Source organism: Triticum aestivum, chromosome 3D (assembly GCF_018294505.1).
Source record: "Triticum aestivum cultivar Chinese Spring chromosome 3D, IWGSC CS RefSeq v2.1, whole genome shotgun sequence".
In the NCBI taxonomy this organism is placed as follows: Eukaryota; Viridiplantae; Streptophyta; class Magnoliopsida; order Poales; family Poaceae; genus Triticum; species Triticum aestivum.
Genome location: NC_057802.1, coordinates 277022873 through 277094553, shown reverse-complemented (window position 1 = coordinate 277094553; position 71681 = coordinate 277022873). Strand labels below are relative to the sequence as shown.

Sequence of the window (71681 nt, the reverse complement as noted above, 5' to 3'; positions counted from 1 at the left end):
GTGAAGCATGAGAGATCAACAATTTCTATAAAATAAAACCACCACCGTGCTCTAAAAGATATAAGTGAAGCACTAGAGCAAAATTTATCTAGCTCAAAAGATATAAGTGAAGCACATAGAGTATTCTAATAAATTCCGATTCATGCGTGTCTCTCCCAAAAGGTGCGTACAGCAAGGATGATTGTGGTAAACTAAAAAACAAAGACTCAAATCATACAAGACGCTCCAAGCAAAACACATATCATGTGGTGAATAAAAATATAGCATCGAGTAAAGTTACCGATGGACGAAGACGAAAGAGGGGATGCCTTCCGGAGCATCCCCAAGCTTAGGATTTTGGTTGTACTGAATTTTACCTTGGGGTGCCTTGGGCATCCCCAAGCTTAGGCTCTTGCCACTCCTTATTCCATAATCCATCAAATCTTTACCCAAAACTTGAAAACTTCACAGCACAAAACTCAACAGAAAATCTCATGAGCTCCGTTAGCGGAATAAAACAAACCACCACTTCAAGGTACTGTAATGAACTCATTATTTATTTATATTGGTTTTAAACCTACTGTATTCCAACTTCTCTATGGTTCATACCCTCCGATACTAGTCATAGATTCATCAAAATAAGCAAACAACACACGAAAAACAGAATCTGTCAAAAACAGAACAGTCTGTAGTAATCTATATCAAACGTAAACTTCTGGAACTCCAAAAATTCTGAAATAAATTTCTGGACGTTAGGAATTTGTCTATTAATCATCTTCAAAAAGAATCAACCTAAAATCACTCTCCAGTAAAAAATGGTAGCTAATCTCGTGAGCGCTAAAGTTTCTGTTTTTTACAGCAAGATCAAAAAGACTTCACCCAAGTCTTCCCAAAGGTTCTACTTGGCACAAACACTAATTAAAACATAAAACCACATATAACCAGAGGCTAGAAGAATTATTTATTACTAAAAATAACCAAAAAGCAAGAAACAAAAATAAAATTGGGTTGCCTCCCAACAAGCGCTATCGTTTAACGCCCCTAGCTAGGCATAATGGCAAGAATAGATCTAGGTATTATCATCTTTGGTATGCAATTCATAAGTGGCTCTCAAAATAGATTCATAAGCTAATTTAATTTTATTTCTAGGAAAGTGCTCCAAGCCTTTCCTTAACGGAAATTGGAATCTAATATTCCCTTCTTTCATATCAATAATTGCACCAATTGTTCTAAGGAAAGGTCTACCGAGAATAATAGGACATGTATGATTGCAATCTATGTCAAGAACAATGAAATCTACGGGCACATAATTCCTATTGGCAACAATAAGAACATCATTAATTCTTCCCATAGGTTTCTTAATGGTGGAATCCGCAAGATGCAAGTTTAAAGAACAATCATCAAATTCATGGAAACCTAACACATCACACAAAGTTTTTGGAATCGTGGAAACACTAGCACCCAAATCACACAAAGCATAGCATTCATGATCTTTAATATTAATTTTAATAGTAGGTTCCCACTCATCATAAAGTTTTCTAGGGATAGAAACTTCTAATTCAAGTTTTTCTTCATAAGATTGCATTAAAGCATCAACGATATGTTTAGTGAAAGCTTTATTTTGACTATAAGCATGAGGAGAATTTAGCACGGATTGCAACAAGGAAATACAATATATTAGAGAACATTTATCATAATTAAATTCCTTGAAATCCAAAATAGTGGGTTTATTGCTATGTAAAGCTTTGACCTCTTCAATCCCACTTTTACTAATTTTTGCATCAAGATTTAAAAGCTCTGAATCATTGGGACGCCTTTTAACTAAAGTTGACTCATCTCCAGTCCCATCATTATCAAGATTCATATTGCAAAACAAAGATTTAATAGGGGACACATCAATAACTTTTAAATCTTCATCCCTATTATCATGAAAACTAGATGAACACGTTTTTACAAAGCAATCTTTCTTAGCACGCATCCTAGCGGTTCTTTCTTTGCACTCATCAATGGAAATTCTCATGGCTTTGAGAGACTCATTGATATCATGCTTAGTAGGAATAGATCTAAGTTTCAAATAATCAACATCAAGGGAAATTCTATCCACGTTCCTAGCCAACTCATCAATCTTAGGCAATTTTTCTTCAAGCAAAGCATTGAAATTATTTTGAGAAATCATAAATTCTTTAACACTAGTCTCAAAATCAGAGGGCATCTTATTAGAATTTCCATAAGAGTTGTTGTAGGAATTACCATAATTGTTAGAGATATTACTAGGATACGGCCTAGGATTAAAGTTTCCTCTATAAGCGTTGTTACCAAAATTGTTCCTACCAACAAAATTCACATCCATGGATTCATTAATATTCTCAATCAAAGTAGACAAAGGCATATCATTAGGATCAGAAGAAACACTCTTATTAGCAAACAATTTCATAAGTTCATCCATCTTTCCACTCAAAACATTAATCTCTTCAATCGCATGAACCTTTTTACTAGTAGATCTTTCGGTGTGCCATTGAGAATAATTAACCATAATATTATCTAGGAGTTTAGTCTCCTAAAGTGATTTGCATAAAAGTGCCTCCGGCGGCCGAATCTAAAAGATTTCTAGAAGCAAAGTTCAATCCGGCATTAATTTTGTATAATCATCCATAAATTCAATCCATGTGTAGGGCAATTACGTATCATTAATTTCATCCTCTCCCAAGATTGTGCAACATGCTCATGATCAAGTTGATTAAAATTCATAATATCGTTTCTAAGAGAGATGATCTTAGCGGGAGGAAAATACTTAGAGATAAAAGCATCTTTGCACTTATTCCATGAATCAATACTGTTTTTAGGTAAAGACAAAACCAAGTTTTATCATGTTCTCTAAGCAAAAACGGAAATAGCTTCAATTTAACAATATCATTATCCACATCTTTCTTCTTTTTCATATCACACAAATCAACAAAGTTGTTTAGATGTGTAGCGGCATCTTCACTTGGAAGGCCAGAGAATTGATCTTTCATGACAAGATTCAGCAAAGCATCATTAATTTCACAAGATTCAGCATCGGTAATAGGAGCAATCGGAGTGCTAAGAAAATCATTGTTGTTGGTATTGGAAAAATCACACAATTTAGTATTGTCTTGAGCCATCGTGACAAACAATCCAACACACAAGCACATAAGAAGCAAGCGAAAAGAGACGAACGGAAAAAGGGCGAATAAAACGGCAAGGGTGAAGTGGGGGGAAGGAAAACGAGAGGCAAATGGAAAATAACGTAATGCGAGGGATAAGAGTTTGTGATGGGTACTTGGTATGCCTTGACTTGTGCGTAGATCTCCCCGGCAACGGCGCCACAAATCGCTCGTTGACGGGAGATCAAATCTTGACTTGACTTGGTGTAACCTCCCCGGCAATGGCGCCAGAAATCCTTCTTGCTACCTCTTGAGCATGCGTTGGTTTTCCCTTCAAGAGGAAAGGGTGATGCAGCAAAGTAGCGTAAGTATTTCCCTCAGTTTTTGAGAACCAAGGTATCAATCCAGTAGGAGGACTACACGCAAGTCCCTCATACCTGCACAAACAAATAAGAACGTTGCAACCAACGCGATAAAGGGGTTGTCAATCCCTCACGGCCACTTGCAAAAGTGAGATCTGATAGAGATAATAAGATAAATATTTTTGGTATTTTTATGATATAGATTGAAAGTAAAGATTGCAAAGTAAAATAAATCGGAAACTTATATGATGGAGAATAGACCCGGGGGCCATAGGTTTCACTAGTGGCTTCTCTCAAGATAGCATAAGTATCACGGTGGGTGAACAAGTTACTGTCGAGCAATTGGTAGATAAGTGCATAATTATTAGAATATCTAGGCATGATCATGTATATATGCATCACGTCCGCGGCAAGTAAACCGAAATGATTCTGCATCTACCACTATTGCTCCACACATCGACCGCTATCCAGCATGCATTTAGAGTATTAAGTTCATAAGAATAGAGTAACGCATTAGGCAAGATGACATGATGTAGAGGGATAAACTCAAGCAATATGATATAAACCCCATCTTTTTATCCTCGATGGCAACAATACAATACGTGTCGTTTCCCTTTCTGTCACTGGGATCGAGCAACGCAAGATTGAACCCAAAGCTAAGCACTTCTCCCATTGCAAGAAAGATCAATCTAGTAGGCCAAACCAAACTGATAATTCGAAGTGACTTGCAAAGATAACCAATCATACATAAAAGAATTCAGAGGAGATTCAAATATTGTTCATAGATAATCTTGATCATAAGCCCACAATTCATCGGATCTTGACAAACACACCGCAAAAAGAGTTACATCGAATAGATCTCCAAGAGAATCGAGGAGAACTTTGTATTGAGATCCAAAGAGAGAGAAGAAGCCATCTAGCTAATAACTATGGACCCGAAGGTCTGTGGTAAACTACTCACACATCATCGGAGAGGCTATGGTGTTGATGTAGAAGCTCTCCGTGATCGATTCCCCCTCCGGCGGAGCGCCGGAAAAGGCCCCATGATGGGATCTCACGGGTATAGAAGTTTGCGGTGGTGGAAATAGGGTTTCGGGGTGCTCCTGGATGTTTTCGGGGTATATGGATATATATATATATAGGAGGAAGAAGTAGGTCGGTGGAGCTGCGAGGGGCCCATGAGGGTGGGGGCGCGCCTCCCTGCCTCGTGGCCTCCTCGCTTCTTTCTTGACATCCACTCCAAGTCCCCTGGATCACGTTTGTTCCAAAAATAACTCTCCCGAAGGTTTCATTCCGTTTGGATTCCGTTTGATATTCCTTTTCTGCGAAACACTAAAATAGGCAAAAAAAATCAATTTGCACTGGGCCTTCGGTTAGTAGGTTAGTCCCAAAAATAATATAAAAGTGTATAATAAAGCCCATTAAACATCCAAAACGGATAATAAAATAGCATGGAACAATCAAAAATTATATATACGTTGGAGACGTATCACCCACCAGCACCCACAAACTTATTTTCAGCTAGCACACCAAATGGGTTGTAATTCTTAATAAGAAAAGCTGCATGGTAGTGACAGATTTGGATTTGTCATTTGGGACCCACGAGGAAAAAGCCTATTCGGGGCGGTGCCGACTCGATAGTAAACATTAAGAAACCTAGTTTTAAAATCACTATAAATCCAAAACTCTCCTCAAAATCATGAAACTTGGCATGGTGTTATGACATAGCAACAACATGCTGTGGTAAAAAATTAGTCCAATTTGAGTCAAGTTTTGGTACAAACTTCTTACAAACCGGAGCTTCTCTCAAAAAGCTCATGGTTCCGAGAGGGAACTTGTCACCTATGTGTGCGAAACGACATACGTTGTCTCTTCCTGCCTTGATTTATTTTACAGAGGAAACATGCAACTATAGGAGTGTCGTCCTAAAAATATGAAATTATTCAGGGTTCGTTTTGCCTTTTATACATTATTTGAGTTTTGTGGGCATTTTGGAACATACTTTGGTGTGTGCAAAGGTCATGTGTGTACCAGCCACCTATGTAATCTGTTTATGGAATCTGTATATTCTAGATATTAGAGCTTAATCCTCTGATCTTTCTAAGGCAGAATTTGCTAGAATGAAATCCATTCAGGTTGAGCTTCAAAAAATCTGGTTCCGGGAAAAAACAAAGGCTAGGCAAAGATCTAGAGATAGAGATATCACAGAAGAAGACATGAACACTGCCTACTTCCATGCAGTAGCTAACCAGAGGAGGAAAACCCTCATACACTCCTTAGATGGACCTGATGGGCCTGTCTCAGACACTAAGGACATGCTTAATGTTGCTCGTGATTTCTATAAAGATTTTTTTTAAAAGAAAATAGTAGTGGCTTTAAAATTAATCCTGACTTCTTCTCAGCAGAAGAGAAAGTTACCTCTGCTGAGAATGAGGCTCTTGAAGCCCCTTTTACTGAAGAAGAAGTCAAGAAAGCAGTCTTTGACTCATACCCTGATGGTGCCCCTGGACCAGATGGGATTCCTTTCTTCTTCTATCAACAATTTTGGGGGTTGATCAAAACTGATTTGATATATATGTTTAATTCCATAAAGGGAGTCTAGATATACATAGACTTAATTTTGGTATGCTTACTTTAATTCCTAAAGAGCCTAATGCTACTTCTATGAAGAAATTCAGACCTATCAGTTTAAACAACTGTAGTTTTAAGATCTTCACTAAGGTTCTCACTAATAGGCTTGCCAAGATCCTCCAGAGACTAATAGCTAGCAATTAGTCTACCTTCCTCAAATAGATATATCCTAGAAAGTGTGGTCACAGCACATGAGGTGGTGCACTCAGTTTATTCTGGGAAAAACAAGGTTTAGTCTTAAAACTTGATTATGAGAAAGCCTTTCATAAGGTAGATCTTAGCTCCCTTTTTAGATCTACTATAGAAAAGAGGTTTTGGTGGTAAGTGGATTGGCTGGATTCACCAAATCACTCATAATGGCTCAGTGGGAGTCAAAATTAATAATGTGGAGAGTGACTTCTTCCTCTCTGGGAAAGGACTTAGACAAGGGACCCCATTTCCCCACTTCTCTTTAATCAAGTAGTACTTACTAAATGTTGTCTAAAGTAGCAGCTAGAGATCTCATTACTGGATTATGCACTGAAGTGTGCCCAGGAGGAATTATCTGCTTACAATATGCTGATGACACCCTCCTATTTTTAGATAATGACCTCTCTCATGCCACCAACCTTAAAACAATCCTAACTTGTTTTGAGCAAGTACCTGGGATGAGGATTAAATACTCTAAGAGTGAGCTCATCCCCATTAATATGATGGAAACTGAGTTCAATCCCTTTCTTTCAGTCCTGGAATGTAAAGGAGGTGGTTTTCCCATTAAATATCTTGGGATCCGTCTACACCATGACAAGCTTAGAAAAGAAGACATCCAACCCCTAATAGATAAGATGATGAAAAGGATTGCTGGATGGAGAGGAAAACTCCTCTCCTATAAAGGCATGCTTATCTTAATCCAAGCTTGTCTTGCCAGCATTCCAATTTATCTATTGTCCTTCTTCAAATTCCCTAAATGGGATATTGAGATGATTAACTCCCAAATGGCCAATTGTTTGTGGAATGATTTTGAGGGACACGGGAAGCTTCATCTAGCTAACTGGAGGGTGGTGTGTATGAAGAAGGAATTTGGGGGCCTAGGGATCCCCAATCTTAATGACATTAACCTCTGCTTGTTAGGGTCTTGGGTGAAAAGATATTATGAGGGAGAGGGAAAGCCTTGGAAGATGATCATAGATCACAAATACATGGCTGGTAAGATAAATATCTTTGCCCCTAACCTATCACCCAGTGCCTCTAGGTTTTGGAAGGATTAAAATCATTATTCAAGCCCTGAAGTTTGGTTGTAGATGGAAGATTGGATCAGGAGACCGAGTCAGATTCTGGGAAGACACCTGGTTTGGTACCTCCCCCTGGCTGTGCAATTCTGGCCTATTTACTCCATTTGTAATGAGCAAACCAAGAGTGTTAATGAAATTTGGGATGGCGCCAACTAAAACTTACTTTGAGAAGGAACTTTGATGACAAACTCATGGAGCAATGGTATCAGTTGGTTGAGGTAGCCAGTGGCCTGGTCCTCACCGATGACATTGATGCTCTGGTTTGGCAGCTAGAAAACAAAGGGGTCTATTCCACTCTATATCCCCTCTGATCAATTTTAGAGGGGTGCAACCAGTCTATATACCCTCTGTTTGGAAACTTAGACCCCCCCCTAAAATTCATGTTTTTCTCTAGCTTTTTGCTAACAATAAGCTGATGACCAGAGATAACCTCAGGAAAAGACAGATTATCAAACCTCTGGATTGTGTTTTCTGCTCTGAGGTTGTATCAAGTGCCCACTTATTCTTTGAATGTGTGGTGGGTAGGTAGATTTGGCCAATGATTAAAAGTCATTTTGAGGTGGACATAGGGACTGACTTTGAATCAGTTGCTAAATTTTGGATCTCTAATAAAAAACACTCAACACTTAACTCTGTCCGCTGTTATACTTTGGTGTATTTGGAAATATAGGAACTCTATCATTTTTAATAACACCTTATGGATCTCGATTAAGCAGGTGCTGAGGTTAATCTTAAGGACTATCAAGAACTGGACAGTGCTATCCCCGGAGAAGATTGCAGAAAGGCTGGAGGCCTTCTCAACATATCTTGCAAACTTCATGAGACGCCCCTTGATGATCAGTGGTTGATGATGGGGCTGCCCAATGAAGCCCCCCCCCTGGTGGATCCATGGAACAAGCTGAAGATCACAGACGACAGCCCGGACTTTGCCTCTCCTTCCAAGAAGCGGGAGACCGGAGCAACTTCTTTCCCAAGCCCGGTCTCGACCCTCACAACATCCTGGTCGCCTCAAGCTGCGGCAGCACCCCCGTTGAAGACTCGCAAGGCCTCCCAAGAGCTGCTCTGCATCTAGGGCGCGACATTGGTAGCCTTGCGGACATGCTATAGATGTAGCTTTTATCAGAACTTTGTTGTAGTTTCCTTTTGCTCATTCTGAACTGCTCCTCACAGTGGGCTGATGTATGCAAAACGACTTCTGTGTGGTTTCATTCGAGTAATGGAACCGGGGAGGAGCCTCCCTGTTCTTCCAAAAATTAGTTATAAGTACATATGTTGTCGTTCTGTGTGCAATGACATCGCACACGGACCATACTAGGGAACCCGTCGGTGATGATTTCATCAATCGCTGACAATTGTATACCACCAAGCGTTTTCCCACAACACACATGGCTTATTAGCAGCAATTGTCTGTATTATTATCGGTTTTCGTACACATTTCTGATTACAGACATGTTTGCCGCGTATCACACACATCTTGTTAAATTGATCCATTTCTGTTCTCTTGGCTCAAAGCAAACATGTTCATCCGAGTGAACTGTACGCCGTATATCGCACACATCTTGATATGGCTGACCATTTCTTTTGTGTTGCCTAATCACAAACAGTTTATCCGAGTGAACTGCATGCCGTATATCGCACACGCCTTCATCCGGCTGCCTATTTCTGTTGTTCTGCCTTATCGCAAACAGTTCATTGAACTCAACCGTATGCCTAGCATCGCACACGCAACTAAAATCTGAACCGTGTTTGATGTATCCACCGTCGCAAACGTTTTGCAACTTTTTTGACGGTTTTTTACATCACCGTTTGCGATTAATGCATCGCACACAGTTTCGTCGAAAGGTCTCTGATCATAGTGTCGCGTTAGCAGCATCCTGCAGTAGTGTGAGAAAGACGAATAATATTAGTTGTAGCATGCTACAGACAACTCAACAGAAGAAATCCGAAACTAGACTATGGTGGATCGTTCGCTGGAGTCGTTAGGCAACCCATGGGGAGCTCACCGCCGAAGAAAGAGCCCCATGAGCCAGGGTTAGTCATTGCTAATTCGGGAAGATGCGGGAATTGATGCGCACAACGCAATCGACGAGCACCATCTCATTGCCTATCTTGATCCTCTCCCGATCGTGCAAATGATGGCCCTTCTCGATCTTCCATGTGGAAGGATAGTCGAAGAACAGAGATCCTGGCGCCAGTCCAATCTGCCATCTAGGAAGGCGGTGGAGAAAGTCGCAGACCAGCGCAGAGGTAGTGTGTATCCGGCGACCTCACCACTTGCACGTCAAATGAAGGTCGGCCAATACACCCCCCTTCTCATTAAAGACCGGATCTGCGATTTAATACGTACGACGTGTAATTAATTTTTTTTCAACATAAACAGTGTGCTCTAACAATTTATGTAGGGACTAGGATAGTAATCGTGGAGATTCTGGTCCTTATCAGGATTTGGGTTGATAAAAAAAGAGAGAAGTGCATATTTCGACCCCCCAAATTTTGCTCTTGTCTAATTTGCAACCCCTAACTCTAATATCGTCTACATTACAACCCTAAACTCTACAACCGGCTAGGATTAAACTCTCCCTTCCCCATTGACCTGTTTTGAGCCGTTCACCATCCAGTCAGCATGTCCAATCCCACGTCAGCAAAAAAAAAATCAAATTTTCTGAAAAAAATTAATAACATTTCCTGAAAAATAAATAAATAAAATGTAAAATCCACAAAAATATAAAAATTCCAGTTTTTCCAGAATTTTGAATTTTTTCTTGGAATTTTTAGAAACAAGCCCATTTTTTATTTCCTAGAATTTGAACCTTTATTATATTTTACATTCTTTTGCTTTTACATAAATTTTTATTTATTTATTATTTTTCCTGGAACCTTTTACAGATTTTTCTGAAAACTTTGAATTTTTTGCTTACGTGGCTTGCCGACTGGATGGTCAACAAGTCAAAACCGTCAACAGGAAAGGGAGGGTTGAATCCTGACTGGTTTTAAGAGTTCGGATTTGTCATGTAGACTGTATTGAAGTTGGGGGTTGTAAGTTAAACAAGGGCAGGAGTTGAGGGTTGAAATATGTTGTTCTCTCTTACAAAAATTATAGTGCATATAATATAGTTTTCAAAGTTAAATTTTTTAAACTTTCTTCTAGTTTAAAAAAATACAGTATTAACATTTATGATCTGAGTATATACCAGAGGAAATTTGTGACAAATCAAATCTAATGGTATTGTGAAACATTGATGACTTTTTTTTATAAATCTGGTCAAATGTTAGAGAAATTAGCGAGGAGTGAGTACTAAAAAATAGCTAAATTAATCTAAAAGAAACCAAGTGCACTGAAGGAAATGATATAGTTTTGGAGGTGGAAATAAGCCGAGATATGCACACATTCAGTTTTTCTGAACTTATCTACATTATTGGGGAGCATTGGTACTTGGGTCGATAGTGTCACGATGGGGGACCGCTTGCCGTGGATGGTATGAGATTATGAGGCGTGTTTGCATGCTGCAACTTGACGCTGGTCCATCCGTGTATGATCGATCCGTTTTGAAGGGGACGTGGATCGATCGCGAGAAGTATCAATCAGCGAAATTAACGGCTCCATAGGCTTTGTGTCGAGCTACCAACGAGCCACGCAAACTGATTATATATAGGAGTATCATTCTACTTTTAACAGCAACTGTACCTAGTCCACAAACCTGACTATTTTTTACTACTCCCTCCATTTCAAAATATAGTGCGCCCGCGCTTCCCGAGGTCAAACTTTGACCATAAATTTATCGAACGAGACCGACTGCGGCGGGTGAAAAAATTACATAATTAAAAACTTCTTTCGAATACAAATTTACTGATATAATTTTTGCTCCCGCCGCAATCGGTCTTGATAGTTAAATTTACGGTCAAAATTGAAGCACGGAGATAGAGGAAGCACTATATTATAGAATGGAGGGAGATAGAGGAAGCACGGAGATAGAGGAAGCACGGTCGATGTATACTAGTACTAGTAGTGTTGTTTTGTCTGGCATCCCAAGCACAAGTCTCCAGGTACGGGCTTTACACGCCCCAAAACTTGTCACCTACCGCATTGTGCAGTATGAACACGTACACACATACAAAATGATGCTGCAGAGGTTGTTTCTGTAGTCCATATGCGGCTACAAAATCTCACTCTTGCATGTTTCTGCTTGGTTTACTGGTGCCACCGCGAGGAAAATGACAGCAGCTAGAGGATGGAGATTGTCACGTCCTATATGGAATTCTCTCTGGATGGATGATTAGGTGTCGTGTTGCTTACTTGACACTGTTCAAGACATTCCAAAGCAGCAGCAACCTCTTCCTGGGTTGTTGCTTTCCTGTTATCTCACTCGATCAATCACTGGAAAGCAATGATGTGCATCCAAGGTTGTCCTCTCCTCCTTGTCTAATACCACTCCATCACCCGTTTCTCTACTTAATAATTCTATTATAGCCGTGTACGCATATGGTAGTCAAGAAGAGGGCGAATCTTCACCGGCAAATCTACATTTAGTTACAGCTCTGGATGCATTCCCTGAATTTGTGCAGGTTCCAATATGTGTACTACATGGGGTCGTGTTCTAGCTAGAATACCATTTAGGCAACGATTTGATCCAAATTTGCGATAATAAAACTATCAAATGAGGTTCGTGATGTCTTGCTGTTCCTTTCAGACAATCCTCATGTATTTCCTCTGCCCATTATGGTTTTGGCATGACCTGGGGTTTAAACTTCAGTAGAGTGAGAGATGGGAAGCACATGCATCTTTTCTGGAGAATACATACATTTAATCGAGAAAACCCTGGACGAAGTCAATCGCTAGCGAAAAGAATCATGCTCATTAGTTAAGTTGACTTTTTTTGAAAAGGAGGTTAAAACCCCCAGCTTCTACATGGCTATCTTTATTTATTATTCAACAAAGATCTAACAAGAACATACATCAAGCCGCCCAAAGCCACCACTCGCACCTACAAAACTCAATAATCTAGAGTGCTCTCACTCCCCATATCTAAAACCGGTATCATCGCCGATCCATCCACATAACGTATTGGAACCAATAGCCGGTGCAGCAGACCTAAAGCGTACACCGCATGCACACCTTTTAGAAGCCGCCATCATCATCGGACCGCTGACCCATCTTCAGGAGAGAGATCCGCATCATCCTTGCCAGTCCGTCCATCCGTCGACGCCACCACGGCGCGCCACCGCCCTGCGCTCGTCTATCCAGATGCGAAGATTCTGGAGGATCTGTCGTGCGTAGCACCTGCCGGTCAGGCATGACTTGACATGTCCACCGAAGCTCCATGCAAGATGAAGCCGCTCCACCTCCTTCCTCTGTCTTCCAGCTGCTCAACAACCGATGCTTCCAAGAGAGAAGCGACACCGTAGTACCGCCATTGTTCGATCTGAAAGACCAGATCCTAGGGTTTCCCCCGGAGCAGCACGAGTGGGTCGACAGAAGTTACACGACGATGCCTTCATTAAGGTAACGGCACAGAACGCTGCCATCGCCTGCCATTGGTTCTGTTTTCACCGGCAACTCTGTATTCCCGACTCGCAGCCGGGACTAGATGACAGATCTCGAGATCTGACCATCCGGCCTCAGGCCGACCACCTCCGACGGAGGAGATGGCCACCACCGCCGGCTTCACCAACCAGATCAGATCTGTCCAGAGGCGCCGCCGAACAGCCCACCAGGCCCTCCACGCCGCCGATCCGACGCCCGATGGCTCGCTGCCGCGGACTGCAGCCACCGCCCTTCCCGGTACAGTGACGCGCAACGCCTGCCGTTGCCGCCGCCCGAGGCAGGGCCGGACACCAGGCCGCCGCCTGCAGTAGCCGTCACCCCCGTGCCACATAGATTGGATCGGTTGTGCCACCACGCGTTTAGGGGCCTCACACCACCACTAAGACGCGGGAGAGAGGGAGTCTTCCGCCACCGTCGTCGGCCTCCGGGCTTAGCTCGGCGCGTCCTCCGGCAGCGACGGAGGTTTGGGAAGAGGGAGATTGCGCCCTCGGTGGATAGGGTTTGGACGCCGCCTGCCATCAATCTACACACAAAATCAAGCCATGCGGTCCACTGATCCCAATCAACACTCATATGAACGGGATATTCAACGTAGTCCCAAATATTACCGGGGAAAAGTGGCTATCAAATTTAATGGTGAAATATGCCCCTACTTTAGAACACATCAAGGCTTAAGGCAGGGGGATCCTTTATCTCCTCTACTTTTTGATCTTGTTGTGGATGTGTTAGCCATTCTAATTGGGGGAGCAGTAGAACAAGGTCTAGTAATTGGTCTAGCCAAAGATCAAAGGGAAGGGGATGTGTCCATCTTGCAATATGTTGTTGATACCATCCAGCTCTTCCAAGATGATGTGGAGCAAGCTAGAAATGCTATAAGAATTCTGATTATGCTTGAAGTTATGTTAGGTCTAAAAATTAATTTTCATAAGAGTGAGGTGGTGCGTGTGGGAATGGAGCATGATAGAATAAAGTTGTTTGAGGAAATTTTTACCCTTGGGAGATGTTCTTTCCCGATAAAGTATTTGGAGACCCCAATTGATGAGAAAATACTAAAGAACAGTGATTGGAATCCTCTTGCGGGGAAGATGGAAAAGAGAATGGGAGGATGGCTGGGTAGATTTCTCAATATTGTTGGGAGAACTATTCTGATCAACTCCTCCCTGTCTAGTCTGACATTATTCATGTTGCCCTTCTATGGTCTTCAAAAGGGATCAAGAAGTATGATAGACCCAGAGCTAGTTTTTTTTGTGGAGTGGGGAAAAGGAGAAACAAAAATATCATTTGGTTGCTTGGAGTGTTGTTTGTGGGCCAAAAGATTTGGGTGCTTTGGGGATTTTATATTTGGAATTAATGAATATTGATCTTCTTGTTAAAATGGATGTGGAAGCTTTTTAATATAGATGGTTTGTGGCAAAGAGTATTGTGGAACAAATATGTTGGTAGCTCAACTTTAGGGCAGATTCAGTTAAGATAGGGGATTCTCATTTTTGGCAAGGATTACTGAAAATTAAGGATCTCTTTCTGTCATGTTGTAAGTTTTGTGTTGGCAATGGTAATAAAACAAGGTTTCTAGAAGATAGATGGGTGGGGAAAGATAGTTTATCTGTGACTTTCCCCAGACTAAAATTTCCATCAATCACCATATTACAGTCCATGATGCCTTGTCTGTAAACTTTTAAGTTTTAGGAGAGCTATGGTTGGTGAAAAGGCAGATCATTGGGTGAGTTGGTAGATCTCTGTAAAAATGTATCTTTGAATGAAAAGGAGGATAAACTTTCTTGGTTGTTAGCCAGTTCTCGGGAATATAATGTCAAGCCCTTTTACTCTGCTATGCAAATAAGAAAAAAGTCCTGACATGTTTCTTTGGAAGGTCCAAATTCCTCCTAGAATTAAAACCTTCCTCTGGCTTGTCTTCAAACAAAGTATCTTGACTAGGGATGTGTTGTTACACCAGGGAGGAAAATGTGAGGCTGGACGCCTCTTCTGTGGGAAGAAAGAGTCTATTGGTCACCTCTTTTTCCAGTTCCTCTAGCTAGGTACATTTGGAATATTGTGAGTTGCATTTTAGTAGTTCGATGTGATTTTTATGATGCAAAAACTTGTTTTCATGTGTGGCTGAAAAGAATGGGCTAGGTGAAAAAGAATATTTTCACTATGGGTGTTGCTGCAATTATTTGCGGTATTTGGAAAGCTCGTAACCTTGCTTGCTTTCAAGGAAAGTAGCCTTATGAGTCGAGTGTTGTTTTATTTATAGTTTCATTTTGGATTAACGATTGGAGTGTCTTGTAGGGGAAGGAGGACGCAAAGCTGGGGCTACACCAGGGTGCAAAACTTCTGGAGCGAGTCGCCATTGAAATCTTCCATGCAAAATGGATATGAGTGTCGTGTGTGCCAAGACTGGAGGATGGCTGATCATGGATGGAGGCGTAGTGATCATTTATGAAGGATGTAGTTGCTTCCGGTTAAGACAATGCTTTTGTTGGTGTTTAATCTCATCGCAGATTTGGCTAGCGATGTATGATGTTGGGTGCCAGCCATCAATTTGCTTCCACTTGCCTCTTCCTAGGTTAGGGGGGGGGTATTTTCAAAATCTATTGGTGTTGCGTTTTGGATGTACCAAACAATTTTGCTTCGTTAATGATATCAGGGGAGTAATCCCTTTCATTAAAGATAATAATTATACTTACAAAACCCTCTTTTCATTGCACAATATTGTAGAGGGGCGGGTACTATAAGGACAATGGTGTGTCCCCAGCTAAGTATCTTCCAAAATTCTTGTAGTACGACAATAACCAATGATAAAGAGGCCTATCTTAAAGAACACGCCATTTGATCTCATCAAGCCCTTCAAAAAGGGTGAGTCAGCTGATACTTCAGGCATAGTTTTGGAATGAAGGTATTTTTTGTGTAATAACTGTAGCCACACACTCATCAGAAAATAGCTTGTATAGCCATTTGGTAAGCACATATTTTCTCTTAATGACTAGCACCCCTCCCCCCTCAACTTGGTCGTTAGGTCTACATAAGATATCCCACTTTGCTAAGTGATACTTTTTTTACGTTCGTCGCTCTGCCAGAAGAATCTGAACCACAAGTAATCAAGTCTTCTTCGTACCCCCTTTGGCAATTCAAAGAATGAGAGCATGAACATAGGTAATCTTGTGAGCACAAAATTTACAAAGACCCGGTGTCTTCCTTACGACATTAGTTGAGTTTTTCTCAAACTTGTCTTCGACGCATTTCCCTTCTTTATTTGTAAGCTTTCGAAAGTGAATAGATAACCCGGAATAGCTCAAGATAAGCTTATGGACCTTACATCCTAAAATTTGTTTATAAAGATGTTCTTCCTACTTTGCACACCCAAAGTAGAAGGTTTACTTTTTGGAAATTAATTTTAAGCCCAAATAGCTGAAAGAGGCAAATGATCAGTTTCATATTAATAACCTTGTTCAAATCATGTTCCATAAAAAAATAGAATCACTCACTAGAGATCACACCACCCACCATGACGTCCTCATTAGCCTTTGCTATTGGTACAACCAACAGATACGCAACAATGTTAAGGAAATTGACAACAAGAGTCCCACTGCACAACCCACTCCTAGGTTTGAAAGTAATAACTGATGTCATCATCACTGACTTTAACACCCACACTAGCACCTTGAACACATGCCTCCAACTGTTTCCTCCAGGTCGGGTCAAAACGCTTCATTCGCATAGCTTGTTGTAATAAAAGCCACTTGACTTTATCATAGCACTTCTCAAAATTGACTTTCAAGACCACTCGGGGAAGTTTATTAGAGTGTAACTCATGAATAGTTTCATGTAGTACAACCATCCCCTCCGGGATGTGTCTCCTAGGCATGAAAGTTGTCCGAATAGGTCGAACTATAGTGCATGTTACCACGGTTATCCTATTGGTAACCACTTTGATAAAACTAATGTTAAGCAAGATTGGACAAAATTGCTCAACCTGCACGACGTCCTCTTTCTTAGGAAGCAACGTAATCATGACTAGGTTGAGATTAAACAACTAAATCTATCCCTTGAATAAGTTCTCAAGCAATGCCACTAGGTTGCCTTTCATAGCCCCGACATCTCCTATAAAATCATGCCGGGAACCCATCTAGTCCCAGTAATATCTTCACATATTGGAGGATATCAGGAAGAATGCGAAGAACAAATAATAAAGGGGGAAATCACGAGGAAACACAAGGGAAGCCATCACAAATCAACACACAAGTGGCAACAAGAGATACACATGGATAGATCCTTGATCCCAATCATCCACAAAAGGAGCGAAGGGAGAAATATAGGGCTTTCCCAAAGTCCTAAGAAAAAGAAAGCTTGAGTTCCACATGAATAATCTTCTCCATGGAAGGAGGTCTTGTGCTCATGGAGCCTTTAGTACAAGGGTTGCCTTGTACTCCCCGAAGTCTTCGCCCGTTGGTTTCACACTCCAATGGAATCCTCTCACTCGAGAGGCCTTGACACCCACTAGGGGAGTTCCCAAAAGAGGAGACACATCAGAAAAAGCTCTATATTAGAGTTATAATATGTTATAACCTTGGAGAAGAGGTACGTGCAGGTATATAGAGGTCGACCCACGAAAGAGTAAGTGGAACGGCAAGATGCATGGGCCAAACCCAAAGTCACTGCATACGGGCAGGGGGGCAGAGACTCTATGGTGGGATGGAGTTTCCAGGGAGTATCTGGGAGGGCCTTGGAGGCTTCCAAAGGATGCCAATTGAGGCGGGAGGGGGGTAGACCTAAAGCCTATGGGGTGGCCCAGAGTCTATCTGTCCCGGAAACTCTAGGGCATCTCCAGGCAGCCTCCGGGGATTCCAGAGAGTTGCATGTGCTGGCAGAGTGGTGGAATGGAGGCTCTGGGGTACCTCTACAGTGAACCTCTGTCGCCGTCTTGGCCTTGCCACTGGGATGCAATCTCCACGCTCTGTGCCTTCGTCTTCCTTGTCTCTTTTTCACTTCGTTGCTTCCCTCTTAGACAACGTCATTGTTCTCTTGTGCTTAACCTCCTCCATTGCACGCGTTGCCGCCGATGTCGTTCCTCTCAGCCTCCTTGCTCGTGGCCTACTACACTGACGCCGCCATCGCGCGCACACTGCACTTCTCCTCCCCGTCCTTTGCCTCGGCGCCCTCCTTCTCGCTTCTTCTCACGGACTTCTCCAGCGGCGGCGGCGCAAGCAACTAGTTCGTTGCGCCGCCGACGGGACCACTCGTCTGACACTCTGTTCTCATCGCGTCGGACATGGCACTGCGGCCACCGTCCACTCCAGTCGCCGAGCCACTCTACTGGAATTGTGTGTCATGTGTATCTGTTAACTCTTAAGCATGTCTGGTGTATTCAACCAAACACCATGTAGTACATTATGCCAGCCAACGCATGCCACCAAACGCCATGAAAAAATCACTTCCCCAATGCAACCAGACTATATGCAACCTACCAAACTACATGCAAAAAATGGTTTTGAGCCTGCATTTGTTTAGCATGTCCCATTTGAGTCGCACATACAAATGGCCAAAAACAGAGTAGGCCACGAAACGCAAAAATATGAAGGAGAACCTAGGTACTGGCGCACCCTATATGCAAAAAATATTTAGTAATTCAAAAAAATTAAAAAATTCCGAATCTTTTTTGGTATCAAACATGATCAAATATTGTAGTCATATAAAAAGATTTATCAGAGAATGTCTTTCATTGTATCCTGGGTCAAAGATTCGGCAAAAAATGCTATATTCAAGTACTATACCCGTTATATTGTCATCATAAACTTGTCTTTTTTGCCCTAAAGTCAATAGGAATCATTTCTTGTCCAAATTTTTTATACGAGTACAATATCTGATCATGTTTGATTTAAAAAAGATTTGGAATTTTTTGAACTTCTTTTGAATTACTAAAACTTTTGGCGCATATACGGTGCGCGGTACCTGAGAGCACCAAGTTCCCGTCCACGAAACACACCCTTAGGGTGTGTTCAGTTGAAGGGATGGCCTGGAATGGCACGGGTCCGACCCGCCCCTAGCCCCGGTTCTCGCGTTCAGTTGAAATTGGGATCGGCACGCACTGGTTTCTTCCGAGCGAATATTCCGCCCAGATGCGGAACGAAGTCATACCCCGAAAATGGCCGGACCACGCGGAACGGCTGCCTCCCTCGCACTCGTCCTTAGCCCCACAGGTGCGCCGCCTCCCTCCCCTCCCTCCCCTCCTCCCTTCCCCATGGATCTGGGCAGCGCCGCTGGTCCACTCTCCCCGTCGGCCGGCGGTTGCCTCCCCCTCCCCCTCCTCTCCCCTCCCCTCCTCTCCCCTCCTCCCCCACTCCATCGCATCCATGCCGGCCGTTTCCTCCCTTCCAGATGCCTGATAATCTCTCTTTCTCTATCGTTTTGCAGCAGCTCGACGGAAGGACTCCAAGCAGCGGGTGCTCGACGGCCGGACTCGAACTGTGAAGGTAGAATAACCCCCCCACCCCCCCACCCCCTGTATATGCAGCTACTGTTCATGTTTATTTGTTGTCCAGTGTATGTTTGCAATATATATGTTGATGTAAGCATTATTGGTAACTTGTAGATGGTCATGAAGATGAACACAAGAAAAAAGATGGTTAGGGGAGCTGCTGTTTTTGTTGCACTAGCTGCAATGGCTGCTGTTTTTGATGCTTTTGAGAATTTCTTATGTGAACTATATGGTTGTATGTGCAACTTGTAGAAAATTATGTTCTGTGCTGTCATTCATGTGTTATAAACTTGTCAATATCTATTGTTATGTTGTTTTTAATCAAATTACAAACGAAATGCTGCCGAAATTTTAAATTTTAGGTCGTTTCATTTTTCATTACGTGCTTCCAACCAAACACCAGAACGGAACCGACCCGTTCTACTCTTTTGCTCCTACCAAACAAAGGAATGGAACGGACCCGTTCCTCTGGAATGGAACCATTCCTTCCATGACAGTTGGTCCCCCAACTGAACACACCCTTAGTGACTCAAATTGAATGACTAGCTCCGCTACCAAAGTCCATGGACGCATCTTGATGTGTTTGTGGAAATTTGGTGATGTCCGATTTGATGATCCGTGGGGTTGCCCTAAGATAGCTACCCTGCTACGAAGGATAGCTCCAGTTTTAACAGTGTACTGTAGCACTATCACATGCTCCTCCTCCCAGAGCTGCATCGTGCATATGCCTAGCATAGCTGGCTAGCTACATGTATGTACTCCTTACTACTCTACCAATACACTCCACATACACTAGCTGCTGCTAGCATACATGTATGCATGAAAGTGCCCAAAGTTAAAGCTGCCAGTAAAAGTGAAAATCTTTTTGCTCTCCTGACAGTTAGGCCAACTCCACCGCGCGACCCCAAACGGACGTCCGGTTTGGCTGGATTTTGTCCCTTTGGGGCGCCGATGGGTTTGCCCATGTCCGCGTTTGTCCGATGGGTCGTGCGTGCGCCCAACGCGCGGCCGCACTCCAAAACCTGTCCGGGGTGGACGTGAATAAAAAAATATAAAAACTTAAATGAAATGACTAAAAAAGTAAATAAACGCAGTTAAAAAACATAAAACATATATAGGGATTACGGCCACAAAACGGCCCAGTTTCTCAGTCCACTTAAACGGCCCAGTTTCATAATTAACATAAAATCAAAATAAAAAACGCCTCCCGCGCGCTCCTGCCGCGCCCGTCGATGCCGTGGCCGTGGCCGTCGCCGTCTTCACTGGCTGCCGGTGTCGTTGTCGTCGCTGACGAGGTCGACGTAGTCTGGCGGCGTCCACAGGTGGGCCGGCGGTCCGTGGTGCACGGGGGCGGCGGGCTGGAAGGTGGCCGGTGCCTGCACCACCTCCTCCCGAGGCGAGGCCTCCCGCTCGGGCGACCGCGGCGGCGTGGGGCACCAGTTCACGGCCCCCAGGGCGGCCGCCATCTGCTCAGCGGAGCACGACCAGCTCCACCCCTGGCCCACCAGGTCAGGGTGGAACGCGGCCACCGGCGGCTCCTCCACCACCTCCTCCTTCGGCGCCATCTCCAGCTCGGGGATGGCGACGTCGCCGGCCGCGGAGAGGGCCATCGTCTCCTCGAGGTCCGCCCATTAGCGCTAGTCGTGCGTGTGCTTGGAGTCCTCCAGCACACGCGCCATGAGTCGGGCCTCCTCCTCCGCCGTCATGCGAGGAGGTGGGGGTGGCGATGGAGATGGCGACGGCGACGGCGTGGGCGTCAGGCCGCGCACCCGCGTACGCCCGCGTACCTGGGGAGCCGCTCGGGGCTCACGTGGCCGCCGCGGCCCCGTTGACGTGCCGGCAAAGAATGACGCCCGCCGCACGTCGTGCTCATTGCAGAGCCAAGTGTCCCACAATGGCGAGTCGGGGGTGTACCTCTCGTCGTAGTAGAGGTCGTCCGGGAGGAGGCGGCGGCGGCGCTGGATCTCCTGGTGGCGCGCACGGCCGCTCTGCGGGACGGGCGGGATCGGCACGCGGTCGGCCGACAGGTGCCAGTTATTGGGGAGGTGGACGTCGCTCCAGGGCAGCGGCGTCCTCGTTTCCCAATACCGGCGGCAGACGGCCGCCTCGATGTAGTGCCGGTCGCGCTCGCCGGCGGCCGTGGGCGCGATGGAGAACGCGGGCGGGGCGGGGGCCCGACGTGGTGGCAATGGCGACGCGGGCTCCTCCTTCTTCACCGAGCCGCGGCGGCGTCCCGACGAGGAACCAGCCTCGCGGTCGTGCTTGCCTTTGCGGCCGTAGTTCCAGAGGCCCATGGCTGCGGGCGGCCGGCCGGCGAGTTCTTGGCTAGGGTTTGGGTTCGGCGCTGTCGGGTTTCGAGGAGGCCGCGGGGTGGCGTGGGGCAGTGTGGACGACGACCCGTCCACGCTTCCCACTTAAAGAAGGACGGCGACCTTTCGATGTGCGGATGACAGGTGGGGCCGCCTGCTCGTGCGCATTGATGTGGGTGGGTGGGAGGTAGGTGGCCGCTTGCCACGCAGCCTCGACGCGGACGAGGCGCGTGTCCGTTTGGTGTCCGTCGCGACCCAAACCCGGCGCAAGTTTGCGCTCGAAATGGGTCGGCCCGAACACAAAACGGACAAGATGGGTCCGGACCGTCGCACGCTGGACCACCTCGTTTGTCCGTTTTACCCCAAACGGACGGGGGGCGAACAGGATAAGGTCGCGCGGTGGAATTGGCCTTACTAGTACAAGGTCACTTCTAGGCTGGCTAGTCTAGGAGCAAGTAATTCATGCACTCCACACATATGCACACATGCCTGCGTGTAGTTTATGCGCAGACGACAAGCGGCAGTGGTGCTCATGAGCTCAAAGCCAGCCCTGTCACTGATCTCCTATATCTCTTTCTCACACTTGATCATAATCAAATCATAACACCCAGATGCAGCTAGCAAGTAATTAGTGAAAGACTTGTTTTAGTTTCTCCCTCCTCAGATGTCAATTGAAGTACTATATATAATCCAAAGAAATCTCTTACCCTAGATGATAGGATTGGAATGCTTCACACAAGTACTATACTCCCTTCATTTTAAAATAAGTGTCTCGATTTTAATACAAATTTATACTAAAGTTAGTACTTGATACAAAGTTGAAACACTTATTTTTGAGACGAAGGGAGTACTGATTAAGAGTCGGCCGACTGGAATAAATAAATTAAATTTGTCGATTAGTTCTAGACGGTCCGATGAAAAAAAACGGTGGTCAAGAGTGGTATTCTTCAACCTCCCGATATCCTTGTTCATCTTCTTCCCCAAGACCTTCTAGGACCACCGGCCTAACCGCCTGCCTCTGTAGCCTGCGGCCGGCGGCGCTTTCGTGCCAGCCTCGCCGCCCTGCCCTCCCCTCACCACCGCTCGCCGCCGCGCTAGCCCCAGCCCCGGCCATGCTTCTAAACCGGTGAACCACCAAAATTTCTTACGAGACACCCCCTCGCTCCCCATACCGTCAACCTTTGGACTCGCCTCCGCCTGCACGTCGCCGGGTACGACTCCTTCCTGGCCAATGCCTTGCCGGCGCCCTGGTCCTCGCTACGCTCAGACTAGCCACAATGGGTAGTAACATAGAGTAGTAACATGCCCATGTTACTACTCTATGTTACTACCTCTATAGTGGGGAGTAACATATGTGTGGTAACATGCAACGCTTCATTTATTAGGCTATAAACTCATCTTGTATTGATATGTGTGATGTTACTCATACTAGTAGTAACTAGCTATGTTACCATATGCCTCTCTTTCTTCATTTATTGCTTGTCACATTATCTATTTTATCTAAATATGTGTGATGTTACTATCTATGTTACTCCCAGTGTGGGTAGTCTCACCGCATGCTTCCTTGTGACTGACCCGAATTCTAAAACCCGGCAACTTACCCCTAGATAAATTTTGAAATTACTGATGTACCGGTAGTACTTGTATAATTGAGCCCTACCCCCTACCTACACAGCCCAAGGCATATGAGAAGAGAGCAGTACCCTGCTATCCGGTAAGTACTAAAAGCCCTAGGCATGTTAGCAAGCTTATATTTCAGAACCCACACAATCAAGAGCATTAATATGGTAGGCATACCATAGTGAGTGATAATAGGCAGTAGCTAGCTGTGCTGTGGGTATAGCTAGATGTGTGCATCGCTGCACTGCACACACAGTGTGTCAAGCGTGAGGACCATCGATGAGGTAGTGTGCTGTGTAGTAACAAGTACTACTACTATACAAGTGTATGTACTAGACAGTACAGTACACCACCATAGGCATAGGTGCAACCATGCATCTATTCTTTGGCCTGCCTCTTTATAAGAGCCTGCTTGCTTTCCCCTCCGGCCTGCAGCCTTTTGCTAGAGAGAGCACACCACACACACACACACACGCTGCGCGCAGGCAGGGCCCTAAAAGTAGCTTCAACACTGCAGGCATCTTGTCTTATTGCGCCATTAGCATCTTCCTCCTCCAGCGAGCTAGCGTTTAATGCGCAAATGCTCCCTCTGTTGCTCCAATATATCCACACACGAGCTAGCCTACCATCACCACCAGCAGCATCAGCAACAGCGGCAGAGTGCTCCCCTCTTCCTCAGCTTACCTGCGTCCCATTAATTAAAGGTACGCGCCATTTGGTCGATGCGCTCATCTGTGCATATGCATGTTGCTGGGTCGGTAGTTGCATGTGCTTCATCATCGGATCGGCCTCACACAGATCAGAGCCTCGCTAGCTACTTGGATGTATAGCTCATATCCGATTTCTTATTAGTAGGTGCTGGCAAGATGGATCCTGGCTTCTGCAACGACATGATCCTAAGCGAGAGCGCGTGGAACAGCGGCGGTGGAGACGGTGGCGCGGCCGGTGATGTCGTTCATGTCGTGGACGGGAGCGGCATGACGGTGCTGGAGAGGCTGGTGCTGGACGAGGCGCTCGCCGCCGCGATCATGGAACTGCAGGGCATCCAGGTGCCGTGCGGAGGTGGCAAGCCCATGGCCGGCGGCCTCGAGGCGGCCAGCCTCGCATTCGGCGCTACGGGGACAGGACCCGTCACGCCTGCCTACGCTGAGGTTGACGGGGTTGTCCTGCAGCGACAGCAGCATCAACATCGCCATCAGGGCGTGATGGGGATGCCTGCCGACTACGACCTCGTACCAGCAGCACGAGCTGTCACGTTGGCTACTGTACCTGCGGCACCTTCCTTCCCAAAAGGCGCGGCTGCCGCCGTTGACCGCGCCGGCGTCGTCGATGCGGCGGTCTTTGACTCCGGCAATAACGGGCCCACATCGGCGGCAAAAACAGGGACGACGAGGCAGTGGGACGAAGCCAACGGTGGTGCCAAAAGGCAACGCCGGTCAAGTAGAAAGAGGAGGGCCGCCGATGCACCATGCCCAGCCGCCGACGGGCACTCGCAGGAGAACCCTCTCTGCAGCATCCTCGCGTCCACCAACACCGGGGATGGCGGCATCCAGATTGCGTTCAGCAGCGGCGGCGGTGCTGCGTCGTCCTCCAAGCGCACCAAGCCGTCGCTGAGCAGCACCTCGTCCAGCATCAGCTTTGACGGCAGAAGCTCCGTCAACAACGGCTGCGACGACGTCCCCCGGTACGAACCGGACACGGAGGCCCTGGCGCAGGTGAAGGAGATGATCTATCGCGCGGCGGCGATGCGGCCGGTGAGCCTCGGCGTCGAGGAGGAAGACACCGGCGAGCGGCCAAGCAGGCGCAACGTGCGCATATCGTCCGACCCGCAGACGGTGGCGGCGCGCCAGCGGCGGGAGCGCATCAGCGAGCGGCTGCGCGTGCTGCAGAAGCTCGTCCCGGGAGGCGCCAAGATGGACACGGCCTCCATGCTGGACGAGGCCGCCAACTACCTCCGCTTCCTCAAGTCCCAGATCAGGGAGCTGCAAACCCTAGACCGCCGGAATTACGGCGCTAATGCCATATCGAACACAGGCATGGCGCCACTGATGAGCTACAACAACATGCCGGCCTTCGCCTTCCCGGCGACAGGAGCCAGCGAAACCCTAGGAGGAGGAGGAGAGGAGGCTTTCATGAGCAGCCGGTTTAGATAGATTATTGATGAGGGACATGCACGTACGCAAGTGTTTTCATGTGTTGTGCCCAATGTAAGACCATGCATCGATCAGAAGATAGATCGATCCATCATCATTAGCTACTGATTAGGGATGATCATGTCGATCGATGAAATTAATCATGATGTCGTCGTCTTCACCTTTCTTCTTCTTCTTCTTCTCCTTCTCCTTCTGTTAGATTGATGAATAATTCTGCATGCATGCATCCGGCCTGTACGTGCTTTTACAAATTTTATTAGAGACTCTTTGGGCGAGCAGCAGAAAAGGAGCGAGGGCTTGGAAAGTTTTTTGCTCCTCCTTTGATCAGTTTAATTAGTCGTCGTCGTCTCCATCTTTTCATGTGGCAAGCATGTAGACGCGTGAAAGCAAAAGCTTTTCCAGCGGGCGTGTGTGCTTTCTAAGTTCCGATCCATATGGTAATGGAGTAGCAGCAGCTCCAAACATCATCATGACAACTTTCTAAGGCGTAATTATGGCCTCTTTGAAAGAGAAATGCCTTTCTTTGTGCATGCAAAACCCTACCGAAAAGGGCCGGGATCGATCGAGGAGGAAGGAAGAAGAGAGGGCAAAAATCATGGCTTCATCATTGCACACTTTCTGGTCGTCGTCGTCGTCGTTGCTAGGGAAGCAAAGCAGAGGGAAAGAAAGCATGCAATGCATGGTTAATTCTAAAACTGTTTGAGTTGTATATGATCGAGGAGACGTGTGGTGTCGTGCCGATGCCGATGCCGATGGTTCGTGCAGTGTTTGAGCCCACTCGGCCGGGTCAGGTTTCAGGCTTGGGCTGGGTGAGCTTTTTAGACGGCCGGGGTCAGGCACTCGCTGCATCAAAAGGCATGCGTCTAAAAGGAATCATTCCCTTTCCCTTTTGATTCAAAAATGCACGCCTTTTGGTCCTCGGGCTGCGTGTCAAAATTCTTGATGAGATGCTGTCGTAACCTTTGAATCTTGATGAGATTTTTTTTCTCTCGAATACTACGAGAATGCGTACTATATATATTGAAGAAGAGGATGGGGTAAAGACGCCCTTCACATTGAAGATTACAACTTACATAACCCCAACTCCACCCACACAAGGATTACACTCCTATGGCTAACTTCTCTCACTCACCCACCTTTCTACCGCCGAGAAGATCGGCTCAACATCTCCCTAAAAAGGTTTGCTCTCTTACATGTTCTACCCTCAAGGACTATCCTACGTAGCATATGTGAGCTCGAAGGTGTGGCTCCGTCAAAGACTATTGCATTCCGGTGCTTCCATATCTTCCACATACCAAGGATCAACAAGGCTCTAGTGTCCTTAGCACCCATCCTCGTGTCTGTTTTTGTGTTGCACCACTCCTCAAGTGTTGTGCCCGCTCTCGGTATCCACTCCGGTCGATTGGAAGCTAGGCAGACTCCCGTCCAGACTTGTCTCGCAAAGACGCACCCAATGAGCAGGTGATTTATGGTCTCCTCTTCTTGGTCACAAAACGGGCAAGCTTCTTGGTGTTCCAGTCCACGGCGAGCTAGCCTATCGGACGTCCAGCATCTGTTCTGCAGGACCAACCAGGCAAAGAAGCGGCAATGTAACGGCGCTCTAGACTTCCATGTGAATGCCGCCATGGGAAGGACCTCCCTGGCACCGAACTTTGCTGCATACGCCGATCTCGTGGAGAAGCATCCACTCGTTTCCCAAGCCCAGAAAGTGGTATCCTCCTGCTCCGGTTGAAGTTGTATCTCAGCGAGGAGTTCCCAGAGGGTCATATACTCCTGGAGCATGATCACACTGAGCTCAGGCCCCACATCAACTGCCCATGTGCCATTGTGCAAGCCTTGGCTAACCGTGCGCGTGCAACGAGTGCTCTGCGGCACTTTCATGTACAGGTTTGGGGCGATGTCCTCCACGCGCGCCCCATGAATCCACCTGTCCTCCCAGAACCATGCATTGTTTCCATTGCCTACCATGGTCTTCGTTGCGGCCTTAAAAAGCCAGGTTGATTCCTGGTTGCAGATTTGTTCCTCTTGATGAGATTTGTTCCTCATGACCGACCTCTGCTCTAAACCTAGAGTACGTACGTGTGTGTTCCACCTTAGGATCCTAGGACATGTATGTGGCGAGCCAGGATTTAAACATGGGCCGAAGAGACAAACATCAAATCTCACATAACGCACAGAAACGATCTGAATTGTATTGCAGAGAAGCTAATTCAGTCGCTGATAGTTTAGCTAGATGTTAGACTATATAAATACGTTAGACTATATCACCCGCAAAAAAAAGGATGTTAGACTATATAAATATGTAGCCTCTGTATATGTTTGTAATCTGTATCGTACACTTACATGTACCCCTTTATATGAGTTGTTTTATGGCACCCTCAAACTAATATAAGCCCTCCATTTGTTATGATCTGATGGATAGGATTGTTTGGCACTCCAGTATAGGTGCCTTGGAGTACTACCCTTAAAAGTTGGGGAGTACCACCACTTCAAGGGTAATTTGGTAGTCTAGGACTAGATCTTAATTCTCCACTAATTAAGGGATATAATTCTCCACTAATTAAGGGATAAAATCAACATGCAGGGGGCGATTTAGCTGGCGATCGAGCCATGATTCACGGGATGCATAGAGAAGGACTTCTTCACATCCCAAAAACAAAATCAATACATCAGATCTCAAAAGATATAAAACGCAATGCAGTCAAATGCAACTATTAGTAATTATGTGATCGTTGGAATTGGAAACATGAACTGATTGCTTGACAACGCTAGGAACAGAGGTGCATGCAGTGCGCAGATCCAACGAAGGGCCGGGTCGCCGGCGCCCGGCGGCTAAGTTGCCAAATTTTCATGCATGTGCGTGATAGGGCCTGGGGATGGCTCCTCCGGGAGGATGCGGCAAGCCGGCAATCATCATTGCACACCATAGAGGCGACGTGGACGTTAAGGGGTCTTTCCACATGTTTTGTGTGGTGTCTAAGAGGATTAGCTCACATGCGTACGTGTGGGCAAAACAAGTAATGCCCACATGCCTTTTTTTTCTCGCGGTCCCTCTCACACGCTTACGTGTGGGCAAAATAGATAACGCCACACGCCCGTACGTTAGTCCTCCTACCTCATGGTCCCGCATGTCCTGCGTGACAGTCACCATGCGCCCCGCAGTTGCCATGGTCCGGACCCTCTTCCATGTTCGTTTAACTGCAGTTGCCATGTCGCAGAACTACAGTTGCCATGTCGGACAACTACAGTTGTCATGGTTGCTCAACTGCAGTTGCCATTTCAGGTTAAGTGCCAGATGTCCTTTGTGGACAACTGGAGTTGTTGCCATGTATGGTCTGGTTTACTATAGTTGCCATGATTTGAAAATTTTAAGGGTTGCCACCTACTAACACTAGGCAGTTGCCATGTATGGTCTGGTTTACTACAGTTGCCATGATTTGAGAACTTTAGGAGTTGCCACCTACTAACACTAGGTAGTTGCCGTGTAGCGCTACAAAGAGACATGACAAAATAACATGTTCGGATAAAGAGAGAGTTGCCATCTACTTACAAGCACACTAGGCAGTTGCCATGTAGCCTGCAAAACACATGGCAACTGACATGTTCGGCTAAAAGAGAGAATTGCCATATGCTTACAAGCACACTAAGGCAGTTGCCATGTACCCTGCAAACACATGGCAACTGGCAGCTTTGGGTGTGGGAGAGGAAACGGGCATGTGGGCGAACTGATAAATGCCCACACACCAGCCCCTGTGCATGAGTGAAAACTGACGTGTGGGCGAACTGCTAAACGCCCACACACTGGTCCCTCCGTGTGGTGAAAACAGACGTGTGGGCGACCGGATGAATGCCCACACACCAGTCCAGTCCTACGTGGCACCACAAACATGCCAAGATTCGTCCAACCACAAACGGACGTGGATCCACGCGTGTGGGCGAGATGCAAACGCCCACACATGTGGGCGTTAGTATTTCCTTTTTTAGCTGATGGGATTAGAAAATTAGATCACGGAAATATCTCAACATTATACCTAAGGGTCTGACTATATAACATCTAGATGTGAGATATTATCTCACATCTAAGTTGTGACATCAGCAGAAGTGAACACTAGTCCAGCCCACCACGTCGCTTTCTTATTATTTACTAGCAAAAGGGCCCATGCGTTGCAACGGGTTAAAAAATCACATGCATTAAACACAACAAATATGGCTCGAGAAGCTCCACCTGTGTCGCCCGTCTATTCTTCTTCCTGCATTGTTGATAGTGGCAATAGTGTCCACCTGATTACAATACGCCCAAGGCCATTGCCAACTTATACTGTTCTTAGGGATAAGATGAAACTATGTTTCTTAGGACAGAGAGTAGGGCATGAACAATAATGGCGAAAGCAAATGCACATAGTAGATAACCTTATAGAATGTATAGAAAGAGAGGCTAAAACAGAATGGTTCACAAAATGTACAATCTTAACTCTACTACAGACTATAGAAAAACCAAAGATAATCGGATGCATGTTCTTCCAAAATAACTTCAATTGGTTGCACTGCACTTAGATGAAATACAAACTAATAGCCGCATTTGTTCAGGACAAAATGTCAAGCATTCATAGTTGCCTTACGATTGTTATGGTCAAATACAAATCATGGTGAAGAACTATTATAACTTCTCTATAGCAATAGCAAGACACTATATAGATCTAACCCAATCAATCACATACATAGGAAAAAGCAATAAGGCAGAAAATAGGCATCTCAAATCACAAGAAACACATCATTGCCACGGATATTGCTTTTGCAACCTTGGCACTTCGAATATATTGCTAATGGAGAGCCATGCTGAAGTTGAAATAGGGGGCCGTCCCCAACTCCTGGACTATAGCCTTCACGACATCCAGCATGGTGGAGCCGGACCGGAGCAAGTCCATGTCAGAGACACGCAGTGGCAACAGCCACAACCGACCATGCGCGGGTCGTGAGGTGTGGATGGAGACACATGAACCGAAGTGTTATATATAGATAGGCATGGGCATTCGGTTCTAACTCAACCGATCAATTCGGTCCCGGGTTTTGACAACTTTGGTTACTCCTCCCCACACAAAAAAAACTTTGGTTACTCCTCCTCACAAGGGTAGCTATAGCTTGTTGGTATTGACATGCATATAGATATATCAACAACAACAGTTTTTATGAAACATGCAAATAAATTATATGCATCATACCTCTGTAAGTGACGACAATGGACAACAGCATAAAGTTTTGAACTAAAGCATATAGTAATCACATTATCTATGGCTGCTGCACGCCAATGTTTTAATAAGAACAACAACAAAAAAGCATTCTTATCACAAGAGTGCTAAATACAATACAACCTTACTTTCTTTTTATAGATTAAGATTACAAATGAATAGTCTAATTAGTTAAGATCCACAATCCTTGGTAGCACAATCTTGGACAATAGCGCCCCAAACCCCTATTTACCTCTTACAGAATCGTTGCCCTACTGCAGCGCGCCGTGATGTGACTATTCTGGAGTGCAGCAAGGCCGAACATGCAGACACCGCAAGCGCCCTCCTTCGGCGAGGCCTCAGCCCACGCACGCCGTGGTCGTCCAGTCCAGCAGGGTGCTTTTGCCGAGTCGGCTGTTGTGTCGGGCGCGTGTGTGATAGCTTGCTACATGCTACTGCTGCGTACGTGTGCTTGCTTGGTGGGTGTTTGCTGTGTTAGCTGTCATGCGCACTTGCGTTGTGCTGGATAGGAAAGGAGATGACTGCAAGTCATAGGCGCTTACTTGTCTTGTAAAACTACAGAAGTTTTCCATTTTTCATCACATCTTTCCAAGCATTCTTATCAGAAGCAAGCGAAGCGTCAACATCCTGCAGCCAAAGTAGAATCTGTACTCAAGGCAAGGTAAATAAACAACAGTAGGTTGTCTGCACTTAATGCAAACTGAAGAACATGGGTTGATATTTCACCAATATATGAAGCCAACTGAAGAACATGGGTTGAGATTTCACCAATATACGAAGCCAACTTGTCTTCTAACACTAATAGAAAGAAACGAAAAAATTATGACTCCACGAACATATCATTAGGTTGACCTTGCCTTGACACTTTCAATACATAGTTAGAGCATAAAAACCTGAGCTTCAGGACTGTCCTCTGTAGCATGGTGAAGGCTTCAATAACACGTCCCAGGCCCAGGCAGGCGAGCGACAATAGTGTGGACGTGGCCCAGCCTCGCCCCGAAAGCAGCACAGATTGAGAAAAGCCTCCTTCCAAAGCAGCATCATACTCCTTCAATGATTCGATGTGAAGCAAACATCAGTTACAATGAACCAGGGTTGCTCGGCTCCATTCCAATTCTATGTACTTGACATTGTCGAGGTTATCAAAATAAACATCATAACTTTGGAATTTTTGCTAAAGAAAGCCATTTTATATTTATAAGTACCTCTGAAATTATGCAATGGCCTCAGCTATCTGTCCAAGAGAATTGACCATGATGCAACAATGCTCATGCAACGGTATGCATAAACTCTAGACTCCAACCTATGAGTGGAAGGTAAATCTAAATAAAGCTGAATACAACATAGTATTAAATTTTATGCAGATTAATCCACTTGCATTTGAAAGAAAGAAATTAAGACCAAGGAAAAAAATTCAAACTTTAGCATTCAAATTTACATCACAAATACTAAAGTTTTCATTGCTGATTGACACTTTATCCCTTCCTCTTTCTTATCCACGGTCCATCTTCTACCTGCTACATCTCTCCCACCTCCTCCCCCAGGAGATACACTGTCATTTTTTTAGGCGCTAACTCCAATATAACACGACTTCGAGTAAAACCTTCAGCCCTGTGCATGAATCAAATACCATATTAGCTTCAAATTGGAATAGTAAATAACTATGAATTTCCCATGTTTATGCAAATCGAACATAAAATCTGCTCGTTCACAAAACATCTGTTTCATAGAGAGTTGCCTTATAAACCTCTGCTCTGGAATTACATAGAGAGTTACCTTGAACCTGAATTGCGGCTTACAGTTACAATATGCGCGGCAAAAGTTATTAAGAAAATTGCGTTATTTACTTGCTCGCACCAACTTAAACTGCCAGTTGCTGTAGCTATTTTCAAAAAGGAAAGAAGATGGCAAAATAATACAAAGTTCCATCCTATAACCATAAGTAAACTCGGTCGTAAATCAAAGATAACTACTACAGGAGCTGATCCACGCTTTCATCCTCATATGTGACAGTCTCTTATAATTAACCAGTTCCCCATAGTATAACAACCATTGCATTATAATATTATAACACTAATGAACAAAAGAAATCATTTTATCGGAAACAGGGAGCAATTATAACAATACTGCAAATAGTGGACTATCCATGTATTCATCTTGACATAAAACATCTAATAATCTTGAAAAGCTAAATATAGGATGCATAAGCTACTCGATGGGGGCATAGCTACTCCATGACCTGATCCAGCCTTCCAACATCAGAGTGTTATGTACCACAATCACTGTTGGAAATATGCCCTAGAGGCAATAATAAATAGGTTATTATTATATTTCCTTGTTCATGATAATCTTTTATTATCCATGCTAGAATTGTATTGATAGGAAACTCAGATACATGTGTGGATACATAGACAACACCATGTCCCTAGTAAGCCTTTAGTTGACTAGCTCGTTGATCAATAGATGGTTACGATTTCCTGACCATGGACATTGGATGTCGTTGATAACGGGATCACATCATTAGGAGAATGATGTGATGGACAAGACCCAACATAAGCATAGCATAAAAGATCGTGTAGTTTCGTTTGCTAGAGCTTTTCCAATGTCAAGTATCTTTTCCTTAGACCATGAGATCGTGCAACTCCCGGATACCGTAGGAGTGCTTTGGGTGTGCCAAACGTCACAACGTAACTGGGTGACTATAAAGGTGCATTACGGGTATCTCCGAAAGTGTCTGTTGGGTTGGCACGGATCGACACTGGGATTTGTCACTCCGTGTAAACGGAGAGGTATCTCTGAGCCCACTCGGTAGGACATCATCATAATGTGCACAATGTGACCAAGGAGTTGATCACGGGATGATGTGAGTTACGGAACGAGTAAAGAGACTTGCCGGTAACGAGATTGAACAAGGTATCGGGATACCGACGATCGAATCTCGGGCAAGTAGCATACCGATAAACAAAGGGAATTGTATACGGGATTGATTGAATCCCCGACATCGTGGTTCATTCGATGAGATCATCGTGGAACATGTGGGAGCCAACATGGGTATCCAGATCCCGCTGTTGGTTATTGACCGGAGAACGTCTCGGTCATGTCTGCATGGTTCCCGAACCCGTAGGGTCTACACACTTAAGGTTCGATGACGCTAGGGTTATAGGGAATAGATATACGTGGTTACCGAATGTTGTTCGGAGTCCCGGATGAGATCCCGGACGTCACGAGGAGTTCCGGAATGGTCCGGAGGTAAAGATTTATACATGGAAAGTCCTGTTTTGGTCACCGGAAAAGTTTCGGGTGATATCGGTAATGTACCGGGACCACCGGGAGGGTCCCGGGGGCCCACCAAGTGGGGCCACCAGCCCCAGAAGGCTGCGTGGGCTAAGTGTGGGAGGGGACCAGCCCCAGGTGGGCTGATGCGCCCCCCCCCCCCCCACCAAAGCCCAAGGCGCAGGGAGAGTGGGAGGGGGCAAACCCTAGGTCCAGATGGGCCTTAAGGCCCACCCTAGTGGCACCCCCCTCTCTTCCCCCCTTGGCCGCCCCCCTAGATGGGATCTAGGGCTGGCCGCCACCCCTTGGGGTGGGAACCCTAGAGGGGGCGCAGCCCCCTCCCCCCCCTATATATAGTTGAGGTCTAGGGCTGCCCAACACATGAGTTTTCCTGTCTCTCTTGGCGCAGCCCTACCTCTCCTCCTCCTCCTCTCCCGCGGTGCTTGGCGAAGCCCTGTAGGATTGCCACGCTCCTCCACCACCACCACGCCGTCGTGCTGCTGCTGGACGGAGTCTTCCCCAACCTCTCCCTCTCTCCTTGCTGGATCAAGGCGTGGGAGACGTCACCGGGCTGCACGTGTGTTGAACGCGGAGGCACCGTTCTTCGGTGCTTAGATCGGAATCAACCGCGATCTGAATCGCTACGAGTACGACTCCTTCATCCGCGTTCTTGCAACGCTTCCGCATCGCGATCTACAATGGTATGTAGATACACTCCCTTTCCCCTCGTTGCTAGAATACTCCATAGATTGATCTTGGTGACGCGTAGAAAATTTTGAATTTCTGCTACGTTCCCCAACAATCACAACCAGCAGTAGGAAAATAAGACCAAAGACATATTACTGTAGATTGCAGAGAACCAAATACCATGAATTCAATCCTCCTTGTCTACATACATCAAGTGGAAAACCGGCCTACGAAGTTGCGGCGAACCGTAGAACACTGTCGGACGAGTTTAGTTCACTCCTGGCCCTACAGCATGTAACATTTTGATCTCTCTAAGCTTCAGTTTGGGAAGATCAGTGATAACAAAAACTGATACCCACCATGCAGCTACAAAGGCAATATTGTAGCTCTGATTTGAAGGCCACACTATAACCGAATCTTGCAGTATAATTCAGAAAGAGTTCAGAGAATTGCAAGAGTTGCGCTGGCATGGACTCTATCAAATTGCACAGTCAGAACAATTTCCTCAAAAACTATGTGCTAAAAACGAAAATGCATAAAAACTGCTTGCTTAAATGTTGGTGCACCCATTGGCATTTAAATAAAATGCTAGTATATTATGGAGTCGGACCTCATCATCATGAACTACTGGAGCAACACGCCAAAGAAGTGGTTCCCCTCAGACCTATTTTTTTTCTTAGCATGCAACTGAACAATCCTGAAAGCCTGAAACGTGAATAATTACGTACAAAATTAGAACTGAATTTATGCAAGATAGTGTGAATTCTGGATGACCCATGTGAATCAATAGCGGAATCCATGTGAAATTCTCAAGGGAACTAACTAACTTACTGTTGCAAATCCCCTTGGCGCATCACTTGGACCCGATAGAGCTGCAATCAGGACAAAAGGGAGAGAAGCGCTAGTCACAATTCTGCATTTATCGACAAGTCCATTGGAGGAACAAGAAAAAACTCAGGGGAAAGGGGACTGACCAGGAAATAAATTGGGCCTGGAGTCGTCGGAATTGCACGAGCTTGGCCTCGAGGATGAGCCGCCGCAGCTTCTTGAGGTCGCAAAAAGAGGGAGTCGAAAGAGACAGAGGCCGGGCCTGCAGGTCGCCATTGAGGTCCTGCCTGGGGCAGATTCCGGTCGAGGACCCTTCCTTCTTATGATAGCCAAGTCAAATCCGGGTCGGTCACTCCATGGCTTTGTGTTGGAGAAGAACACAGACCCTAACTCGATCCAGGACTCCCATCTCGATCCAAATCAGAGAAGCACGGGAACAAGAGGTTGGAGATTGATGAGGCTGTGGGTGGCGCCGAAGAAGATTAGGGGCAGATGTGGAGGGGAAGGAGGACGGACGGCGGACGGCTGGAGAAGAAGACCGGCGGGCGGCGGCGGACGGCCGGAGAAGAAGACCGAGGGCGGCGGCGGGCAGAGGCGGCGAAGAGAGCATACATCGAAGGAAGCCATCCGTCACTTTAAAAAGGACAGCGGGCTGAATATACTAAAGTACAGGGCATTGTTTGCAAAAACGAAACGCTTTTCCCTGGCTACTCGGGCTAAGGCCCAACTGGATCGCAGCCCAGCTAAGCGACCAAGAAAGAACGTAGCGGTCAGAGACAAAATTTAGTACCACCTCGAATATGTTTTAAATTCAAACTGAAAGTGTAAAATCACGGGAAGAAGCGTATTGCGACGGTGAACCCAACAAAGTCAATCCGTGCTTTATTATTACTAGCAAAAGGGCCCATGCGTTGCAACGGGAGAAAAGAATACCACATACTCTTAATTTACAAAAAATGGTATATAATCTGAGTATTTGTAGCTATGGCCCAAACAAAGATGGTCTTTGCCTACAAAAGCGCAAGTTCAAGATTCCACATGTCTTCTATTTAAACACGACTTGTATGTAGATTTAATACGTACTAAGAAACGGGCAAGTGATCTTCAATTCGTCTCCAATCCTAATTTTGCTGAGATGTTCATCCACAATCTGGATCAGTAACGATACGAAAGAAAGACGGATAATGCACTATTGATTAAGATTGCACCCTGGATAGTGTTTTTTAAATGGTTAACAGGTAAAATAACATCATATTCAGATTTTATATATTTTTCTAATCAAAATCTATATATAACATGTTGAATTTGGAGTTACGGTTTAGAAGATATGTGTATTTTAAAAAACAATTGATATGTACTGCGGGTTTAATGTTAGAAACATCAGGGGGTTTTCTATAAAATAGCATGACGGACTAAGAATATCTATTTCTTTTATTAGTAGGTATAGATGTAGATATATATTATATAGTACAAATGCCCGTGCGTTGCACCGGACGAAAAATTAAATATAACCTCTTCTACGTGTCATTATGCAACACTTTTTTAATCTAACTTTTCGCAAACGTCATAAATAAGGTTACGCTGAGTACTTCTTTTTGGACAATGAAATTTGGACGTATCCTAACAATGCTCGTCCTGACCTATTTCAGCTCCGCACTTTCATTTCATCCGATGATAGAGTAGTTGTGTATGGAATAGTCTTTCAAGCCATTTTTATTTTTTATTGTCCAGAAAAACAAGAATTACTATTGTTTTTGTTTGAGAAGGTGTTTTTTATTTTAGTTTTGTCTATTCGATCCAAAACATCAACTTTGCTACGGGACAAAAATATATTATTTTCATATCCTTAGCTCAAAGCACTCATATGTGCATGGATCATATAGTCAAGTGATATTATCAAGATTTGTCATAGCTAAAAAGTTCATTAAGCTTAATCCACTTTTTGTTAAAGCATCATACATGCAGCCATGCTTCGCTATGAAGCCGACATTCCTGAAAAAGGATGACACTGTAGGCCAAGTAATTTTTTTCTAATTTTTATTTGCGAATGCAGGCCAAGTAATTTAGCTGATGTTCCATTGAAAGGTTAAAACATGCGTGAATCACAAGGTTCCAGGATAATAAAAACATACAGATACCCTTTTTAAAGTGTTGTATTAGAAGAAAAGCAGATAGATGGATCTCACTGCCTAAAAGTCATTTTTCTGCAGCCAGGCCGGCCCAACTCTCCTCTTTCTCTTTTTTTCCACAGCAGCCTCCAGGCCCAACAGCCTGCCCACCTCCACTGAGCAGCCCGAGCAAAAATCCTCCCCTAACCCTAACCGGTTGAGCAACTCCAATCGACCCCTCGTCTCGTCTCTCCCTTCCCACGCTCGATCCCCTCTCACCGCCGCCTCTCACACGTGCACACACAGCGCCACCAGAGAGGCCCTGGATCCCCTGGACGCCTCCCCGTCCCCTGCTCTCTCTGTCCGGCTGGTTGAATGAACAATATTTTGACAATAGATTGAATTCTCAGAGAGGAACATATAAACTGCTATTCTAACTAAAATTGGCCACACATCTGACAAAATTTGGGCATATATTGACAACATTTTGATAGAGAGGAACATATAGCTGCAACTCCGGCACACATCTGACTAAATATGGGCACATTTTGACAGCACTTCTCTGAATTCTGAGAACTGAGACAACATATAATTGAAAATGCTTGAAAGATAACACTGTTTAATGGAAGATAAAAGAAAACACATTTAACTAAATTTTGTTTGACTGAACAACATATATGTATGACTGGATCTGCATGAAACACAACACATATCAACTGACAATTCATGAAACACATCATATATCAACAGAAGTACATATTCTACGTTGGTGCAGCCACTTCATCTGGCCGTTGTATCGGGGCACCCATCCGCACCACAAACCGCCACCCGCGGTTGCATCTGAAGCCGATTCCTTCCTTCGCCATCCCCGGGGCACCCGGCAACCTCGCCTGCCGGCGATGATCACACCACCGCCTCCATAGTGTAGCGGCTCCGCTCCAAGCACGCACACAAAAACTCCACGAACAGTGGGGCGGAGAGCGCATGAGACAGCTCTTTAGAAACGCCAGGGGGGCGAACGAAAAAAGACAATCCAGTCGCACGATCCACACCAGTTGCCCTCGAATCTTTTGTTTTTTCCTCTGCTGGCGTGGCGGTCCTGGTGTATACAATTTGTACACGGAGACGTATCCAAGGACCTATTGCCCAAGTTTGTGTATGCAATTTGTGCACGGAGACGTATCCAAGGACCTATTGCCCAAGTTTGAGGATCGTATTGCCGTTCTATTTTCAACTTCCAGGACTGTAATGACGCCATTCGCGAGTTCTAGGATGGTTGTGGACATTGCCACCAACTTGCAAGACCATAAGTGATTGTGTTTTAACGCACGCATAAAATATTACGATGATTGCATTGGTTGGGTTTCTAGAGAAATAACATTGCACTAATTAAATTCTGGTACAACAGTATGTGGTTATGCTTGGAAATTCTATGGGTAACATTTTGGAATGACCATATTGATCAATTCAAGAAACCAGTGTATAAACACTAAAGCCAAAGTCATTCAGATGTAAATCAAGCTATAAGCTTGCAAAGAGAAGCATGACCATTCTACAATGTTTATAGATTATTATCATCCTTAAAAAAGTCTAATGAAAAAATGAGATAAAATAGAGAAAGAGGTCAGCACTGAGTAATGAAATGAAGGACAAATCTGTCCAACTGACAACCTCTCCCTCATGTAGTCAGTGGCCTTGAAGGGGATCTGCATATCATAGGATCAACTGGGGATTTGTTAAAACAGAGCTATGTGTATCCAAATAAAGAGAGTGCTGGAATAAGTAGGTTACATTTTGGTTTAACCTAATAGGCTTGCATAAACACTGCATATAATTTCAAATGAATATTTTTTTTGTAGGATCAAGGAGAACATAGTTGGTTAATCTTCAGAGTAAGTTTCAGCTACAGTAATTTGAAGGACCATTAAAAACTAATTGTTGTGGTAAGTAACTAAAGAGTTGCAACTGTAGTTAAATTCATCAGATAATAATGGCATTCATGATAGCATAATTTTCAGCTGTAATTAAATTCAGCTCGTGCCTCCCGCCGTCATAGTTGGTAATTGGTAATTAAATTCTACCTGCCTACCATGCCCACAGCTCGTGCCTCGCGCCGTCTTCATCTTTTTCACGGCACTACTCCTCTACAATTGGGTTCTCCCAGCCGGCCAAATGTCAGTCTGCTGTTGTAGCTCGTACAGCCGCGCAGCTGCCCCTCCGCCTTTGGCACCATCTGTAAGACCAGCGTCATTGCCACACCAGCCATTAACGCATACCATATGGAGACGTCCGCTCGACGATGGAGAACACGGAGGTTGTGTAGAGATTCATACAGTCGGAGGTTTAAATGGTAGATAACTGATACTTCGTGACCTTTCCAAAACCTACTAACTAAAGTTGTGTCGTTAAGAAAATGTTGTGTTAGAAAATCAATATCAGTCACCCGTGAGATAATTTGATTGCATGGGAGACAGAGCATCATTTTTGTAGACGGAAGGAGGAAATACCAAATCCAGTCTTTACTAAAATTGGGCATGCACTTTCAGTATTAAAAAACTAAAGCAGAATATGAAAGCTAGCGAATCTCAGTTCCTAACACAAACAACCATCGGTAAAATATGTAAAAAAACACAGAAGTAATACGACATAACCAACATTGCGCAAAGAGATATACTACAGATATGATGTTCGTCAGTCAAGTAGGAATAGTACTTGCCTGAATATAAGAGGATTCTCATTGTAAGGCACCTATAATTTACTTTGTTATCATCACAGCATGGAAAATCTGACGTGCAAAGAACATTATACTTGCATAATCTAATCACCGTAAGTAGAACAATATTCTTCCGCGATCTCAACATAAATTCAATTGCAACAGAATCAGAACCGACGCATCACAGGATAGATCAAACAATTCCATGGTAAAGTTATTTGGAGCGAGTGTTTTTTCAGTGGAATAAGTGTTTCATTTGGAGTGGAATTTTGAGATGCCTGCACGTTGTACTATTTTCTGATGTATTATATCATATTCTTAGAAGCTAAATGCAGTTTGAATATAAGACAAACACCATGAAGCTACCTATCATTATGCTTTGCTTTCTCTACCTGCAGCTTTGTTTTCACCTCAGATCCGTAAGGAGGAGTGTAGACAGAGAATTGTACAGACGGAAAAGATTTTCAGACACACTTAGCTTATCACCAAACAATCCATCGAAGTATTAGCACAGAATGTGGAACTACAAATTACCATCTCCACTCCACCAGTAGTTCAAAATCTCTCGGGACTTTTAACCTGACACAACATATGCTAATATACCTATACATGTATCAGCTGTAATTTTAGCTAGCTATAGGAGCAGAGGTAGTTAGGAAGCAAAGCTTGTTATTGTTGTACCTGGAACTAAGGCCAGATGAGAACCACCACAGCAGTTGTTCCAATTTTGTTTTCTCTGTTCAGAGAACAACACTATCTGAAGGAATTGCTGACAGTTCTAGCGCTTCGTTCAACAGACCAACAACACAACATGGGTGTCTACAATCACAGGAAGGCAACAATATCTAAACTGACGTATTTACCTCTGAACTCCATATTAGAAGGTACACAGAGAAACAGGGGACAGAAAAATAACTCAAAACAGGGGTCAAGGGGATACATACCTCTGTTGTAGCCAACGCACGCGAGATTGGACAGCTCGACGGCTGTTCTTCTACCTTCGGCGAACTCGGCGCTTCTTCTACCTCCGGCGAACTCCGGGCTTCTTCCTGCGGCGAACTCGGTGTCGACATTGGATGCTTCGTCCAAAATTGACCTGATGGAGATTCGAGCCGAGGACCCTCCCTTCTTATAGAAGCCAACAACAATCCTGGTCGGCAGCTCCATTGATTTGCGTTGGACAAGGACACGGACTGCAATCCATCCAAATCGATTTGTGTTGGACAAGGAGACTGCAATTCCATCCAAATCATACACGGGAGCAGATGCATAGGTTGAGAAGGTTACGTCGGGGGAGGCGGGAGAGGACTGGCTGTGGCGGACAGGTCACAGCGGAGCGTGCTCGCCGCCGGCGCTGGCCGACGGCGTACCCAACCTGAGCTGTGCCCCCTTCGCAGCGCCAACGAGGTCCGGCGCCCTTCTCGCGCGCAAGCACGGCAGTCGCCTTCTTCGCCAAATTCCTGAGCACGGCACCGCACAGGGACAGGTGCCGGCACCGGAGCAGCAGAACACAGGCGACCCACGGCGACGGCGCAGGGGGGCTGCAGCAGCTGGTCCAGCGTGGCCACAAGCTCATCACCAAAACTCTTCTTCGCCCGCCGCGCCGCGCCTGAACATCTTCTCGGCCATCTTCTCCTGCTCCGTCGCGCCGCCCCTTCTGCTCCGTCGCGCCGCCTCTTCTGCCACAGCTCCGCCCTCCGCAAAGCGTTTGGATAAAACGTACTTTTTTTAACGAAACGTAGAGACGTAGCGGTCAGAATAGAGAGACGGGCCAAGGCCCAACTGGATCGCAGCCCAGCTAAACAAGAATGTACCGGTCAATCGAGTTGCAGAGACAAAATTTAGTACCACCTCGAATATGTTTTAAAATTCAAACTGAAAGCGTAAAATCACGGAAAAAAGCGCATTGCGACGGTGAACCCGACAAAGTCAATCCGTGCTTTATTATTAGGGAGAGACTAGCAAAAGGGCCCGTGCGTTGCAACGGGAGAAAAATATCCCCAAAAATCAGGCTCTCTTTTCTTAGTGAAAATTCACTAGTCAGTGCTAATATGTGTTTCCAGGCAGGTGCATGATGTTCAGATCATAAGATATTTAATAGCGTAAAACAAAAAGGTCATTGCTAGCAATTTTAATTACAAAAAGTAACTGCTTTTAGGATTTGTCTTGTGTTTTCAGGGATTAGAAGTATATGTAAATATGGGAATGCATCAATATATCTCATCCGAGATAAGAAGGACAATTCTTGAGAAAAATGATTGAAAATTTGAAAAACAAATGTTAGTCATGCATGCTTGCATAGTTACCATAGATGGATGAATGCACGATGCATATTTTTTTATTAGTTATCACTTAGACGTTAATAGTTTGTAAACATTTTGCATATACCAAACTCAAAGCCTATTTGAATATTGTAAATGGTATAATTGACTCAACCAATATCATAACACCAATAACTATATTAGCATACATATGTATTCACCCGCAAAAAAAAGCATAGATATGTATTGGCTGAGCAAGTAACAAAAGAATTTAGTCCACATATGTATGTTTATGCACAAAAATCTGGGAAAGTTGTTGTCATAACAGGCATAACAATAGGAGTTCTGTACCAACATGGGTGTGTACTAACATTCAGAATGCGTGGCAAAATGAATAGCTACAACACTTAGGCCACAAAATTCACTCAAACTAAATAAAGCTACTTTTGAGAACACTAAAGTTCTTTTGAGCTCCTCAATTGATCTCTCCAATAGCTTGACTTCTTCATCCTTCTCCTTTCATCTGCTATTTGTAAGAGTACAAAAGAAGGGTTCTAAAAGAAGAAAAACGAAAGCATTATTAAGAGCAGAAAACATTAATCAAATAGCATGAACACCTGGCTGGCGTCCGTAGCAATTACTTCCCTTTGTTTTGCCACTGGCAAAGCATCTCCAGCTTTTCTCAGAGAGGCACCTGGGAGTCACATTATTGCTTCTCTTCTGAGAGCTTGGAGAAGTTATTCTGCAAATTTTGAAGCAAATCGTTCCTTTCATCGTCAAGTAAATTTCTCAGCTCAATCAACACTTCCTCCAATATTGGAGTGGCATTTCTATTATGGGCTAACTCCTATTTCACAGAGCAATCAATCCGTTCAATATGGCTGAGCTGAGGTCGCAAATCAGTGTTCACTATAGAAACTGCATTTGGTTTGCAAACTACACTTGCTGGCTGCTCCTCCAACACCAAAATCTTTTTTTACTCTTCATAATTTAAGAATGTGCATGATTAATCAATTTAAACTCACTGGATTGGATGGATGGAGTGTCTAAATAGTAGGATTAAACAATTGGTCCTTTACTGACTGATTAATTAGTGAACTAAACATTTTTCTGAATCTTTGCTTTAATGGATGTGCATGATTAATCAGTTAACACTACAGTGGGGGAGGACATCCTGATGGAGCGGCGCAACCTACTTGACCAGCAAGCCCCACGCCTTCAAATTATTTTAGGAGATCTAACAACATTAAATAAGAAGCATCATCTCATTAAAGTCCTCTTTATTTATTTTATCGGAGGCTCGGAAGAACTTAGTCTCTTCAAAATAAGAAGCATCATCCATGGTCGATTTCTGGACCAAAATAACTACATGCATAAACGGACTCTCATGACAAGTTGCAAACAGATCAGGGAAAACACCCACAAACTTGAATAAAACGTTGTGATTTTTCAGCAAAAATAATGTTATGTGATCGAAATGAAACAATTGTTGTTCAGATATATCAGTTTCGATTGAATCTACTATGGCATTGACAGAAGCAGTAGACATCCAGCCATAAACATATCACTGGCCATAGGTTTTATTTTTATTTTTTGGCATGCACTGGCTATAGGTAGATAACATAAGAGCTAGGATCCAACAGTCAGGCAGAACAAGTAAGACACCAAGTCGCATAATCAAAATATGCCCATTTGCACACATGTAAATAGTTTGAACGTACTGAAACACAAAGAAAGTAAATAGTATATTATATTGTCCTAAGTTGATCTTGCTTGATAGCATTATCTAGAGAATATCAAAAGGAAAAGCATAACTAACCTTGACCTGTTTGTAGCGATCCAGATTTTACACACTCTGGTCGTTTCATCTGAAATCACATGAACAAGTGTTGCTTTTCTTTGGCCGCTGAAAGAGAAAGTACCAATCTCCACTTCGATCCTCCCTCTGTAATATTATAAGAAAAGCAGTCAACAGAGCATCGCCCTCCCACCATGCCTGTTCTGATAGACACACAAAAGAATACACAAAGCATCTTCCATCAGTTTTTATAACTTGCTAGAAATACATGCAAACATCATCCAACAAATGAACGGCTTGTGCAATTTGTTTGCAAGCAAATAGAACGAATTATTGCAAACCTGAACATAATTCTATTGTCTATGCATCTTTTCTCTCAGCTCTACAAAAAAAATCGTCTAGCAATTTCTAAAAAGAATTTGAATGAAGCTACTGTACGTTTGTAGACAGCCACACAACAAATTGAAGGTCACAGGAGCAACAAAGCATCAGGGATCCTCCTGCGGTACACACGGTCCTCAACGATAGAGTTGCCTGGTTAGTGGGCTGCCGACAGAGCATCGACCAGAGCGTGAATAATCAACGGAGTTTGTAATGGTAGCCCTACACACGAAATTCCATGAGCATGGATAAACTGATCTTGTGATTTGGTAGAAGCAGCAAATTATAGTACCGGCTGAATGAACAGCTTGTGCCATTTATAGATAAACTGAAACCCTCATGTAGTCAGCCAGTACTATAATATGGTAGTAGCAACAGGCAGCTCACCATCTGGAACCCAGCCGCGAAGGTACCACCGGTCGCCGCTATACCGGGGCTCGTCCTGGAACTCCTTCGGCGCACTTCTGGAGGAACCTCGCCAGCTTCTCTGGCAGCGTCACCGGTGGCAGCTCCCCTCTAGTCGCCGGATCCCTTTGTAAAACGGACTCGGTTCGATCAGAGAGGAGGAAGCTAGGGACGTGGTGCGGTGCGGGTAGCAGCGAATTAGCGCCGCCTCTTCCATCCTCAGCCGCCAGCTCGCCGACCGCCCTCTCCATCCCCGGCCTCGATCTTGCCGGCACCCGCCCACTCCATCACCGTCCACGATCCCGCCGGCGCCACCCTCCAATCCCCTTACTCGAGCCCGCTCGTCTCGAGCGCAACACGCCACGCCATGCCTCCCGCGAGGTCGCCGACGCGCAGATCGGCCCTCTCGAGCTCCTGGAGCTCCTGGAGTCGGACGCCAGCGCCGCACCCTCCCATCCTCTGCCTCCCACGAGGTCGCGACCAGTAGGTGGAGGGGAGCGGTGAACGGCGAAGAAAGCCGCGAGATGGGATTGGGAGGCAGGAGAAGGCCGGCGGCGCGTGGTGAGGGGCGGAGCGGGGCAGGAGGCGGCCGGCGGCGCGAGGGGCGTAGCAGGAGGTGGGCGGGGCGGGGCGGAGCGGAGCGCCGCGAGGACGGGGAGTCTGGATAAGATGAAACAGATGAATCGCGGGTTGAATACATACAGATGTAGGTTTTTTTCTTAAACGAAACATTTTTTCAATATCACGGGCACCCGAATTAGTACCACCTCGGGTATATGTTTTAAATTCGAACTGAAAGCGTAAATTTACGGAAAGAAGCGTATTGTGACGGTGAACCCGACAAAATCAATCCGTGCTTTATTATTAGGGAAAGACTAGGAAACATGCCCATGCGTTGCAACGGGAGAAAAACTAAGCAACGGATGAGAAACTCATCACTCTCTCCTTAGCCCAATAAGCACCCACATCAAATACTCCAGCATGAAGAAGAATTGTGCTTTCAGTGAAAGCATATTTGCAAAGTGGCTATTTAGTGTATGAATTGTTTAGTTCATGGTTTTTCTTGTAATTATAGCATCACATCCTAGCCATCTCTACAAAGCGGCTACGAAATGTATAATTTTTTCAGTTCACGGCTTTCCTAGTAATCAATATCACATGACATTCTAACCATGTGTTTTTCAAATCTTGATAACACTAATTCATAGAAGAAGGCATATCGTTGGGTGGTATCTTATTTGATATTTGTACTCCCTCCAATCCATATTAATTGTCGCTGACTTAATACAACTTTAAGTATTTTTTCTATTCGAAGGACCCTGCATCTCCTGTACATTTTAAGTTTTTAACAAATACCTACATGCTGTGCCATGACAAAATAAAGTCGTAGAATGGTATGCATACAATTTAGAAATTATAGAACGTGCATCCGATTCCAGTGAAATCACTAACTACTGTAAATTACAAATAAAGTAATTCTTAGATGACCAAGGATATAAAAGGAAAATACCAGTAAATATCACATATGGCAGAGAAAAAAACAATTACCAGCAGTAGCATTCACCTGAGAAGAGAAATAATAATTGATATAAACATATGGAAAATCCAATCATGCATAGCTCAGATTAGCTGTTTACATTTATACCGCGGTCAAAATTCATTTTGGTCACAAAATACCTCATCCGAGATTGTGTCGCAACAGATTGCTTGAAGTCGACCATTGACTTTCGGATTTAGGACCAGTCTTTCTGTTGCTGGAAGTCAGCCACAAGACTCGGCATCGATTTATGCTAACAATGTATACATAACTACTGCTATCTAGTGTAGTTTATACCGAAAAAGCTATGAAAGCTACAGGGCACAAGGAAGGGTGGACAAAATGAGAGGTTTGGAGAAGAGCGATAAAATTTTAACAACTTGCAAGCACCGCGAGTTGATCCTAGTTTGCAAGTCGGAACTACTGTGCAGACGACAATTTGCCCACACGAACTGAGGACGACGGATGATTGACGGTGCATCCAGTTTTTGCTCTGCATACGTACGGTCAGATGTGCTGCATCGTTCAAAGATCGTCCAATCTTGTCGTGTGTATAGCAGCGCTCTTTGCAAGTATAGTGAAAAGATACATATGATTGCATTGGCATTAAAACTAATGTTCTACCTGGCAAGTAAACTGGCTGTGGATCAACACGTGTAGCAAGTGGAAGATCTCAGACTTGCAATACACAATTTCTGTGTTTACTAATAGGTATCCATCTGCAGTCCAGGGTCATATTTGAACTCCTTATAACACGCTCATTTGCCTGACAATAAAACAGGAAACATGAATCAGCTATTATGCATTAACTGCATTTTTACAGCCAGCTACTCTCATATCTAATTGTGATTTAACCACACAAACATTACACAATTTCATAATAGACCATGCTTAGATTCAATATGCACAGAAGAAATATGACAAATGAGCAGAATGTATGACTATGCCTACAAGATTGCAATATAGCTTAGCTATTCTCAAGACTATCACACATTTAAGCATTCGGATATGTAGAAGCCAAAAAGCAATGCTAGCAGACAAAGAAAAACCAATAAATTCAATGTGATGCTTCATATTGCACAGTGCATGCACATGCCATGAAAGACAAGCACTTTGCCTATGTATATCTGCATACAAAACTCATGTAACTTGATGCTAACAATTTATTGGGTAGCAAAAAATTATAAAGGTGAAGTAAAAGGATGATTGTCAAGAATCTGAGCATCCAAGAAGGAATCTAGCCATTCCATTCATGAATCCTCCAATACTGTTCCATGTACATAAAGCAGGGGTCAAGCTAAGTACAGAGGAAAATCAAATAACAAACCTGTTTAAGTAGTTGATGCCGGATCCATATTTTTCAGTTCAGAAGTATGACAACACCGTATGAGAGGTAAGATCAGCGCTAAAACACACCATCATCAAGTATGACCACCGTAAGAGAGGTTAAGATCAGCGCTAAAACACACCATCATCAACACTATAAACCAGATCGCTCGTCACATCTCGAATCCTACTTCAGGACAATCCTACTTCAGGACAGTAAATCTGAAAGCTAAGCCCATACATTATATAGCTCACCATGGATTTTTTTTGCGGGGTAAAAGGATTGTATTGCTTAAGTATTTGTCACATTACAATCCCGAAGGGTAAGGCCTAAAATTTCATCAGGACCCGATCCTAACCAAACTACTGTGCGATCTTCTTGGCGCCCAAAGCGAGCTAGCAGGTGGCTTGCTGGTTCTGTTCACGAGTGATTTTGTTGATGGAAAAACGTCTTCCCTGTCTCATGAGATACTTCACCTGCTCAACGAGATGTCCCAGCTGTGAGCAGTCATGGGAGGAGCTATTTATCATTGCAGCAAGTTCAGCTGAGTTAGTTTCCACCATAACATCCACATGGCTCCAATCTAGTGCAAGCGACATGCCCTCCAAACAGGCACATAGTTCGGGCTCAAGGGCTGACCAGCAGCGTTGCAATGATCTGCAGGAAGAGAACACAATCTGTCCTTGTGCATCTCGAAGGATCATGACAACACCCACATCGCCTGTACTCCCCATGAATGAGCTATCAAAATTCAATTTCATCATGCCCTCGGGTGGTTTCTCCCACGACTTGGCTATAGCAGTACACTTTGCTGGGGTGGCAGCAGGAGCAGGCCATCTAGCACACTGTTGCCCCTAATAATATGTTATGTTGTCTGCGTTCGAATCTGCCTTAAACTCGCCAGGTAGCTGCAGGGTAAGTGTCGGGAGCCTCGAACATAGGGGAAAGGCTTCTCACGTCGGCGTATAGATAACTTGAGTATAGGAATTGGTGCCACGCATCGTTCTGTTCTTTGCTTTTCTCACGTCGGCGTCAAACTGGTGTTCCCATCGTCGACTATCTCATTGACCCTGCCGCACGCCACCCGCAGCTGCTCCCACCCATCCAATTCCTCCCTAAAGCACTTCTGAGTCCGGCCATCACCGCTGCCACCGCAGGAGCATCGTCCGCGTGCTCGTATGGCGACGCGGCCTCCATCCGGCCGCCCAATACCAACGGCTTCTTTGCTTCTGTCGCCCCTGTTGCTGCTTCGAGCGAGGCAGGCCACAAGGCCCCGCCGTCCAGCAGCAGCGCGGGTGAGGGTGGCATGCGCCAGTGCCACGAAGCGAGGAAGAGAGGGGATTGGTGGCGGGGGCGGACCTGCGGCTGCGTCGACCCGCGTGCGTGCTCTCCTCGCGAGGTGTCCTTCGGTGTGCTAGGGTTGCGTCTTCGGCAGCGACGCAGGCGAAATATAGCTGACGGGATTCCCTTGCTCTGCTCCAATTTGTAAAGAAATCTTCTCTGAGTTGTAGAGGAATTGAGATTAGAATTTCTTTTCTTTAGGGAAAAAAGGAAGAAGTGAGAGAAACATAAAGAGGGGGCAGCGTGCAGCAACGTGACTTAGGCGAGTCCATTAGCCCAAAAAGCCCAATGAACAAAACGTGTGACTGATAGAGATAGAGATTATAAAAAGTTGTACGTGTATGGGCTGGACTAAAGTAGGCCCAAGTCTGCCATCGTGCTACCACGGAGGCAAAAACGAATTGTTCCGTTAGTACCACATCAGTTAATTCCAAAACATAAACGTAAAAGCGTAATATGACTGGGCGGAAGCGTATTGTGACGGTGAACCCGACAAAGTCAATCCGTGCTTTATTATATATATATATATATATATATATATATATATATATATATATATATATACTAGCACATATGCCCGTGCGTTGCAACGGGAAAAAATAAATCCTCGCATGTTCCAAGCGACCCATCGGTGTTACCACTCTCTTCGCCATCGTGGTCACAAACGAAGACAATGATCGTGTAGGAAACACACCTGTGAAGAATTCAGGTGTCTCGAGAGGTGCAGGGAGGCGTGACAGTTTAGTGAGTGAGTAGGTGCAGAAGGGAAACGGAGCTTCTGGATCAGTATTAGGATCGTCCGTACTGAACCTATTGAACCTGATCATGTGTATCGCATAGACAGGCTTGAAATAACATTTGTTCAGAAACACCAAGAACTGTGAAATTTCATATGCACATCCTGCCTTTAGTTTGCCCATAAACTTAGGCACAAGCTTCTCACCAATCTCAGCATAGATGTGGTTGCCCGGCCAAGAAACAACATGCAATAATTACCAAGCATAGAAGGCTGAAGAAAATTACAACCAATGCAGGCGCCAAGGCTGGAGAAATCATATACCTGGGCATCCAAAAGGACCATGTCAGTGTGTTTGATAGGACCGTCATCAGCGTCTCCACGGTGATGCCACAAACGCGAAACATACACACGGATGGTCAAGTTCCTGTCCCCAACAACAAGAGACTGCAGACCAGCCATCGCCATCTACAACAAAAGGGTCATCACCAAAACACACGACCACCGTTAAACTAAATAAACCAGTATGACATAAGCCACGCCAATACATGCAAACACTCAAAATATCAACCCCACCACACGGAACACACTTATTCAGCCATCGCCAAATGCCGTGTAACAAGATATCGTCCAACTCACAAAAGCATACCACTGCATTAGTTTATTCCATCAAAGAATGCCAAGCTCTGCAAAACGATGTTGTTTCCTTTAGTAAGTAATGTCATCGATTGTTTAGTCTCAATTCCGGCGTTGGTTTCAAAATGTCGAGGATTAATTGTTTATGTGGATGTAAAATTAGTGGTTTCTAGAATGTAAAGAGCAAGTCTTTTCTATATCAATTTGATAATTTTACTTTTCATACTGCAGATTGGTCTGGATGGAATCCCTATGATTGATCCCAGTAGGGCAGTACAAACAGGACCCTAAGGATTTATCCCCTCGATACACTGACGAAATGGGAGGTTTGTTCATCAGGATCTTTTCAGAATTTTTTGTCATAGTTTCTCATCATTGTTATGGTACTTAGTAGTTATGGTACTCTAATTGTTGACATTTTGCTTATTTAGGTTTTGGATTCAACTGTAATTGTGATTTGTGCGAAAACTTTGGTATACATTGAAGCAAAGCTAACAAGGCTGAAGTCAAACAACTATACCTCCAATGCTTTGCTTGATACTGTGACAGTAGCAACAGTAAAATGTCAAACACATCTGTAAGTCAACATGAAATCGTAAAACACGTCTGCTTGACGACCCTTTGACGTGACTCGCTTGCCTTAAACGCGAACGTGAGCTTATACGGCTTCATCCACATTTTTTTGACAACCCTTGAGTTGGAAGATGTGATTGTCCAAGAGGTGAGCATGGAGAGGGTTTCCATGGCCTTCCTATTTGGGCAACCGAAGAGTGGTGGATCAGGCTCTTTGGCTCTCCTGATTTTTAGAACATCCTGATCTAAGATTTTTTGGGATCAATCTCAACTCAAAATTATGTGGTTATCGTTTTATGTAGTTGAAGCTAGATTGAACGACCCTAAGCTCAATAATAGTCAATATAACTCCACGTGCCATTGTGCAACACTTGAAGCCAAATAAAATCAATAGCAACAAACTATAAAATAATTATTGGTCGACACAGTACACGATTATGTACTATTTGTCATTTCCACAGTATTGTCATGTCTGAACCCACAAACATAGAATTTGAAAGCAATCCATCATCTCTTATAATTGGCAGTCCTAAAAAATGTATATCATGGCAAGCTCCAAAAGTTTACTACATATATATAAGTGATATTTTAAGTACAAACCAAAATCCAGTATTAATTTCTCAAAGGTAAAAAAATCCAGCTCTACATGCTCATTGTCTCCCTGCTCATTCCCTATTAACCGTTGGCTGCAAGAAATCTCTCTGGCAAATCACCTTCCACTGATTGAGCTCCCTACAGAAGCATATTGGTAGGAAAACAAGGTTAGCATATTGGAATTAGATATTTGAGTCATTTGACATTTCGAGATGAATTGATACTATTTGACATACCAGTTTTACTTTGGATTTTCCTAATACAATTGATGAATTCCAGTACACCAGCAGGCATGTTATCTTCACATTCATTGTCCTTGAATGTTAGCACTTGGCCCAAAATTAGTTTTCTGAGTTCATATCCATCCTATTTATTCATTTTTTTGTAAAAGAATGACATCAGCATCAGATGTATAATAATCATAGAAGCACATGTCTATACGGTTGCAATATTTACCTTTAAAAATGGCAAATGTGGTCTTTCGTCTTCCCATGTGGACATGAATAGGGGAACAAGATAACCAGACAATTCCCTTATATAGGAATATAAATACACTTTATTAATATTTTCTACATACTCAAATCAACAAATAATCAGTATCTAGTATTCATCTTATGAAAAATACCTGTTGTAAACTGGAATATCATCTAGGATTTTATGTTGCCATAGGCGAATATCCTCGTTCCATCTAGACCCAGGGCATGCTTTTGACATTGCTTTTTGTAAGTGTTCGGAAATCCATATAATTTTTTTCATATATTTTGCGAGTGGGTTGTATCGGTACATTGGATTAATAGGAGTAGGGTCCAAAATGTACACTGTTCTGGTATCTTGGTCCAATGTGAATAGAATGAATTCATCCATGGTTTGTACTGGAATATGGATATGAAATAGGCTACATATTAGATGCAATATTTTTTTTGCTATAAAGTATATAAAAGTGCTCGTACCGATTTAAATGTTGAAATATTGATACCAGACCAACTACGAATAGAATTTGCTAGTTGCTCCACATCTAACTTTTTATGGTAATCTGGGTGCCTTCCATAATCAGTAGTCATCTAATATATAAAATAATTGGTTAAAATGATAAAAAATCATTATATAAAAAAGTATATAATGAATATAAAAACATACCCAAAATTTCATGTGCAGATAATGCTTTGCTATCAATTGCTTTTTTTTGTGTCGTTTGGATGTCATCCAACATAATCTTCCGTACGATCAAATTAAAGCAATCTCGGTCCATGGGTAAATAATCCTTTAGCATTCCTTGTAGTTTTTTTTAGAGACAAGCTAATTGGATATGGTTTTGAACTATGGATCCATACTTTCCTGATCATGATACAAAGTAAGAAAATAAACCATTAAGAAAACAAGTAACATACTTTACAATTGCAATACTAATTTAAAATGACTTACTCTAAAATCTCGGTGTAATTGATTGATTTAATGAAGCTACAGAGTCCAGCTGTTAACTCATGTAAGGTCATATTAGAAAGAACTGATATTAGTGATCTGTATTTATTTTCAACAGATAATGGTAATTTTTGTTTTGTTTTTTTAAAATTATCTAAACTTTCCAATATTTGAACATCATCAGGATCTCCCTTGGTGTCATCCTCACTTTCTTCAACGATTGTAGTCATTGCTGCAGTGTTTGTTTTCCAACATAATAGTATGCTAGCTAACTTAAACCTGAAAGAAGTAATCATTTCCTGTGCAACACGAACAATTATTAGTAAATTAAAAAGAAAACCAAATACCTTTTATTATTAAAAAACAAAAAAGGATATATACCTGTGTAATTGGGTAGGATAGTGCATATCCGGTGAAATATTCCATAAATTTAACCATAAATAAACCACATGAAGAACTATCTTTTTGAATTGCCTTTTGTAATTGTTCTGTGATCTTCCATTCAGTAAGATCAATGTCTTTCCAATCGTCGCTTACCAAATTTTGACTTTTAAGAAGGTCCAAATGAAATTGTATTCCTCGTAGCTAAAAATAAAATAGTGGTAAGAAGAAATGATACACATCAGCGAAGTATATTAAAAATTGTGATGTAACTAACCGTATTAGCGAGATCATCTCTGTCAGAATTCCAGCATAACGAGTCTAGTACTTGAACTTCACGTTTTTTTGTATTCACAACAGCTAGATACCAATGTGTGTTGCTGGCATTTATTGGAAGTTTAATCTGTAATAAAGATAATTAGGAAAATAGTAAATGAAAATGTATGAAACCTAGAACATGTAAATTATGAATATGGATATTACCATGTCATGCTGCATACATTCGAGGACAGTCTCTGTCATGAAGGCACTATCTTCTTGTATTCCAAGGGTGCCATCTCGTTTAAATAGTGAGGTAACAAATGGACTCTCAAAATATACTTTATTATCATTCTGGAGATGTATTTGGTCCTTTATACAACATACATATGCATTGATCACCTATAATTAAGAATTTAAAAATACATTACTAACTGATATTACTGATTAGAAACTTTTTCCTGTTTGAGTAAGGGTACTTACATCATCATTTACCCACTCTTTTTTATCTAGCGGGCACATCAATTGATGTTGCAAGACAGAACTTCCATCTATCTGAACCAGCAATTCTTTTCTCAAAGATGATTCTATTGCTATATGAGCACATAGATCATGGTCGGTCAATGTATAGTCTGCAGAAAATCAAATAATTTAAGAATATATTGTATACGAAGCACACATAATAAATTAAACAAATACCTTGTGGGAGATAATCATAAACTTTGATCTCTTTATGTGAATCTGGTTCCTTAACATCATGTAATGGAAAAACAGGAGATATTGTCGATCTAGGTGATGATAATGTATCATGATTCATCTGATTATCTGATTCCGGCACAATTGATTCAAAACACTCTGAACCTGGAGAAGATGTTGACATAGTTGGTGACATAGGTGATGGCTCCAGAACACTTGATTCGGAAATTTTTGCCTTTTTGGAAGGTCGGTTATCAAAATCCTCTACAATGTTCACTTGAGCGATGTCATCTAATTTCTGCAGTCACAACAAAAATAAAATGTAAACCTCCAACTGTTAGTACATCATAGTGAGTTTACAGTTGGGATGTTATTGCATAAACTGGATTTATCCAAGCTCAGAGAACCATGATATGCATCATGTGGCAGTACCATTGTTTAAAGGAGACAATATTATTTTTTGCTACTAATGTCGGTTCCATCAGCCTAATATTATTGCTCCAGTTTATACATGAAGCCCCATTGTTTAGTGTAGATGGCAGTTTGTATGTGTTTTAGAAAGCAAGAGCTCCAGCTTATTTTTCAGCATTTTACTGTGAAGTTAAAATATTGCTTTTGAGGAACATGCACAATCTTGTATATCATGTGGAATGCTCAACCGTCGTCACTGCACATACTAAAGCAAAGCAACTAATGTGTCTCTTCCTGATCTTTGCCTCTTTGGACAGGGGATCGTTACAACTGTCAGATCTCTCGATAATAGGCTGCCCGGTGTGATGCAAATGCTGGCAGTATGTGTACTTCTTACTCAACTATTTGAATTAACAAGCATGTCAGTATTTTTCTCCTCATATTCTATTTTTCTTTTCATTGTTGAAGGACCAGAGCTGCACCACCAATGCAAAACCCATGATGAACCAGACAGCAGCAGAAAATGGAAGCCCCCAGATGAACCAGACACAAGTAGCAGACGGAAGCCCCCTGATGAACCAAACTGAACCTATAAATCTTGAATGTAATGACCCGACCCAAAATCGGTCAAGTCTCTGTGTAGCTGTACCATCCCAAGATCATGCTGGCACACACAGTACATTGATGCAAAGATTCAAAGTTCAATCACACCTGAATTTATTACACAATTCTCATATCGAGTCTTTATTACATCATAATAAATTCGGCCGAAGGCCAACTCATGAGAAATAAATTAAATAAAGCTGCGGAAGCGTAGACGAATAGCGAGTCCATCCGACTCCAAAGGGCAATCGCCAAGCGGGGATCATAGCCCCACTCCTGGTCGGAAAACTCCTCTGCAACATAAGACGTTGCAGCCGTGTAGGTCAGCATTTTGAATATGCCGGCAGGTCATGAAAAGAGAACAACAATAAAATTACTAATACTATATGCAATTTGGCTGTGGGGCTCTAAGTTTCATTGTTTTGCGAAAAAGCCGGTTTTTCCCTACGACAAGGACTTGTTTGCAACTACTACAAAATGTTGGTAGTTATTGAGATGGTTCCGCCAACCAATGTCTCGTTCCCAATTTTTAAATAACCCCCTCAATTAATTTATTAAGTTCAGTGTTGAGATATCCGAAATACTCCAATTCCAGAGGCTTAGTTGTCCGTAACCGGGGACACGGCTAATCGATTAGGTTGTTACTCTGCAGAGGTTTGTGCACTTTACCCGCAAGAATCGTTCCCTCCTTTAAGTCTTCGCACTGCCTGGTGTTTGAAGACGGGACGAGCGAAACAGGGTCTTCCGAAGGGTTCCTCTGGGCCACTGCCGGTGCCCATCCAATCCTACCGTTCTTCTACATCTCGTAGCACCGTCCGGCCAGAGTCACGCCTAGGGTCAACCCAGCCAGAGCCCATAATGGCTTGCGGCTGCACAGGTAAGCTTCCGGTCAATGGGGTATCCATCCGTCTCTTCGTGGCTGGGTGAAGCTTTCCGCAAGATGTCATGGCACTTCTCCATGCATCCCGGCCATCCGCTGGTTTCTCCAGGGTGCCCGTCAACCGTCCTCCACCCAGTAGTGAATTTTGAAGTCCATCTTGAGCTTGACGTCATGGGGTTGTCATCATCTTGACTCTCGCATCTCCCTTATGAATCACTCAACCAACCCCGTCTACGAGCATAGCAAAATAAACTACATCGTCCCGGGCATTGGTAACAAGGGAGAAGGGTTCATCCTACCTCATGATACTACTTAAGAACATAACTTAACAAAATTCTCCTACTGCATGCATGGTGGGGAGGTATAACTCTAATGCAATAAAATCATAGGTATTGTAAAAACATGATCAAATGACTTGCCTGGCTGACGGTCTTCGAAAGCTAGCGACTCGTAATAGCAGGCTTCGCACTTCGGAAATTCTACCGAGTCAAACAATAGCACAAATAAGTATAGCACAATATAACATAACAGCAAGTTGAAGTAAAACACCCACGTACTCAAACCAAAACCAAAGAAAAACTCGGAGAAAGCAAATCAAGGTTTTCATCATATCAAGCAACAACTAAGAAATAGTTTTACACAACTAAAACCTTTCTTAACAGAACCTAAGCATTGGTTTTGCTAACTAACAGAAGGAAAAACATCATACAAACTAGGAGCAAAAAGAATCACATCAAAAGCTATTATAGAACTCCTATTATGCCTAAAGCAATGCTAGCAAAGAAAAGAAAATAAAATTTTTATTCTACTGTAAATAAAAGTTCATCCTTTGTAGCTACAGAAACTAATCTAAATAAACTATAACATAATAAAAATAAAATTATTTACTAACTAGAACAGTAGGAAAATAGTAGCTAGCTAAATAAAAAAAGAAAAGCTTGATTTTGATATAAAACTAATTGTTTATTAAATCTAAAATACCAAAACAAGTTCCTACTGCTAGGCATGGTCAAAACTAAGCAGTAGCAAAAAGAATCACCTAAAAATAATAATTCTAGCTCTATTTATAGCAGAAAAACTAATCTGACTAAAACTAAAATAAAACTATTTTTTATTAACTAAAACATGGCAAATCCTAATTTCTACAGAAACTACAAGAAATTTGCAAACTAGAGCAAAAAGAATCAACTAAAAATATTAAATAACCTAAAAGATATATATTTTACAAAACTGAAACTTTTCTGTTCTAAAAACAGATACGAAAAAAAACTAAAAAAAAACAGACAACGCTACTGGGCCTAGGGTGTTGGCGATCTGTAACTATTCTAAGCTCGGCCGAAACTAGCTAAACAGCGCTCGGGCGGAAGGAAACATACACGTGCGGTTTTTTTAGAACAAAACCGATCTACCGGTTTGATCTGAACCGTAATGGACCACAAATAAAAACCGTAACTACAACCGTTCTAAAGAAAATAAAACGATCTACTAAACCGATCTAATCTAACTTAACGATTCAATCTAAAAAAACAGAGGGGGTGCGCTCGTGCTTACAGAGAGGAAACGGGCGTGTAGGGAAGGAGAGGCCGGTGGGCGGTGGGGCTCCGGTCGTCGGCGGCGTTGGCGAGGATGTCCAGGTGATGCGGGTGTTCGGGGGTGTCCGATTTTCTGTGGACGGTGAGCTGAGGGGATGTCGGGGACGGCGGAGACGACGAAGACGAGGCGGTGGAGCGTGCGGGGTTGGGAGTGGCCTCTGTAGATGACGAAGACGAACAAAAACATGTCAAAAAGGTTTGCGAGGTCGGGCTAGACCGATAGCAGAGGTTAGAGAGGCTGGGGATGCTCACCGGTGAAGCAAAACGGCGGTGAACTTCGGTGGCTGGGGCGAGATCGGAACGAAGATGGTGGCGGCTGTGGAGGGTTTTAGAGAGGGGTTTTGAAGGGGATCGCGAGAGGACGGGTAGGGCTACTTATAAGACGTGTTACTTGGGCGAGGGGAAGGCTTTAGCTAGGGTTTTGGAGAGGGGCGGACGCGGCCAGCGTCGAACGGAGCGAGATACGGGCACGGGAGTATCGGGACGAAGGAGATGATGCTGTGGGGTCCAGCGATCAGAGGAAAAAGAAAAAAAATTGAGAGAGGGGATTACGTGAGGGGATCGAGCGAAGGGAGCGTGGGGATCGAGCGCTCGCCTCGCCTGGCGGCCTACTGGCCCGCGGCTCGGGTGGTGGCTGGGCCTGCTAGCCTGGCCGCCCGCTAATGTTTTTTTTAAATAAAGTCAGGAAAAAAAACAGAGAGAAAAAAAATACTTTTGTATAGGACATATATATATATCAATAAAATCAGAAAAAATAAAACCTATAAGGTGAACTATTTTTCAGAGGCGAAAAAGAAACTTTATAAAAACATTTTTTTTTGAAATTCCAAATAAAATTCAAATTTTGAATTCAAACCCGTTGGCAATATTTTCTTCTGACATTTTTTTTGGAGTGTCATGTTAGCTCCTCTCATACTTTTAAACAAGTATTTGTCAGGGATATTTGAAACAAGATTCGAATGCCAAGTTGAATTCAAATTCAAATAAAACTCAAATGCCTCTGAAAATTTCCAAATGCCACACATTTCAAACAAAATGCATAGATGCTTAACTAATAGTTGTAAAACATTCCAAATTGAAAATTTGGGATGTTACAAACCTACCCACCTTAAGATGAATCTCGCCCTCGAGATTCGGGTTGGCTAGCAAATAGGTGCTGGTGGTCTCGGCGGAGGTCTTCTTCTCGCTCCCAGGTGGCTTCCTCCTCGGAATGATGACTCCACAGAACCTTGCAAAACTTGATGATCTTGCTGCGGGTGACTCTGTTTGCAGTCTCGAGAATTCGGACGGGTTTCTCCTCATAAGTCAGATCACTGTCGAGTTGTATGGCCTCTAGGGGCACTGTGTCTCTCAACGGAATTTCGGTCATCTCAGCATGGCATTTCTACAGCTGAGAAACATGGAAGACATCGTGAACTCCGGACAATCCTTCCGGCAATTCCAGCTTGTAAGCGACTTCTCCACGACGTTCGAGGATTTTGTAGGGGCCAATGAACCTGGGTGCCAACTTTCCTTTAACACCAAACCTCTTGATTCCACGAAGTGGGGACACACGGAGATATGCTCGGTCTCCAACTTCATACGTTATCTCCTTGCGTTTACTGTCGGCATAACTCTTCTGTCTCGACTGTGCTATCTTGAGTCTATCTCGAATCAGCTTGACCTTCTCTTCGGAGTCTCTGATAAGATCGGGACCAAAAAGTTTTCGGTCTCCAACACCATCCCACAGCAATGGTGTTCTACACCTCCTTCCGTATAGAGCTTCGAAAGGGGCCATCTTCAGACTGGTCTGATAGCTGTTGTTGTACAATAACTCTGCATATGGCAAGTTGCCATCCCAGCTAGACCCATAGTCTAGCGCACAGGCTCTCAACATGTCCTCCAAAATCTGGTTGACTCTCTCGGTCTGTCCATCTGTCTGCGGATGAAAAGCTGTACTGAACTCCAGCCTCGTACCCAAAGTTTCATGCAACTGATTCCAAAACTTTGAGGTAAATTGTGTTCCTCTATCTGACACGATACTCCTCGGAACTCCATGCAGACATACGATCCTGGTCATGTATATCTTGGCCAACTTGGCGCTGGTATATGTGGTCTTCACGGGAATGAAATGAGCTACCTTGGTCAAGCGATCAACCACTACCCAGATAGAATCATAACCTGAACGGGTCCTCGGTAATCCTGTGATAAAATCCATTCCAAGTTTTTCCCATTTCCACTCGGGTATTGGCAAAGGTTGAAGTAACCCTGCCGGCTTCTGATGTTCCGCCTTTACTCGCTGACAAACATCGCATACTGCTACGTACTCGGCAATATCCTTCTTCATACCTGTCCACCAGAAACTTTCCTTCAAATCCAGATACATCTTGGTGTTGCCTGGGTGAATCGAGTATGGTGAATCATGGGCCTCCTGAAGAATTAACTTCCTGACCTCTGGGTCATTAGGCACATAGATGCGATCCTCAAACCATAAAGTTCCGTGCTCATCTTCATGAAAACCTTTCGCCTTTCCGTTACACATCTTTTCCTTTATCTCTGCAATTTCCTTGTCTGTCTTCTGGGCTTCACGGATTCTTTCGGTCAGAGTGGACTGTATATCCAAGGTGGCGACAAATCCTCTCGGTACTATCTCCAGTTGGAGCTCTCTGAGATCGTCGGCTAATTCCTAAGGTAATCCTCCAGCTATGAGGGTGTTCACATAACTTTTACGGCTCAAGGCATCTGCTACAACATTTGCCTTCCCTGGGTGATAATGCAATCTCATGTCATAGTCCTTGATCAATTCAAGCCATCTCCTCTGCCTGAGGTTCAATTCCTTCTGCATGAAAATATACTTCAGGCTCTTATGATCCGTGTAAACATCACAACTGTTTCCGACGAGGAAATGTCTCCAAGTCTTGAGCGTGTGCACTACGGCTGCTAACTCCAAATCGTGTGTGGCATAATTCATCTCGTGAGGTCGTAGCTGTCTGGAGGTATAAGCTACAACTTTTCCTTCCTGCATGAGCACTCCTCCGAGTCCTTGACGAGAAGCATCACAATATACCTGGTAATCCTTGTGTATGTCCGGCAAAATTAGCACCGGGGCGGTAACCAAACGTTTCTTCAGCTCCTGAAAACTGGTTTCACAATCCTCGGTCCAAATGTACTTGGCTTCCTTCTTCAACAGCTCAGTCATGGGCTTGGCAATCTTGGAGAAATTCTCAATAAACCTCCGATAATATCCTGCGAGTCCGAGAAAACTGTGGATCTCCTTGACTGAGGTGGGGGACTGCCAGTTGGTGACCGATTCGACCTTGGTGGGGTCGACTGCTATTCCTTCTCCTGAAATAACATGTCCGAGGAATCCGACTTCCTTTAGCCAAAATTCACATTTGCTGAACTTGGCATATAACTGATGTTCCCGGAGTTTCTCCAGAACTAGACGCAGATGTTCCTTATGCTCTTCCTCGCTCTTGGAGAAAACCAATATGTCATCGATGAACACCACGATGAACTTGTCCAGATATTCCATAAATACCTTGTTCATCATGCTCATGAAATACGCAGGGGCATTAGTTAATCCGAATGACATGACGGTATACTCATATAAACCATACCTGGTGGTGAAAGCTGTTTTGGGTATATCCTGTTCACGAATCTTCAACTGATGATACCCTGATCGAAGATCGATCTTGGAGAATACCTTGGCTCCAACTAGTTGATCAAATAAATCATTAATCATCGGCAGAGGGTACTTGTTCTTGATGGTCACATCGTTCAATGAACGATAATCCACAACCATTCTCAGGGTTCCATCCTTCTTTTCTACCAAAAGAACTGGGGCTCCCCAAGGTGACGAGCTTGGGCGAATATATCCTTTCTCCAATAGCTCCTTAATTTGCTTCTTGATCTCTTCCAAATCATTCGGGGGCATCCGATAGGGTCTCTTGGATATTGGGGCTGTGCCGGGTAATAACTCAATCAAAAACTCAATGTCTCTGTCCGGTGGCATTCCTGGTAATTCCTCTGGAAACACATCGGGAAAATCTTGCACTACGGGCACTTCCTCCTGAACAACACCCGTGAGGGAATTCACCCGATTCTTCATCGGTGTGCGTTTGGATACATACTTGATCCTTTTCTGCTTCGGGGTGGTGAGCAAAATCGTCTTGCGAGCACAGTCGATGTTTCCTTCAAACTTGGTCAACCAATCCATGCCTAGAATTACATCCAAACTCTGGGATTCCAATACTATGAGGTCTGTGGGGAAATCATGGTTTCCGATGCTGAGGGTCGAATGACAGCCTAAGCCTGCCGTCATCTCTCCTCCTGGGGAAGTGACCTGAAGCGGGGTTCTAAGGGTTCTAGTGGGCAACCCGTACTTTTCCACAACTACCCTTGATATGAATGAATGTGTTGCACCGGAATCAAAGAGTACCAATACTGGATGTGAATTTAATAAAAACTTACCAACCACAGTGTCTGGCTGATCATAGACGTCCTCCACGTCAAGATGATTCACGTGAGCACGAGAAAAAGGGTTGGGCTTCTTTGCTGAGCTTCCATTGCCGTTGCCGTTTCCATTCCTCTGCTTGGTCTCCGGACAATCGGTGGCATAGTGTCCTGTCTTCTGGCACTTGAAACAGGTGATATGACTCAGATCCTTCTGAGCCGGAGCAGGACGGTGCTGGTTGCCATTGCCTCCATTGCCTAACTTAGAGTTGTTGTCGTGGTTGCGATTGTTCCCATTCCCTCCATGGTCCTCCTGAGTATGGGGTATAGCGGGGCTTCTGCTGAGCTTCGGAGTTGTACTTTCCCTGTCCATATTTCCGCTTGCGGCTATCAATCTGCTGCTGCTTGCCTTCAAGTATGGTGGCCTTGTCTACCAGCTCCTGGTAGTTGTTGAAGGTAGCCACCATTAGCTGCATTCCTAGCTCATCATTGAGTCCCTCGAGAAACTTCTCTTGCTTTGCGGCATCTGTGGCCACATCATCTGGGGCATAGCGAGATAATTTGCTGAACTCATCCACGTACTGCCCCACAGTACGGTTCCCCTGGCGTAAGTTGCGGAACTCACGCTTCTTCAGACTCATGGCTCCAACTGAGACATGAGCGGTGCGGAAGGCCTGCTGGAACTCAGCCCATGTCACGGTGGCGGCCGGATAAGTGGCGGTGTAGTTCTCCCACCAAGAAGCTGCAGGTCCATCAAGCTGATGTGCGGCAAAGCGCACCTTCTCTGCATCTGTGCATCCAGCAGTGGCTAACTCCCTTCCGACCTTGCGGAGCCAATCATCGGCCACAATCGGCTCAGTGCTGCTAGAGAACACTGGCGGATTCAGCCTTAGGAAGCGGGTCAAGTTGTCAACAGGGGGTGGTGGCGGTGGATTGTTGTTGTTGTTGTTCTGGTTCTGGATGAGCATCTGCATCAGGGCATTCTGCTGCTGGATCAGCTGGGTGAGCTCCGGCGGAAAGTTGAAACCGGGGTCACGTCTCGGAGGCATCTGGTGTTTTGGAGTGGATGAGAAATTAGAACAGAACAAGGGTCTAATGAGAAAATAGCACTACCCATATGAATGCACAATCATAATCACACCAATCATTTATTCATTCATCTCAAACAAGGTTCAATCTGGGATTACAAAAAATCTCACGACTAATCGAAAATAACGCCCTAACTGATCGACGAAAAAATAATAATAATAACATGGCGGTCGACTAAATGTCTTCATCAATTATTCTTGCGTCCTCCGGTGCGGCGTCCTCTGGTGCGGCGTCTCCTCTTGCGGCTTCCTTCGGTGGAGCTCTCTCATAATCCTGGTCATTGCTTATGAGAGGTCCATCATCTCCACTCGGAAAAAGGTCTTCTCCCAGGTCTATCTTCTCCTCCAGTGTGGCAATATATTTATCCCGAACCTCGATTCTCTCCATAAAATCCTTGACTTCTTCTTCATGTTCAAGGAAGTCCGCGCGTGCTTTCTCCTCCAGTTCCAGTTCACGGAACAACAACCTCCTGTGTACCTTTGAGTTTCGGCGCATCTGGATTTCCCGGTTCCTGATGAGACTCTCCAAGTCTTGGACATATGAAAGAATGGAGTCGTCCTCTACGGTACGGATGATATCTCCATTCCTAGATCTACGAGAAATCATGGCGAGGTCTGATGGGTCGAGCTCGGCCCTGTACTCTTCTCGGAGATGTCCAAGTGCACGATAAATCGCCATGTCTCTACCGAGGATCCAAGTGAAATCGGTAAACTCAAAGTCAATGGGCTCTGAATGTCCTCCGAAGGTCCTCCCTGGAATGTGCACCATAATCCTGTAGCGGGTATCCGTCGGAAGTGCATTGATAGGCTTCCCGGTGATTGAGGGCAGGGCAATCTTCAGCTTCTTCACGATCTGAACCAGCTTCTTGCCGAGAAGCATCGTCTCATCTGGCTGGCAAAACTCCGGTAGCAGAACTGGGGTGAACTCGGCGGCCATCTAGAATGTTGAAAATCGGAGAGAAGTCAGGAATGAACAGGGGAGAATTACGGAATGGTAAGGACATAAAATAAAATAGTCTCTTCCTATGGCTTTCCGATCCTAGGGGTTACGTCCTACGGTCAGCGTGTGCTCTGAATACCATCTCTGTAATGACCCGACCCGAAATCGGTCAAGTCTCTGTGTAGCTGTACCATCCCAAGATCATGCTGGCACACACAGTACATTGATGCAAAGATTCAAAGTTCAATCACACCTGAATTTATTACATGATTCTCATATCGAGTCTTTATTACATCATAATAAATTCGGCCGAAGGCCAACTCATGAGAAATAAATTAAATAAAGCTGCGGAAGCGTAGACGAATAGCGAGTCCATCCGACTCCAAAGGGCAATCGCCAAGCGGGGATCGTAGCCTCACTCCTGGTCGGAAAAATCCTCTGCAACATAAGACGTTGCAGCCGTGTAGGTCAGCATTTTGAATATGCTGGCAAGTCATGAAAAGAGAACAACAATAAAATTACTAATACTATATGCAATTTGGCTGTGGGACTCTAAGTTTCATTGTTTTGCGAAAAAGCCGGTTTTTCCCTACGACAAGGACTTGTTTGCAACTACTACAAAATGTTGGTAGTTATTGAGATGGTTCCGCCAACCAATGTCTCGTTCCCAATTTTTAAATAACCCCCTCAATTAATTTATTAAGTTCAGTGTTGAGATATGCGAAATACTCCAATTCCAGAGGCTCAGTTGTCCGTAACCGGGGACACGGCTAATCGATTAGGTTGTTACTCTGCAGAGTTTTGTGCACTTTACCCGCAAGAATCGTTCCCTCCTTTAAGTCTTCGCACTGCCTGGTGTTTGAAGACGGGACGAACGAAACAGGGTCTTCCGAAGGGTTCCTCTGGGCCACTGCCGGTGCCCATCCAATCCTACCGTTCTTCTACATCTCGTAGCACCATCCGGCCAGAGTCACGCCTAGGGTCAACCCAGCCAGAGCCCATAATGGCTTGCGGCTGCACAGGTAAGCTTCCGGTCAATGGGGTATCCATCCGTCTCTTCGTGGCTGGGTGAAGCTTTCCGCAAGATGTCATGGCGCTTCTCCATGCATCCCGGCCATCCGCTGGTTTCTCCAGGGTGCCCGTCAACCGTCCTCCACCCAGTAGTGAATTTTGAAGTCCATCTTGAGCTTGACGTCATGGGGTTGTCATCATCTTGACTCTCGCATCTCCCTTATGAATCACTCAACCAACCCCGTCTACGAGCATAGCAAAATAAACTACATCGTCCCGGGCATTGGTAACAAGGGAGAAGGGTTCATCCTACCTCATGATACTACTTAAGAACATAACTTAACAAAATTCTCCTACTGCATGCATGGTGGGGAGGTATAACTCTAATGCAATAAAATCATAGGTATTGTAAAAACATGATCAAATGACTTGCCTGGCTGACGGTCTTCGAAAGCTAGCGACTCGTAATAGCAAGCTTCGCACTCCGGAAATTCTACCGAGTCAAACAATAGCACAAATAAGTATAGCACAATATAACATAACAGCAAGTTGAAGTAAAACACCCACGTACTCAAACCAAAACCAAAGAAAAACTCGGAGAAAACAAATCAAGGTTTTCATCATATCAAGCAACAACTAAGAAATAGTTTTACACAACTAAAACCTTTCTTAACAGAACCTAAGCATTGGTTTTGCTAACTAACAGAAGGAAAAACATCATACAAACTAGGAGCAAAAAGAATCACATCAAAAGCTATTATAGAACTCCTATTATGCCTAAAACAATGCTAGCAAAGAAAATAAAATAAATTTTTTATTCTACTGTAAATAAAAGTTCATCCTTTGTAGCTACAGAAACTAATCTAAATAAACTATAACATAATAAAAATAAAATTATTTACTAACTAGAACAGTGGGAAAACAGTAGCTAGCTAAATAAACAAGAAAAGCTTGATTTCGACATAAAACTAATTTTTTATTAAATCTAAAATACCAAAACAAGTTCCTACTGCTAGGCATGGTCAAAACTAAGCAGTAGCAAAAAGAATCACCTAAAAATAATAATTCTAGCTCTATTTATAGCAGAAAAACTAATCTGACTAAAACTAAAATAAAACTATTTTTTATTAACTAAAACATGGCAAATCCTAATTTCTACAGAAACTACAAGAAATTTGCAAACTAGAGCAAAAAGAATCAACTAAAAATATTAAATAACCTAAAAGATATAGATTTTACAAAACTGAAACTTTTCTGTTCTAAAAACAGATACGAAAAAAAAACTAAAAAAAACAGACAACGCTACTGGGCCTAGGGTGTTGGCGATCTGTAACTATTCTAAGCTCGGCCGAAACTAGCTAAACAGCGCTCGGGCGGAAGGAAACATACACGTGCGTTTTTTTAGAACAAAACCGATCTACCGGTTTGATCTGAACCGTAATGGACCACAAATAAAAACCGTAACTACAACCGTTCTAAAGAAAATAAAACGATCTACTAAACCGATCTAATCTAACTTAACGATTCGATCTAAAAAAACAGAGGGGGTGCGCTCGTGCTTACAGAGAGGAAACGGGCGTGTAGGGAAGGAGAGGCCGGTGGGCGGCGGGGCTCCGGTCGTCGGCGGCGTCGGCGAGGATGTCCAGGTGATGCGGGTGTTCGGGGGCGTCCGATTTTCTGTGGACGGTGAGCTGAGGGGATGTCGGGGACGGCGGAGACGACGAAGACGAGGCGGTGGAGCGTGCGGGGTTGGGAGTGGCCTCTGTAGATGACGAAGACGAACAAAAACATGTCAAAAAGGTTTGCGAGGTCGGGCTAGACCGATAGCAGAGGTTAGAGAGGCTGGGGATGCTCACCGGTGAAGCAAAACGGCGGTGAACTTCGGTGGCTGGGGCGAGATCGGAACGGAGATGGTGGCGGCTGTGGAGGGTTTTAGAGAGGGGTTTTGAAGGGGATCGCGAGAGGACGGGTAGGGCTACTTATAGGACGTGTTACTTGGGCGAGGGGAAGGCTTTAGCTAGGGTTTTGGAGAGGGGCGGACGCGGCCGGCGTCGAACGGAGCGAGATACGGGCACGGGAGTATCGGGACGAAGGAGATGATGCTGTGGGGTCCAGCGATCAGAGGAAAAAGAAAAAAAATTGAGAGAGGGGATTACGTGAGGGGATCGAGCGAAGGGAGCGTGGGGATCGAGCGCTCGCCTCGCCTGGCGGCCTACTGGCCCGCGGCTCGGGTGGTGGCTGGGCCTGCTAGCCTGGCCGCCCGCTAAGGTTTTTTTTAAAATAAAGCCAGGAAAAAAAACAGAGAGAAAAAAAATACTTTTGTATAGGACATATATATATCAATAAAATCAGAAAAAATAAAACCTATAAGGTGAACTATTTTTCAGAGGCGAAAAAGAAACTTTATAAAAACATTTTTTTTTTGAAATTCCAAATAAAATTCAAATTTTGAATTCAAACCCTTTGGCAATATTTTCTTCTGACATTTTTTTTGGAGTGTCATGTTAGCTCCTCTCATACTTTTAAACAAGTATTTGTCAGGGATATTTGAAACAAGATTCGAATGCCAAGTTGAATTCAAATTCAAATAAAACTCAAATGCCTCTGAAAATTTCCAAATGCCACACATTTCAAACAAAATGCATAGATGCTTAACTAATAGTTGTAAAACATTCCAAATTGAAAATTTGGGATGTTACATTGAAATTCACAAGAGGAAAGCTACAAGATATTCTTATGCCTCTCCAGAAGGGGTATTAAACCTACTACCACTCTTATGTTCAGGAGGATCTTGTGATAAGATGCTTCTCTTTTTTTTCTTTCATTACAAAGCTAGTTAGTTCTGGCCTTTCAAATCTTGAGATGTCCAATATTCTAATGCCTGTACAGTAGAGCGTTATCTCTGTTTTGACAACAAGATTAATTAGATTGGTGTCTTTCAGTTATAATGCTAATGAAAAGAATGCATCCACTTTCTGAATATGCATCTGCCTTTGCTTTAATCTTCCCTGATCCTTATTTGATTTGAGATTGTACTGACTAATTAGGCTTGTTTATCTGTCGGTGTTTCTAGCTGGGTTGAACGAGTGTAAATGTTAGCAGAGATGAGATCACCTAACACGGTGTTGCTACATAGCTAACGGCTCAAGACCAACATCACTGAATTATTTTTCATGAAATAAAAACATCACTAATTTACTGAATCATTTGTCCTGAAAGAAGAACATCACTTGGCCTGAAAGAAGAACATGCCTGATTAACTAACTGACTGAATTTACTTGAGCACACTTGCTGCTGCTGCTCTAAAAAGGCCTCTAGTCAACATATTAACATCATGGGCAATGTTTCTGAATGGCTCAAAATATTCACTGTCAAATTTTTCAGTATAATGTCAACTGAAAATAACTGCCTGAAGCTGACTCTCTTTTTCAGTTTTGACGATAGAAACAACATCTAAAATAGGGAATTGCATCCAATCAATATCAAGGGGATATATACCTCTGTTGTAGCCGCCGGCAGCGACATTGGATGGTTGGACGGACGTTCTTGTTCCTCCGGCGAACTCTGCGCTTCTTCCTCCGGCGAACTCGGCGGCGACATCGATGCTTCGACGAAGATTGCAATTTCGACGGGAGTTGATTTGATGTGATGGAGCTTCTGGTCCGAGGACCCTTCCTTCTTATAGTAGGCAACTCAAATCCGGCTCGGGAAATCCATTGATTGGTGTTGGAGAAGAACACGTATTTGCTGTTGGAGAAGAACACGGAGTCCAATCACGACACGGGAGCAGCAACTCTGCCGTCGCTGGAAGCTTGCGACGCCCTGGGCAGAGAGAGAACATGGGAAGGAAGATTTGTGCTAGTACAAATGCCCGTGCTGGATAAATATGAAGATTCAGAGAGGGAACATGGGAAGGAAGCAGAGAGAGACTGCGGGATAGGGGCTTCCTACCGGCGTCATGGAGGAACTCCGGTGAGGCTCGACGTGCTGCGGGTTGGACGGGAGGACAGCAGCCGCGCCGCCGTCGCACCAAGGCTAGGTTCGCGCGCTGCGTCGAGCTCCGCCTCCCCCCAGCGTGCAGCCGCTCGCGGGAGCACGCGAAACCACAACGGCCATGGCTGATGGCCTTCAGGTCGCCGCGGAGCTTGGCCTTCAGGTCGCCGTGGAGCTCCTCCTCTCGCCTCCTGTCGCCGCTCGCCTCCGTTCGTCGGAGCCCGCCTCCCGTGTACGCGCACTCCTCCCACTCTCTCCCCCCACGCATCAGCATCTGTTGCCCCCTTCGCCTTATCCATCCTTGTGCGGCAAAGGAAACAGATCATGTTGCCGCACATCCCATCGAACGGAAAGAAAGGGCAGCCAGCCCAGCTGGTTCCGTCGCGTCGATAGTAACGCAGGGCGCGAGTTCGATCCCCGCACGCCTCAATTTATTTTTCCTTGCGGACGAAGGGTGCTGGATCGAAACGTTTTTTTGCCTAAACAAACATACTTCATGGAGTGCGGGTCAAATAGCAAAAAACACAAGGACTATTCTGCAAAAATGCCGCGACGGTGAACCCGACAAAGTCAATCCGTGCTTTATTATTAGGGAGAGATTATTATTAGGGATATATATATATATAGGGAAAGATTTTCGCATCGTTTTTTATTTATTTGTTTTTTTCCTTCAGCCGGGCTGACTGTCGTAAAACAATTTTGCAAGAGAGACAATACAATGCCTAGGAATGGAACTCGTGATCAACGCACGCACCTACCACTCCAACCAAAAGTTGCTATTGATTTTTAGGAAGATAGGAGCATATAAGAACATACTAGAGCGTTGAGATTAGAAGACAATATTGCAATATTCTGAAACCTTTTTCACAAATTCCAAACAATTTTGAAATGTCAAATATTTTTGAAAACACCAACAATTTTAAAATTTCGAACAGTCTTTTTCAAATGTGAATGAACTTTGTAGTTTCTAACCTTTCTTTAAAATAAGAACAAAATTTGATATTCTGAACAATTTCATCACGATCAAATTTTGAAACATGAACATTTTTTAAAATCCCCGAATAGTTTCTAAAGTGTGGACAATTTTGAAAATTACAAAACATTTTTTGAAAACACGAATATGGAGTTTATTTTTATTTTTATCATACATTTTCAAAAAAATGGATTGCACATTTTTAAAAATTGACATTTGAAAAATGCTCACGCATTTCAACATGATGTTTGTGATGTTTAAAAAATGTATTATACAATGAAAAAAAAGGTTTCATAACATTCAAAGAAATGTTTGCAGTAATTTTATAGAGAAACTTCACGCATTTCAAAAAAAGTACAACATTTTCTAGAAAAAATATTTATGCAATGTAAAAAAATGTTCACCTAATTTTTCTAAAATGTATCCTACCATTTAGAAAAATGATTAGCGGGAATTTGAAAAATGTTTGCCTGATATTCTAAAAATTGCTCAGGCCTGTATTTGCAAAAAATATTCATCATGTATTTAAAAAAAAGTTCAACATGTATTAAAACCCCCATATATATATAAAATAAACAATGTGTATTAGAAAAGTTGACATGTATTTGCAACAACATACAACTAGATTGGGGAACGAGTTGCGTGCCGAGAGTGAATATGCAACTAAGATGAAAAATAAAGAAGAAGCCTAGTTGCGAGTCGAGGGTGGGCTTGCAACTGGGAGAACTACGAGCTGAGTTGAGTAGATGATGGACTTAAAACTGGGACAACTACAAACTACTAGCCAGTTGCGAGTCAAGGATCGACTTGCAACTGGGATGAAACAAACTATGATCCTAATTGCGAGTCAAAGATGGACTTGCAACTGGGATGAAAGACAAAATACGAGCCCAGTTGCGAGTCAAGGGTGGGCTTGGAACTAGGATAAAACAAACTAGGGCCTAGTTGCAAGTCGAGGGTGGACTTGTAACTAGGACAACAAAAACTACGAGCTTAGTTGCAACTCGAGGGTGGACTTGCAACTGAGATAAAAAAATGCCCAATTGCGAATCGAGGGTGGACTTGCAAGTGGGACAACAACAAAATATGGG

General features: G+C 44.0%; 3 protein-coding genes and 1 long non-coding RNA gene across 22 annotated transcripts; 1 reads left to right on the top strand and 3 right to left on the bottom strand.

Moving 5' to 3' along the window:
- The first annotated feature begins 23679 nt into the window (after positions 1–23679).
- On the top strand, positions 23680–25627 carry LOC123074508 (transcription factor LATE FLOWERING). Of its 2 annotated transcripts, none has more exons than XM_044497329.1 (2): positions 23680–24018; positions 24167–25627. In XM_044497329.1, exons 1-2 carry the CDS (start codon positions 23895–23897, stop codon positions 25465–25467), a joined length of 1425 nt encoding a protein of 474 aa, XP_044353264.1. In that variant the 5' UTR covers positions 23680–23894; the 3' UTR covers positions 25468–25627. The 2 variants fall into 2 exon arrangements, with proteins under 2 accessions (XP_044353264.1, XP_044353265.1); XM_044497330.1 differs by having other exon boundaries at positions 23685–24018; positions 24170–25627.
- Positions 25628–30721: 5094 nt separating this feature from the next.
- On the bottom strand, positions 30722–36152 carry LOC123078406 (uncharacterized). Of its 12 annotated transcripts, none has more exons than XR_006437435.1 (8): positions 35648–36152; positions 35505–35545; positions 34854–35378; positions 32152–32324; positions 31919–32016; positions 31607–31761; positions 31440–31511; positions 30722–31340 (listed from the first exon to the last, which is right to left on the bottom strand). It is a non-coding gene; the product is annotated as an uncharacterized lncRNA (long non-coding RNA). The 12 variants fall into 12 exon arrangements; XR_006437433.1 differs by having other exon boundaries at positions 32228–32324; XR_006437429.1 differs by having other exon boundaries at positions 31607–32324; positions 34854–34958; positions 35033–35148; positions 35284–35378.
- A 2969-nt stretch (positions 36153–39121) lies between these two features.
- LOC123078404 (uncharacterized) lies at positions 39122–45854 on the bottom strand. 7 transcript variants are annotated; one of them, XR_006437422.1, is made up of 5 exons: positions 45150–45854; positions 44403–44584; positions 41610–43325; positions 39691–41515; positions 39122–39334 (listed from the first exon to the last, which is right to left on the bottom strand). XR_006437422.1 is itself a non-coding variant. In XM_044500907.1 (5 exons), exons 3-5 carry the CDS (start codon positions 41896–41898, stop codon positions 39754–39756), a joined length of 627 nt encoding a protein of 208 aa, XP_044356842.1. In that variant the 5' UTR covers positions 41899–43325; positions 44403–44584; positions 45150–45854; the 3' UTR covers positions 39122–39753. The 7 variants fall into 7 exon arrangements, 1 of the variants encoding a protein (XP_044356842.1); XR_006437421.1 differs by having other exon boundaries at positions 39122–39315; XR_006437420.1 differs by having other exon boundaries at positions 39122–41141; positions 41267–41515.
- A 5972-nt stretch (positions 45855–51826) lies between these two features.
- LOC123074506 (uncharacterized) lies at positions 51827–52786 on the bottom strand. The gene is made up of 4 exons (XM_044497328.1): positions 52537–52786; positions 52368–52443; positions 52148–52277; positions 51827–52049 (listed from the first exon to the last, which is right to left on the bottom strand). The coding sequence occupies exons 1-4, from the start codon at positions 52773–52775 to the stop codon at positions 52027–52029; spliced, it is 468 nt and encodes a 155-aa protein (XP_044353263.1). The 5' UTR covers positions 52776–52786; the 3' UTR covers positions 51827–52026.
- Positions 52787–71681: the final 18895 nt, after the last annotated feature.

Excerpts from the sequence above, each read along its gene's own strand:
- LOC123074508 (XM_044497329.1), top strand. The coding sequence starts at position 23,895 with ATGCTCCCTCTGTTGCTCCAATATATCCACACACGAGCTAGCCTACCA. Across the intron at positions 24,019-24,166 it reads CTGCGTCCCATTAATTAAAG|TAGGTGCTGGCAAGATGGAT; the intron begins GTACGCGCCATT and ends ATTTCTTATTAG.
- LOC123078404 (XM_044500907.1), bottom strand. The coding sequence starts at position 41,898 with ATGAGCTTGTGGCCACGCTGGACCAGCTGCTGCAGCCCCCCTGCGCCG. Across the intron at positions 41,516-41,609 it reads CCTCTCCCGCCTCCCCCGAC|TCCGTGTCCTTGTCCAACGC; the intron begins GTAACCTTCTCA and ends GATGGATTGCAG. Across the intron at positions 39,843-41,266 it reads GTGCGTTGGCTACAACAGAG|ATGGTGCCAAAGGCGGAGGG; the intron begins GTATGTATCCCC and ends CTGGTCTTACAG.
- LOC123074506 (XM_044497328.1), bottom strand. The coding sequence starts at position 52,775 with ATGGATGAATTCATTCTATTCACATTGGACCAAGATACCAGAACAGTG. Across the intron at positions 52,444-52,536 it reads GATATTCCAGTTTACAACAG|GGAATTGTCTGGTTATCTTG; the intron begins GTATTTTTCATA and ends TTCCTATATAAG. Across the intron at positions 52,278-52,367 it reads CACATTTGCCATTTTTAAAG|GATGGATATGAACTCAGAAA; the intron begins GTAAATATTGCA and ends ATGAATAAATAG.